This window comes from Primulina huaijiensis, chromosome 15 (assembly GCF_012295235.1).
Source record: "Primulina huaijiensis isolate GDHJ02 chromosome 15, ASM1229523v2, whole genome shotgun sequence".
In the NCBI taxonomy this organism is placed as follows: Eukaryota; Viridiplantae; Streptophyta; class Magnoliopsida; order Lamiales; family Gesneriaceae; genus Primulina; species Primulina huaijiensis.
This window is the reverse complement of record NC_133320.1, coordinates 16757128-16829216: the sequence shown is the minus strand read 5'-3', so window position 1 is coordinate 16829216 and position 72089 is coordinate 16757128. Positions and strand designations below refer to the sequence as shown.

Here is a 72089-nt window from a genome sequence, read left to right as displayed (position 1 = left end):
CACATCTTTGTAGGTTTTGATGTACCTCCTAAGCCATGTGGATACAATTGCTTCTTGTGCAAAAGAGATCTCTTGTTCACAGCAGAAGGCCCAGTATATCAGCCTGCTGCTCCCCCAGCTGTTGCTGTTCTTCCTTGTGGGCATACGTTTCACGACAGTTGCCTGCAAAGAATTACTCCAGAGGACCAATCGGAACATCCTACTTGCATTCCTTGTGCAACCGGTGAAACGTAAACTTTTCCTCGAATCTATAGACACCGTGGGATGACAACATATAAAGTTCATCAAGATTTTGTTAAAGCAGGAGTATAGAAAAGAAAACTTGAATCGGGAGTTGATTGATAATAGAGTTCATGGAAACTGTACGTGGATAGAAGTGTGTCCATTCTGTGCTGGCCTATTAGCTGGTTTAACTGGAGATGGTAACAACAGTCTTGTTACTTTGATATTAAAAAAATTATTTGAGTTTCATATTTAATTTTCTTTGGTTGTATTTGGGGACATGAAATTAAAATTTATGGATTTCGACTATAGTTTTATTGATTATTAAATTTATACTTTATTTTTCCACATTAGTTGGACAAAATATAATGAAATTCAAATGCTTAAAATTCATTGTAATTAACATCAAATACTATATAAATTGACTATATTTGAAATTCATAATTTCTTTTAAAAAAATATATTTGAAACTCATATATTTGTAATCATGACATCCAACGAAACCTTCAGTTTTGAGGTTTTAATTTTAATCATAGTTTTGAGTTTTATATGTTATAAACATATGTGAATTTTGATTCATGTCATCGTTATCTTGCATGATCGGTTAAAATAATTGGACTCATGTCTTTAGTCTCGATTTGGTCATTTCAACAAAATTCTATATATTTTTCTTGAATATTATACTTCATGTATACATACCCTTTTGATTATTAACAATCGATTATTTAGACTGGATTCGAATTTAAAAAGGTGGACCCTTTCAATTCTTTTCGTTAATGAAAATTTTCTGAATGAAATGTGTAAAATATACACACACACATAAAATTCTTCATTTGGTTAAGAGAAAGAGATAAGAATGATGATATAATAAATTAAAATATAATATTAACATAACTACTTTTAACTCAAATTATAATAGAGTTTGAGTCAAACATTAGATGATACACGGATATATATGAATTTCCATCTTTCACATGATAACAAAATGAATCTATACAATCTTTCTCATGACATATTTGATTGCATATAAGTTTTGGTCAAATTCAATTTGGAGAAGATTTTTTTTTAAAAAAAAAGAACAATTTTTGGCATATGATGATATATTGAATCAAAGTCAAATTGAATCAAACAATATCAGGTTTTTGAGTTTTTCTAAAATATTTCTTTTTTATGAAGTGCCATAAAATTAGGGCTTAAAATTGGCATCTTTTGAGTCTCATCTCATCTCATTCGATTCTATATGCTACAAGACTACAACACCTTATTATGTATTACTATATATATAAATTTAAGGCAAAAATTTGTGTGAGACGGTCTCACGGGTCGTATTTTGTGAGACGGATATCTTATTTGGGTCATCCATGAAAAAGTATTACTTTTTATGCTAAGAGTATAAATTTTTGTTGTGAATATGAGTAGGATTGACGGTCTCACAGATTAAGATCCGTGAGACGGTCTCACATGAGACCCACTCTAAATTTAAATACAGAGAAGGGTTCAATAAAATATTTTTGAAAAAATCCATGTAGACGTTTTGTTGGATGATGAAACAATAACAAATATTTATCGTTGTGTTTTGATTGATAGATTTCAAATCTAAACTTAATTGGATGGAAAAAAATTCAAATTAATTCTTTGCTACTGTACCATGGAGCATGGAGCTATTTTGTGCACAATGGGTCGAATGAATTTCTCATTTTCTCAAAAGGAATTCGCAGAGACCTTTTGACTTACCATCTACAGGTTTATTCACTAGTGCCAACATTTCTAATGGAAATGTTGCAATTCGGAGAAGTCAATTCTCTTTCTCTGGAGGTCCTCTTACCTCCACTTGCAAGAAGAGAGGGAACTCAAAGTGGATTTTTTATCATTGGCAGACGTCGTGGCCAAAACTCTTTAGGCAAAAGCGGGATCTTTTGACACTATCACCATCGAGAAGTTTCAGGTAAAAGCCTTTATTGCTTCTAAATTCAAATTAATTGGTCATATATTATGTTTTGAATTTTGGTGGCTATATATGGTCAAAGACAACAACTAATCCATAGGCTTTCTTATCCAAATTTGCTATATGCTCGAGCAACGCACGGTCAAGTTGATCGATGCATTATTTGTGGAGGAGTTTAATTAAGAATAAAAACGTGCCAACATGGGTTGAGTTGTTGGCTGTTAAGGAGGAAAAATGATAAGAACGGGCTGCTCGAAGACAGACCATACAAGCTAAAACACCATATCCCCAGTGTTCAAACGACTCTCAACCTGGTCTTGTCCTCCAATGAGGATAGGAAAAGGTCCCTTTGACTCAAGTTTTTACAACTCCAAAGAAGAAAGTCGAAGAGAAGAAGCAGCCAGAGGAGTGCATAAAACCCAATTCTAAGAAGATCAGGTTGATCAAGCATGTTTCCGAGCTTATCCGGCCAACACCAATTCCATCTATTCCCATCTCCAGCTTGACAAGTTGAGTGAAAATTGTTGATCCTTCCGTCAGTTCTACACATTTTGGACTTTCCAACATTGATCCTATGGACAAAAGCAAAGGGAAGCTGGGTGCAAAACATTCCAGCTGTCTAATGTTCAAACTGCTATCAACCTACCCATCCAGCAAATATATAAGATGGTGAAGCGGAGGTTAATTGTTTTGATAATCGGGTTGCTTACAGGTCAGTAATCCATTTTTCAACTATCTTGAAGGAACACAAATTAGAGTGTATAGCAAAGCTTGAAACAAACATTGTGCGATGGGCAGAAATTGAGGTGGTTCCTGAAGCTCTTTTGAGGAGAGAATTTGCGGGGCTGCAGCTGAGAGAGAGCTTAATTAATAAGACCTCTTATCATGAAAAATAAGGAAAATTTTGACCCTCAAAGTCCAAATACAAGGGATGATGCAGCTGTGATGAAACAACTAGAAATGGAGGTCTTCACAATCTCTCTGTCTATCAAATTCAAAAGACAAGAGCTTGCCTTGCCTGCAATATTAGTAACAATCAGACTGCCTTTAAGGTTGATGAGGCAATTGCAATGATGGAAGAAGCAGTTTTTTACTAGCCGAAAAATGAAGAGGTTAATCGAGTTCATGAAAAAACTCAAGCTTGCGAGACTATCATTCCTAAGCATCCAACCAGTTCCATGGAAACAAAGAGTAGCATTGCCAAGGACCAGCCGGAGTCGGGGCCTTTGCCAAAAGTTCCTCTTGCATCTGTGGATGAGGTAGTCAAATCCATATCTAGTTATGACTGTGTGGATGCTACCATGCCAGCCACTCCATCTGAAGTTAGGAATTCTGATATGGCTGTCTTGGATGAGGACGTTGATAATGAGGAGAAGAAAAAGGAATTTTTTGATAGTATTGTAGATGTCATGTCCCCACCTCCAACTACATTTGCTGGTGGTGATATGGATGACCACATTTCCCCGATCATTCCAGCTGTCGATGTATTATGGGTACATCAAAATTCCTACCTTGGATGACTAGCTAGAGCCTAATGTTTCTCGAAGTTATCGAGCTGGTCCATCCAGATCCCTTGATGATGATGTTGACAATGATGTGAAGTCTTAGGCTGATGATGATGAGGTAATAAATATGACACATGTTAAAAGAAATATCGTGTAGGATTTGGCGACGGCCATTGCCAACATATTTTGACGAAATTTGTGTACGCAACCTCAACTTTAGAAAATTGAGATGCGTACACGTTTCTTCTTTTGACATTTAGACTCCCGATTTTTCTCGTTGATGGTATGAGATGCCTATAAATAGAGACGATTGAGGTCCTTAAGCATACACACCTCATAAGAAATATACACCATCTACAGAGAACGTGTAGTGCTTAGAAGGCTTCAACCGAGAAGAAAATCAGAGAAATCAAAATTTTCAATGGCCGGAGGTAACGCTCGATTTATTTCCGCATATAGTTTTTTCATGTTCATGTATACGTAAAAAACATGATTTTGAGAAAAAACTCTAACATTTGGTATCAGAGCAACATACCTCTGCCTTGAAAATATTTGTTTTCATATCATGAAACTTTGGGAAAAGAATTTTAAGTTTTACGTAAGAAACTTAAAATTTAAAGATTGGACATAATAATATTAAGAAACTTACCTTAGAATTGTATTCTCGATCGGAGTTTGAATTTCTTCCTTGAATCTTGAAAAATAAGATATATTTTTTTTTGGGAGCAAAATATTTTCGGAGAAGTGCTACTGGTTTTTTCTGAAAATGGAGAAATCTTGAAGAAGACAAGTAATACTTGAATTCCGAATTGAATTCCTTCTAAGTGAATTTAATATAAATATAATTAGCATGGCCCTCGTCGTTGAAAGCTTTCAAATCGGAGACAATCTCTTGAAGAAATAATAAATAGCCTGCAGTGTATCAATGAAAAAGATAATGCATAAAATAATAATAATAATAATAATAATTTGTTGGCTTTCGAAGGTGATGGATGGAAGACTTTGTCTTCAATTATTTGGTCAACTATTTAATTTTTTAAGTTATTTATTATTATTATTTTAATAATAATAAAATAATTTTAATTTGGAATTAACTTCTCAAGGTTCAAGTGGTGAAATTTTCAATACAAATTAATTTTGCGTGTTATATCAAATATTATAGATATTTATTTTTGAACACGAAAATTTAATATTATGTTTGCATTTATTTTTGAAATTTTTAAATGCAAATTGTATTGAAAATATTTTTGTAAATCAATATTCACATTATGTTCATATTAAATTATATTAAATTGTTTATAATTTGAAATGAGCATATCAAGTAAAATGTGAATATAATATAATAAAATATTTCAGATGTTCACAAATGAACAAATAATCCTCACTTTATCACTACTCTGATAAAAGAGAAAAACTGACGAGGAGCCCACATTTTCATGTAAATGTGATCCTCACTTTATCACCACTCTGATTGAAGAGAAAAACTGATGGGGAACGTATTTGTTCATATTAAGTAAAAATGTGAAAATAATGTTATTTAAAGAAAAATTTTGGTTTATAATGATTCACATAAATGTGAATAATTAAGTTGAATAATAATTATAAGGTGACATGAGAAAACATGATCTGGGAGAGTTCTTCATAGATCGGTTTAAATTGCCTTGACTAGCCACTGGTCTCCCTCAGGAATGTTGCTCTGACTAAGAGTTAGGTATTTAAAGGGCCTTAGTACTACCTATCTTTCCTGGGAGAACTCTTGGAAAATGTTGATTATGTTACTAAATAATTATTATATAAAGTATTAAAGTAAAGCCAAAATTTTGTCCCGTGAACCGTATAATTTTAAATAATTGAGGAATAGTCACAACATCCTTAATTATGAAAAATTATGCATTAAGTGGATTTGTATCACATAATGAACATCAATTATAATTAATTATATAAACACAATAAATTTTACCCCACAGGGATTTTTATTATATTTATATAACTAATTAGGTTAAAATATCAAATTATATTTTTCTTAATTTACCCACAGGAGTTAAGGAAAATACATTTTGATAGTTTTATCATAAAGTTACAGAAAAATCTTATTGAATTAAAATTTTAGCCCACAGGCAAATTTTATGTCACTAGATTTTTATAACAGGAATAACATTGGTAAAACATGATATTGTCTCAAAATTTTAAGCATATGATATTTTGTGCAGTTATGAAACCTGCGAGTTTTTCTAATATGAAATGTGATATTCCCGAACTAAAGGGCGATAACTATAAAATATGAAAAGAAAGAATTCTTTTTCAACTGGGGTGGATGGATATTGATTATGCTATACGGAAAGACGAACCATCTGCTATTACTGAAAACAGCATTCCGGTTGATGTTGATCTTTATGAAAAATGGGAGCGATCTAATCGACTCTGTGTAATGTTCATAAAGACCAAAATCTCTGCTGGTATGCGAGGTTCTGTCGACCAGCATAACAATGTCAAAGAATTACTTAAGGCTATTGATGAACAGTTTCAGTCTTCAGATAAGACACTTGTAAGTACCCTAATTTCTCTTCATTAAGGCTCACCAGTGTGAGAGGTGTGCGAGACCACATAATGAAAATACGGGACATAGCGCCTCGGCTCAAGACACTTGAAGTGGAAATGTCTGAAACTTTTCTGGTGCACTACATTTTATGCACTCTTCCACAACAATATGGACCCTTCAAAATTTCCTACAACACACATAAAGATAAATGGTCAATCAATGAATTAATGACCATGTGTATTCAAGAGGAAGGAAGGTTGTTAATGAAAACGAGTGATAATGTATTTATGACTACACAAGGAAAGTATAAGAAGCAAGCCAAATTCAAGGGAAAAGGGAAAGGAATAATTCCACCTTAACCTGACATTAAGAAAGAATCCAAGTGTTTCTTCTGTAAGAAGACGGGACACATGTAGAAGGATTGCAATAAATTTAAGGACTGGCTTGAAAAGAAAGGTATTCCTACTTCATTTGTCTGTTATGAATCCAATATGGTTAATATGATTTATAACACATGGTGGATTAATTCTGGTTCTACAATCCATGTTACAAATACCTTGCATGGTATGCAAAACCTAAGGAAGCCAATAGAAAATGAGCGGAGCATCTATTCAGGAAACAAGATGTCTTCGCATGTGGAGGCTATTGGGACTTGCTGCTCAGTGATGAATAGTGGTTTTATTTTAAAATTGAAAAAGACCTTTTATGTTCCTAGTTTTTCTAGGAATTTAATTTCAGTTTCAAAACTTGTACCCCTTGGTTATTCATTTCAGTGTTTGGATAAATCAACAAATTTGTTTTATAAATCAAATCTTATTGGAAATGGTACAATGGTTGATGGTCTTTTCTCTATTTCTTTACAAAATAATAACACCACTATGTATGTTCAAGGAGGCATTAAAAGATGTGTTATAAATGAAGATTCATCTATATTATGGCATCGGAGATTGGGACATATCTCCATAGAGAGAATTAAAAGATTAGTAAATGATGGAGTACTCAGTACTTTAGATTTTACTGATTTTGAGACTTGTGTGGACTGCATGAAGGGAAAGCAGACCAATAAGTCTAAAAAAGATGCCAAGAGGAGTACAGAAATATTAGAAATCATACATTCAGATATTTGTTGTCCAGATATGGACATGCAAAGTCCAAAATATTTTATCTCTTTCATTGATGATTATTCACGATACATGTATATCTACAAGCTTCATAATAAAAACGAAGCACTTGAAGCCTTTAAGGTTTTTAAGGCTGAAGTGGAGAAGCAATGTGGAAAACATATTAAGATCGTGAGAACTGATAGAGGTGGAGAATATTACGGTAGATACACTGAGAATGGACAAGAACCTGGTCCGTTTGCGAAATTTCTCCAAGAACAAAAGATTGTTGCCCAATATACTATGCCTGGTTTTCCTGACCAGAATGGCATAGCTGAGAGGAGAAACCGAACATTATTGGACATGGTGAGGAGCATGGTAAGTAGCTCCAAACTTCCTAGATTCTTGTGGACTGAAGCTCTTAAGACACTGTGTATATATTAAACCGAGTTCCAACTAAGGCTGTCCCAAAGACGCCATTTGAGTTATTAAAAGGTTGGAAACCGAGTTTGCAACATATACGCGTTTGGGGTTGTTCTTCTGAAATAAGAGTTTACAACCCACATGAAAAGAAACTGGACCCAAGAACTATAAGTGGATATTTCATTGGGTATGTCGAAAAATCCAAAGGGTACAGATTCTATTGTCCATCTCACAACACTAGAATTGTGGAATCAAGAAATGCAAAATTTCTTGAAAATGGCTTGATTAGTGGGAGTGATCATGACATAGTTTTTGAGAATGATCACATTAATGCACAACCCTCTTATTCAAATGACAGATTGGTTGTTATTCACACCCCTCAAGACCAAATGTGTGTTAGACAACCGATTACTAAAGTTACACAAATCGCTGATGAAAATCCAGTAGATCAAGTTGTTAATGAAGAACAACAAGAAATTGTTGATCAACCAAACAACCTTAGGAGATCTACTAGGATAAGAAGATCAGCAATATCTAGTGATTATGTTGTGTATTTACAAGAATCAGATTTTAACATTGGAGCCGAAAATGATCCTGAAACGTTTTCACAAGCAATGAGTAGTAATGAGTCAAGACTATGGTTTAATGCTATGAAAGAAGAGATGAATTCTATGACAGTTAATGGAGTCTGGGATCTTGTTCAGTTGCCTGATGGTGTAAAAGCCATTGGATGTAAATGGGTCTTCAAAACAAAGAAAGACTCATCAGGCAACATTGAAAGGTATAAAGCAAGACTCGTTGCTAAAGGATTCACTCAGCAGGAAGGAATCGATTATAAGGAGACTTTTTCTAATGTATCTATGAAAGATTCTCTCCGTATCATTCTAGCATTAGTTGCACATTTTGGCTTAGATTTGCAACAAATGGATGTGAAAATAGCTTTTCTTAATGGAGAACTAGAGGAAGAGGTTTATATGAAAAAACCTGAAGGATTCTTCTCTAGTAATAGTGAGCAATTGGTTTGTAAACTTAAAAAATCTATATATGGATTGCAACAAGCTTTCCGTCAATGGTATTTAAAATTTCATGATGTTATCTCTTCATTTGAATTCGTTGAGAACCCCATGGATCAATGTATATACCAGAAGGTTAGTGGGAGCAAGATTTGTTTTCTTATTCCATATGTAGATGATATATTACTTGCAACCAATGATAAGGGTTTGTTATATGAGGTGAAACAATTTCTCTCTAAAAACTTTGATATGAAGGATATGAGAGATGCATCTTATGTCATTAGCATTAAGATACATAGAGACAGAATTCGAGGTATTATAGGTCTGTCTCAAGAAACCTATATCAACAAAATTTTAGAGAGATATCGGATGAAAGATTGTTTACCAAGTATAGCTCCCGTTGTGAAAGGCGATAAATTCAATTTGAGCCAATGCCCAAAGAATGATCTAGAGCGGGAACAAATGAAAAACATTCCTTATGCTTCTGCTGTCGGAAGCTTGATGTATGCTCAGGTTTGCACTAGACCTGACATTGCATTTTTTGTTGGGATGTTGGGAAGATATCAGAGTAATCCAGGTTTAGAACATTGGAAAGCTGCAAAGAAAGTAATGAGGTACCTACAAGGGACCAAAGATTATATGCTTATGTTCAGACGAACTGAGAATTTGGAAGTAATTGGCTACTCTGATTCAGACTACGCTGGCTGCATTGATTCAAGAAAATCCACTTCAGGATATATTTTTATGCTAGCTGGTGGAGCTGTATCTTGGAGAAGTGCAAAGCAGACATTGACTGCTACTTCCACTATGGAAGCTGAGTTCGTATCTTGTTTTGAGGCAACCTCACATGGTGTATGGTTGAAGAGTTTCATTTCAGGGCTTAGAATTATGGATTCTATATCTAGGCCATTAAGAATATATTGTGACAATTCAGCTGCTGTTTTTATGGCTAAAAATAACAAAAGTGGTAGTCGAAGCAAGCACATCGACATTAAATATTTAGCCATACGAGAACGTGTTAAAGATAAGAAGTTACTTATCGAGCACATTAGCACTGAATTGATGATTGCGGATCCTTTGACTAAGGGCATGCCACCATTGAAATTTAAGGATCATACAGAAAGAATGGGACTTGGTTCCTTTATGTAATTTTGTTGTAAGAACAAATTTAATGAAACTATGATGTGATATTTTCTCATATTTGTTGTGTACACATTCATTGATTTGAGAAATATCAATAAAGTTGGACCTCGAATAAACATTGGTTTTATTCATTAAGTTATACAAATTTGAGAGACATAATGCATTGTAATACATGGGAGATAATATTCATTTTAAGATGACCTATCGCCATGATTCATGTATTTTTAAATGAGATATATGTGTCAAGTGGGAGAATGTAAGAAATATGACACATGTTAAAAGAAATATCGTGTAGGATTTGGCGACGGCCATTGCCTACATATTTTGACGAAACTTGTGTACGCAACCTCAAATTTAGAAAATTGAGATGCGTACACGTTTCTTCTTTTGACATTCAGACTCCTGATTTTTCTCGTTGATGGTATGAGATGCCTATAAATAGAGACGATTGAGGTCTTTAAGCATACACACCTCATAAGAAATATACACCATCTACAGAGAGCGTGTAGTGCTTAGAAGGCTTCAACCGAGAAGAAAATCAGAGAAATCAAAATTTTCAATGGCCGGAGGTAACACTCGATTTATTTCCACATATAGTGTTTTCATGTTCATGTATACGTAAAAAACATGATTTTGAGAAAAAACTCTAACAGATGAAGGTTCCGATATGCATATTTTTACACTCTTCACTCAAATCGAATCTCTCATTAAGAAAGTTGGCAATTTGGAAGCCAAACACTTTGCTTAAGACACTGCCACTGCTTTATTCAAAAAATAGTTGCTCCTGAAAATTTCTTCACTGCATAAGTGTGTCACTCTCAGTTTCAACAAAATTGAGTCTGTCAAATCTCACAACTCCAACACAGCCTCTGAGCTCTCTGTGCAGACTGCTCGTGTTCAAAACTATTTTGAGGCTAAGATTGATAATCTTCGGTCTACCTTTTATAGCCAGCTACAAGAAATTCTGGACTATATGTAGTGTGGTGATGCCAAAATAGGAGAAGATTGGAAGAAGTAAAATGAGCAGAGGACGAGAAAACATAAAGAAGTTTGAAGATCTAAAGAAGAAAGGAAAAAAAGGATTCAAGAACACTACAAGTTGAATTGTCGGTGCTTTCAAGCTAAGGGTGTCAATTCGAGTAGGTTGGGTAGTGTTGAACAATAGTACTATTCAAAAATTGCTCAACTCGAACCCGAGCCAACCCAAAAACACTCAAGCCCAACCGAACATGAATCAACCCGTTCAACCCGATTTCGATTTTTTTAAAATTTTTTTTAAAGAAAATTAAATAAAATTCAAAAAAAAAAAATATTTTACTTTAAACACATAATAACGATATCTCCATCATATATATGATTTAAATTTGAAAGTCTAATCGTAGAAAAATAAAATATATTTACTAAATCAAATAAACAATTGTTTAGAAAATAAAAAAGATTCAAAATAAATATTAAATTATGAAAATTTATGATATAAATATATAATAAATATTTTTTCAGACATACAATATATAAAAATGTAGGCAATATTTATTAATTATATTTTTTTAAAATTTTGGGGTCAACTCGGGTTGACCTGAACTCAACCTAACCCGATCAATTTTTTCGGGTCAGCTGTCGGGTCCAACCCGAACCCGAAAACCACAAACCCAAACCTGATTTTTTTCGGGTTGAATCGTGTCGGGTTGGTGGATCATGTCTGATTTTGAGTTTGGACGCCCCTATTCAAGCACAGATAGAATAGGACTGTAGGTGTAATAGGTTTTAATTTTTTATTGCTTTCAATCTTTTTAAAAGTGTGATTTTATTTACTCAATAAAATACATTATTCTATCACCGTCCTGTTTCTTTGTATTTGAATTAAGAAATTTATATAATCTTGAGTCTAGCAGCTTAGTTTTTTCATAATCAAGAAGGAAACAATTGTTAGATAAATTTGTAATCCTTAAATTTTGATGATAACAAACAGCATATGATTGTCTAAGGGTCCAACTTGTTTTTTTTTTTTTTTTTTTTTTTTTTTTTTTTTTTTTTTTNCGAGATGGATGATCTTAACCCAAGCTGGATCACTTATTTCTCAAATTTCTAACTGGATTGAGTGTATGACCAGTTACATACTCAAATTCAATCCCGACAATCGTTCTAAAGTCCAAGATGCCCTCAAGATTCAGATATGATGCTCCAGCTACATATGAGTCTCCTGATGCTATACTTACAGGACCAGCCAGACCATCCATAAGTCAGGCTAGATTACTTCAAGCCGCACGAAGACTCAAGCTAGACTTCTCTTTTTATCTCTAGTTGCATATTGGTCCCTAGATGAGGTTCTTGTATTCCAAGGTAGATCCTCTCTGCCAACCAGACATCTCATAAACTTAATGACCAATTATGGATAGTTTTCGAGAATATCAAAAGATCAAGAATGTATCCTAATAGAACAAAGACTCACTGCAATATTTCTCTCTTTTAAGAACAAATTTTACGGAACTGTTACTTGCCATATATGAAATAATGCAACTGTTCATTTGTTGTGGTGTACTAGGAAGAGAAAGAAGACATGATATAAGTTGTCTTTTTTTGCATAAAAAAAAGTAAAATTGAACGTTGCAAATATTTGAACGCTGGAAGCAACTGAACTTGTTCACATTCATTTGAGAGCTAGTTATTCCTATTGCAAACAAATAACCTCTCAAGCACTCTCTATCAAGAATTCGAGCACACTCATCTGTCTATATTCACGTTGCTCGGTTAGCACTCGCTCAAATCTCAACCAGATCTTCTAGGATCTTTCTGTGTTACTCAACTGCTAAAGTTGTCGTTGTTAAGCTATTTGCTAGAGTGGTGTTGTTGTAACCGTTGAATTGAAGGATTCGTACAAGAAGAGTTTGTTATTTGTTAAGTTGTTAATAGAAGTTTCAATTAGGCATTGAATAAGTCATATACCAAAGTGAGTTGTTACAATTCGTTGTAAAACCAAAATCTTCTAATGATTTTATTCTTGAGAGGAAGAAGTGGAGACATATAAGAATTAAATATCCGAACTTCTATAAAAATGTATGAATCGTCTATTTTCCGCATTTTTCCTTACCAGTTTGTCTTGTTTATCTTAAAGTGAAGTGAATATAAATTATTCATTAGATCCATCTAGACTTTCCGCACTTTGAAAAAGACTTTTCAAGTGTCCAGCTGCATCTAACTTGTCGAGAAAAATGTTTTAATAGCTAACCACTATTAAAGCGAGTTCAAGAACAACTCAAATATAAAAGAAAATTTTAAAATCTTTATTCCCCCTTAACACATTTTCCATCTCAACACATCACACGATACATACACACCACATTAATGTTTAGTTAAATATTACAAGAAAAGGAGAAATCAATTAAGCTTTGGATATATTAACTCGTTTTGTTTATATTAAAAAAGAAAAGCTTTGGATGATAAATAACTAGGCAGATAGACCTAATTAATCGATATAATAAATTATACACAACCAAATTCTTACTAAAAATAAAAATATTGTTCCAAAGAATTTGAAAACTTTTGTGACTAACAAGACATTCCTAGGGAACTCACAACTGCCTATTCAGCTCGGTCCATCATATGTCATCAGAGTAAACTGAAAGATATATATAACATAAATATATAGACTAGAGTTAAATCTTGGATATTTGAAGTTAAAATTTAATTTTTCCGGATGATAGTTCCCTTCTCAACTGCTCAGTCCATCATATGTCATCAGAATCTCGCGACAGAACTAGCCATGGAGGCGGCCTTGGCAGTGGGGGTGGAGGCAGTAATGGTCTTCGGACACATACGTTGATACATCTGCACAAAAACTCTTTGAAACAAGTAAAGAAACTATCGTCTTGAAATGTCATATTGATTCCAAATATTTGATTTTTTTTTAAATGGTTACTTCATAAACCAACTTCAAGAGGTACAGGATTTTATGATCTTCCATTGACGGGCTTTGCCGCAAACTGATCATTTGTGTGATCTGCAGAGGGTAAAGTTTGGATGGATAAATAAGGGTCGTTAAATATGAAAAGTTTCCAAGTTCCATCAAACATGATCTAATTTTGCTCAAAATTTTGATGAAAGTTGGAGTCATCACAAGCTTATAATTCATGTTGAATTACCGGGAAAAATCCTTGCATCAATTCTTGGAAAGAACGAGATAATGAGAAGCCAAATAATCCTGATCACTGCAGACTTCATCTTCTTTTCAAGATTTTTTCAAACTGAAGTTAATTTAATTGCAAGTATTTTTAGGACTTGGATGAACTAAATCTGTAGATATATGCATGTAATCTAGATCAAAACAGACAACACACATTAGAGATCAGTTGTTTTTAAGATTTTTTTATAAATTAATTATACATCAAGCAGCAACTTATCGAACTATTAGTTACAAATCTATTTTTAGTATAAAATATAGAAACATGTCAAAAATTTATAAAAATAACAATTATTATTATAACCTACAAATCGAAAAAATAATTATTTTAAATATCAATCAATATTTACATAAGATTTATATAAAACCTTTTACAATATATTAAGTATACATGACAAACGAAATACAATAAAAACCATAAACATAATAATTTAAGATAAATTACAAAATCAATATTCATCACTGAGAATTAATATTGGAGCTAGCTGCACTAAGAAGAAAAATAAGCAAACAACAAATCGCCTAAGTTGTGCTTGAAATCACCATCGTTGGGATTGGTAAATCCGAAGCACATTCGGAGATCAAAAACCAAAGTAAACCCAATCAAGATCTCCGAACCGAGGCAATTCACACCCATATTTGTTCCCACCCATTCATCCAAATTATCACACACTTATCTCCAATCTACCTTCTGAAAAGGCCAACACATACCACTCCATCCAATCTGTAAAAATAAATTGACAAAAAATCAAGATGCAAGCTAGGATCTCCCCTCCCCATTCTGGGCTAAAATGTAAACTGCAGTTTTTATGAACTTTTGAACAGACACATAAATTATATTAGTAAGAAAACAATCATTAATGACTTTGCAAAATGATACATAGATCATTTCAAACTACTTGAGATAAGCAATATTGAGAATATGTCAAATATTAGTACTGATATTTGCATGATAAGTGTCATTTTAGCACTTATATTATGTTAGTAATTGACTTAAATTATGTTGGTTTTCTAACAATATTATGTGGTATGGTGTCTGTTTTGTTATTTGCACGAATTAAGACAAGAATCAAGTGTTTATGACATAATTAAGTGTGGAAAGAGACGAGAGCACAGAAAGGAAGAGCATGAAAGTCAAAAACAAGGAAGAAAATTCAAGACCTTAGCGCAACCGTGCTATCCACTGCAGCACACCCGCGCCTGGCTAGTTTCCGAAAGTCGAAGCTCAAGCGCACCTAAGCTGATCCAGGGGCGCACCCACACTCGCACCCGTTGCCGAAAAAAGAGAGAAATAAAAAAAGATAGAAGATGCTTAAAACTTTTTTTTTCTTTTGGTTCATATATTTGAATTTTTCGTTCAATTTATTTGTGTTTTTCTGCATTGCTTTCAATTTACAGATCATAGATTGAATGATATAATATTTAGAATCTATCATTTGGAAGATGAGATTTTGAATAAGATTGTAAGAAAATATATCGTTCATGTTTATAAGGTTTTTAAGACATATATATAACTCTATTGAAGACACAAGAAAAATTATTCTTTGAATTATATTATTTGGTATTTGATTTTTGATAGGGATTTTTAGATTTGTATTCATCATGACTTGGAAAATGGAGTAGAAAAGATTAAGAATTCTTGGCTAATAAACTAGAAGAATTTACGATATAGGTGTTGATAGTCAAGTGAAATCAAACCTCTATAAAATTTGTCTCTCATTGATATTTCTCATAGTTTATTCTCGAATTGTTGGAATTTTAAGTATTTGTTATCAAACTCGTATTTGAATCTTTAAATAAAGTCAAGATTATTTTAATTACAATACTTAGTGTAACATCGAATAATTCATTGTCCGTGGGACAATATCCTTATTTTTTCACTTACTAAAACTTCATGCCGTACACTTACGGTAAGAAAGTACGCAACAAGTTTTTGTGTACCGTAAGAAAGTACGCAACAAGTTTTGATTTTAATTTAAAGCGTATTTTTTATTTTATTTGTTTTAACTTACATTTATTTATTTATTTATTTTTTTGCAAATAGATGCGAAAACTCAAAGTCTCGACTCACTTCTCTTTGATCTAGAAATCGAAAAGACTACTAAAGCACTGATAATAGTAAGATAAGAAGCGAAGCAGATAACAGAAAACTGAAGGATTAATATTGGTGTGGTTCCAATCAGAGATCACTTCAAGCCAGTGACGAACAACAATTATTCGGGGATCATTCGTCAGACAATCAAAGACAACTATTTGGAACTAAATCAACTGTTTAAAGCGACAGAAAGGGTTATGGAAAATTGGGGATCGAGATGGAAAGAGATGAGAGAGAAGACTCGGATATAATCATATAACCGTTAATAGAAATTGTTTACAAAAATCGATGTCTTTGATCTAAAAGAGTGTTAATAGACCATAGTTTTTTAAAACAAGTGTCTTTGATCGAAAAAAAAACTAATAGACATTGATTTTTGAAAAACTGATGATTTTGAAAAAAAAAAATTTGATAGACAACAATTTTTTTAATTTAACTGTTCTTTTTTACACGTTGTCTGTTGAGGATCGGATTGAGTTTAGAAGGGGGGGGGTTGAATAAACTCAACGGCAAACTTAATCGATTTTTCAGAATGATGTGCTAGAGTCCTGTTAGAGATACTAGCAGATTCTTGTTCAAGTTTAAAGACCAGCAGATCACAAGATAATGTGCGGAAACGATCTATTGGTTAGTGGGTGAAAAATAGTGAAACAGAAAAACAGTAGATGACACAAGGTTTGTTTCTGGAAGTTTGAAGATGAATCTTCTACGTCTCCCCTTCTTCTGTTTACAGAAGGTATCACTAAAAGACTTTGGTGAATACAGTACAACAATTGTACACACCCACTTCAACAGGACTTACCCTTCGCCTACTGAAACTCTTAGTTTTACAACTCAACTACTTGAAAGATCTTAAGTTCTGGAAAGAACTCTTTTCCAGTTAAAAACTCTTTTATTAATGAAGTGAATAGCTTAAGAAGAGATAAAGAAAATAGCTAGCACAAAATGATCTCAAATGATCAAGTGTATGCAATGAAGCGTGTGCTGCTTTTTCAGTGTTGAGCTTTTGAGATAACTGAGAGTTCTAGCGATGCTCGAATGATATTCTTTGATTGAGATTCGTTCACTTGTTATTTCTCGAAAAGTGCTCCGTCTTCATAGCATTAAATGAAGCAATAAATGCTAGTATCACGTTAATAGATTAACGGTAATATTTAAAGACTTGAGATACGCAACAATCTGCTAGTGTCTATTTCGGGTTTCTGGTTTTAGCTAAGAAGTCATTTGTTAATTAGATTAAGCAGTACTGATAAGTGCTGCTACTGGTTTTAGCGCGGTACAAGTGCTTCTGGTTTTCTGCTTATTTACATCTACTGGTTTTGTACTAGCATCTCCACAACAAAATTAAGTCTAACAATTTCCCCCTTTGTGGTGATGCCAAAACCTAGATGTCCCTTAGAACGTTAGTAGAATTGAGAAAACAGATTACGAAGCAATTAGTATCCAGAAAATCAAGACAAAACAATAAAATTAGTTTGTTCCAATATCTCTAAAAATAGCTTCATCTGGATTTTGATCCCTTCCAGAAGAATGAGGTCTGCTGCTACTCGCTCCAATTCTATCTTCAGCAGTTCTATCTTCTTCCCCCTGTTTGGCATCATCGGCAATGACCCTGGCAATTAATTCATCCATTCTCCCAAATAAGTTGTGGATGCCATTAGTCAACATCTCCAGATATGGAGCCTGATTAGAAACCCGATCATTAAGAATGGTGAGAGATTGAGATTGAGAATCAATCTTGGCATCCATTAAGTCCATGGTGTTGGAGATTGAGCGAAAAAGGCCATCATGCTCGGTGAGTCGGGTAAGTATGTCGATTGAGCAATCGTGAGCTGACTGAAAGTTCTGGATATAGCTTGTCGAAAAACAAAGGTTTCAGCATACATTTTATGCATAGATTCCACCATTTTATGTATTTCCTTGGACATACGGTCTCGGAAGAACTGAGCACCACTGATTTCTGCGGCATTTTCACGAGATAACCGCTTGACTATATCAGAAAGATTCTGTAGCTCCTTTTGTAGAGTATCAATCTGAAATTCTAAATCAAATGGTTCCAATACTGGTGAAGCAGTTCGTGCAATCAAGCGTTGTTTAATATCTTCCATTCTGGCGATGCGCTCAGGAGAAAGCTGAGAAGGGATAGTAAGAGCAGTAGAAGGTGCAGCTTCTGCTTGAGTGATAAAAGCTGGTTCTGGTTCAGCAGAAGAACCTTCTGAAGCAGTAGATTGATCTGTTGGTCTAGCTTCTGGTTGTTGCAAAGCAGCAGCAGGTTCAGTGGTAGCTTGCGGCTCAACAGCAAAAGGTGAAATAGGCAACAGATTTGCATTTCAGCTTGATGAGCTTCTGAGAAATGCTCAAGCTCTGGAAGAGATGAAGAAGCAGTAACAACAGCAGTAGCAATAGCAGTAGCTTCTGGAATGGATTGGAATGGGGGAGGATCAGCAGAAGTAGTAATAACTGGCAGTGTGTCATCCTGTGCTACTTGAGTTTGCACAATCCATTCAATCACTTCATCAACCGATGCCAGATTATGAACAGAGATAAGTGATGAAGATTGGGTAGGAGCTTCTTCGGGTGCAGGAGTACTAGAGACCTTGACTTCAGAAGAAGCTTTGGCCGGTTCCTCAACTGACTGCGTCTTCAATATGGCGGGGACAGTGTTGACACAAAATTTTGGAGGCTGAGAAAAAGTCTTCTCCTTGGTGACAATTTGCTCAGACAGAATTGTCAGCTGCTCCGACAACATTTGAATGACATTCTGATCAAGAAAAGCAGTAGGACCAGTAGAGTCAAAATTTGACTTCAACGTTTTCAGAATAGTGTCCATCTTCTGCTGTTTGAATTTATCCAGAATGTAGTTTCGGCGATTGATGGCTTCTATCACATTTTGTGTCTTGGCAGCAGCAAAAACCTTTTTCTTATTTTTCACAGTTTGAGCAAAAGCACCGGGAGTCCTCAAAAAAGTGATTGGATGGTAGACTCTTACCTTGAGCAAATCATCAAAGAATTTCATGTCTTCTCTGGTTGAATTATTAATTTCTTCTAGATGAAGATCGATTGCTGTTTGAATGGTTGATTTGGCTATCGGTGACTGAGACAACTCGGTAATCTTTTCTTTCCCTTTTTCAGAAGTTGCAGGGACTACTGGTTTAAAAGCAGAAGAACCAGTAGCAGATTCTCTAATGACCACTCCAGAAGTTGGTCTGAAAGACTGAGCAGATGAAGGTGCTGATTCAATGGCTTTAGCTTTGGTGGATGGAACAGCTGGTGGAAAAACCTGTCGAAGAGGAACATCCTCTAATTCAGCAAGAGCTGTTGTTTTCTTGATGCGGATGGTGGTGCGACACTTCTTCTTGGATGGGATGGGAGGCAGTGAAGCCTGTTGAGTGGGTGCTGCTGATTCTTCAGATTCCGTTTTGTCAGAATCAGACAAAACTACACCTCTTTTTCTTTTGATTTTCTTCTGCCCCTCAGCCTGAGATTCCCCAATCTCCTTCTTTATAGCCACAAACTCACCCACTGTTGGCTTTGGCCTTAAGGCAAGCACATTATCAGCATCAGTCATGGTGTCTGAAAAGCCATCCTCGTCTGTCGTTCTGGAAAAACCAGCATCTTGCAACATTTTACTGATTTGCACAGCAAATCCAGTACCTTTCCTTATAACCATTTCTTTCATAATTCGAAACAGAAAGGGACCCCAATCCACTTTCTTTTCTGAAGTGATGGCCACCATCACTTGAACCTTCTCTTTGGTCAGTTTGTCGAATAATCCAGCCTTGACCAACAAGGCTTTTGCCACGATATCAGCGAGTACCTGGTACTCGATCTTCAATAGCTTCTTGAAGCAGGAAGGTGAAAGTTCTTCTCCAGTGGTAGAAAAGTTTGTCAAAGCAATAGACATCTCTTCCTTTGTGATATTCGAAAGCTCGGAGAGTCCATAAATAGGTAGAAAGAAAGTTGAGCCGAGAAGTGCAGCATCAATGGAGATTGATGCATCTCCCTGTGTATCGTTAATCTTTCCTTCAACAACTTCTGCTTTGGTATAGAAATCTAGAAGAGCAGACTTGTAGATAATAGCAGGCGATTCCAAGAATTTGCGAAGTCCAGATTTTTCCAAAGATTTGAACATCTTAACGAGATTCTCATCCTTAATGGTGAGAACAAATGCGAAGTTCACCTGATAAGCATTCAAAGTATAAGCTGCGGCCATTTCTGAGTTGAAAGAAATTAGAGATAGATTAGCAGTAGATGCAAGAAAGAAGTAGATGCAAAATACTGATCTGAATTCGTAAAGTGCAATAAAAATGAACGGTTAAATGAAATGTACAGCCGTCAGTAAACATAGGGACACGTGTCGATATGTTTATGGATGGTAGAGAGAGAAAACAGGAGTGTTAGTTACTCTACTCATTTCAAAATTTTTAAAAAAAATGGCGGGCTGTCCGAGGCGGTTGCTAAAAGATCAGAAGCTGATTTGTCATTTTATGATAATATCTACTGGAAGAAGGTAAAGTGCTGAAACAAATGCAGCACTTCGTCAACTTCTGGTAGATACACTGTTTTATCGAAAAGACAAATCAGTTTCTAATATAAATGCCATAAAAATGTTCTCCCTCAATTAATGCAGTAATTAAACACCAAACGACTCTTGGAAAACTTTCAATCTGAACCATTGAAAATGAACAGTCGCAATGATCTTTATCTCCTTTGAATACCACTATAAATACCTGCGCAAGTTAAACAAGGTTAAGCGTACATAAGATCAAATGAAAACTAATGTGAATGAAGAAGCAGAATCTGATCCAGAAGTTGAAGCAAGAATGTTCAAAAGACAACTTGCTGCGTTTTCTAAGAAGACGTATGAAGATATCGTTCTTTATATAATGATCCTTGGATCAAACTCCTGGAGTTGTAATGTGAACAATCAAAGAGATTGTTTTCTCTTATTAGAATTGGGATGCAGCATCATTTCCTTCCTTAAGCATTCTAATGCAATAAGAGAGAGCTGGTGGATCGATGATACTGAAAAGCTTAGTAGGATAATATGTGTAATCATTCTGCTGATATCTTCAATTGTACCCCTGTAATGTAATGCATCTGATTATATGAATAAAAGATTTTGGTTTTCCATACCTCTTGTGCTGTTCTCATTTCTGAATATTTCTACTGGATTAGAATAAAGAAACAGAAGACACGTGAAAACAGAAGATAATAAACAGTAGTTATGATAAATCAATTAATCCAAGAACATTACAAAAATACGAAAATTTATTCTTAGGAAGTGGTTTGGTAAAAATGTCTGCGGCTTGCTGATCAGTAGGAATGTATTCCAGACGAATATTGTTCTTTTGCACATGATCTCTAATGAAATGATGTCTGATATCAATGTGCTTCGTTCAGGAATGGAGTACTGGATTATGCGATATAGCAATTGCACTGGTATTGTCACAAAATATGGGTGATTCAGAAGCTTGAACTCCATAGTCTTTAAGTTGTTGTTGTATCCAAAGCATTTCAGAACAACAGCTTCCAGCAGCAAGATACTCTGCTTCTGCAGTAGACGTGGCTATGGAAGTCTGCTTTTTGCTAAACCAGGAGATCAACCTGTCACCAAGAAATTGACAAAAACCACTTGTGCTTTTCCTATCCAGTTTACATCCTGCATAATCAGCATCTGAGTATCCAATAAGATTAAACGATGAGTCCTTGGGATACCAGAGGCCTAAATTTTGAGTACCCTTCAAATATTTTAAAATTCTTTTACCAGCAATGAAATGTTATTGTTTAGGATTTGATTGAAATCTAGCACAAATGCAAACAGCAAACATAATATCGGGTCTACTGGCAGAAAGATATAACAATGAGCCAATAAGACCACGATACTGAGTTACCTCTAATGGAGTTCCCCCTTCATCTTTATCAAGTTTGGTAGACGAGCTCATAGGAGTGGAAGCAGCAGAGCATGCTTCCATCCCAAACTTTTTCAGTAGTTCCTTTGTATACGTAGCTTGATTGATGAAGATTCCAGTATCAAGTTGCTTGATTTGAAGTCCTAGGAAAAATGTTAATTCTCCCATCATGCTCATCTCGAACTGTTCCTGCATTAACTTGGCAAACTTTGCACATAATTTGGGGTTAGTTGACCCAAATATAATATCATCAACATAAATTTGAACTAATAATATGTGCTTGTTTTTTACTAGGGTAAACAAAGTCTTATCCACGATACCGACGGTGAAATCATGATCAATAAGAAATTGTGAAAGTGTGTCGTACCAAGCCCTAGGTGCTTGTTTCAGACTATACAATGCTTTATGTAATTTAAAAACATGATGCTGTAATAGATGATCAGAAAAACCTGGAGGCTGTTCAACATAGACTTCCTCTTGTAGTAGACCATTGAGGAACGCACTTTTCACATCCATCTGATACACTTTGAAATTTCTAAAAGCAGCAAAGTCTAAAAATATTCTGATAGCTTCGAGCCTAGCTACTGGTGCAAAGGTTTTATCATAGTCTATTCCTTCTTCTTGTCTGAATCCTTGTGCAACCAGTCTTGCTTTGTTCTTGACAACGGTTCCTTCTTCATTTAGTTTGTTTCTAAATACCCACCGGGTTCCAATGACAGCTTGGTGAGATGGTCTAGGTACTAAAAACCAAACTTTATTCCTCTCAAATTGATTTAGCTCTTCTTGCATAGCTTCTATCCAGTTGGGATCCAGAAGAGCTTCTTCAATCTTCTTTGGTTCATCTTGAGAAATAAAAGCAGCATGCATGTATTCATTCATCATCTGTCTTCTGGTCCTTAGCGGAGCTGTTGGATTTCCAATCACCAAAGATGGAGGATGAGATTTTCTCCAAATAAAAGGATTTAGATAATCTTTATGTAAAGCAGCTGCTGGTTCTGGAATATCAGTTGCTGGTTTCGGAATGCCAGCTGCTGGTTCTGCCATATGAATGTCTGGTTCTGGAGTTTGAATGTCCTTGACACTTGCTTCTGCATCATCTTCGCTGTCTAGTTCCAGATGAATCCTATCTAACCTGTTACTTAGATTAGATATGTTAGTAATCTCGGGAGCACTGCTGTCTTCATCAAAGACAACATGAATAGATTCTTCAACATTGAGTGTTTTACTATTGAAAATTCTAAACGCCTTACTAACTGCTGAATATCCAAGAAATAATCCTGCGTCAGATTTTTTATCGAATGCAACTAAATGATTTTTACCATTATTATGCACAAAGCATCTACAACCAAAAACATGAAAGTAAGATACATTCGGTTTACTCCCTTTCCAGATTTCGTAAGGAGTCTGATTATTCATCTTGTTGATCATTGTTCTGTTTTGTGTGTAGCAAGCAGTATTAATAGCTTCTGCCGAGAAGCGCTGAGAGAAGTCTGCATCTGCTAGCATTGTTCTAGCAGCTTCTTTAAGTGTTCTGTTTCTCCTCTCAGCTACTCCATTTTGTTGAGGCGTCCTGGCAGCTGAATATTCATGATGAATGCCCTGTTCATCGAGATAAACCTCAAGAGTCTTGTTAGTAAATTCAGTACCAAGATCACTTCTGATTCTAATGACAGAAACTGATTTTTCATTTTGAATCTTTTTCAGAAGTTTGATCAGGAGGCTACTGGTTTGATCTTTTCCAGCAAGAAAGATTACCCAAGTAAATCTAAAAAAATCATCAACAACAACAAGGGTGTACCTCATTCCCCCTAAGCTCATGATAGGGATTGGACCAAATAAGTCCATATGCAATAATTCTAAACACCTTGAGGATGATTTGCTGCCTTTATTTTTGAAACTAGATCTTACTTGCTTACCAAGTTGACATGCAGAACATACATGATTCTTAACAAAATTTATGTCTGGCAATCCATCGACTAAGTTCTGTTTTTTGAGATTGTTGATAGACTTGAAATTCAGATGATTCAATCTCTTGTGCCACAGCCAGTGTTTATCACTTAGAGCTGCAACTAAACATGTAGGAGCAGTGATATGATCTATGTTCCATGAAATTTTGTAAATGTTGCCTTTTCTAACTCCGGTTAAAACAGTAGAGTCACCAGCATTTTTAACTATGCAAGTGTGCTTCTGGAATGCCACTGAAAATCCATTATCACATAATTGACTAATACTGATCAAGTTATAACAAAGATTTTCAACTAAGAGCACATCCTTAATAGTGATGTTACCATGGATAATCTTACCCTTACCCACAGTTTTACCTTTTGAGTTGTCCCCAAAGGTTATCTCTGGTCCAGCACAACTCACTATTTCTGATAGTAGACTCTTCTGTCTAGTCATATGTCTGGAACATCCACTGTCCAAATACCATGTTGAGTTACTGATCTTGGTTTTCTTCACTTGTACCTGCAAACACAAATTTTAGTATCTGGTACCCAATCTATTTGGGTCCAAGCCTTATTAGTCCTTTTGGAACCCACATTTGTACAATTTTTGTACTTCGGGTATCCATGGAGGTGTGTGCAACATAGAGTCTGTTATTTCTAACATTATGCATCTTAGCATGTTGTTCTTCCCTTCTGTTTCTGTTGTCTTGCCTGTATCTCTTCTGAACAGGTCTAGAATTGTAGTATTGGTAGTTTTTAACCTTCATAGGAGGTTGTCTTCCTGAGTTGAATCCTCTACTGGATCCAGAACTCTGGTCAACTCTTTCCTTAGGTTCAACATAACCCAGATCATAATGCATCCTTCTGCTCATCTGATTTACATTCCTTTCAATTGAAGCAGTAGGTACTTCTGGTTTCTGTACCACACTGGATTTCACAAAATGAATGTACTTTCCTTTGCACATATCCAGTTTTGGCTTAGTATTCGTTTCAGAAGTGCCTTCATCATTACAAAATCCGAGACCACTTCTGTCTCCAGATTGTTTTTGTAACTCTTGCATCTTTTCGAGTGAAATAGAGGACTTATTCCAAGCATTCACCAGTAGCGATAACTTCTGGTTTTCAGAAAGCATCGTCTTGTAATCTGCTTTTACTCTTTCATTCTCAGTTTTTAATTTACTCATCTCAACTTGTAAATCATTACAGCTGTCTACTTGCAAGCAAGTTAACTTACTGTTTTGATTTCTTAAGTTCTGATTTTCAATCTTAACTTCCTCGAATGATTGAGAAAGTCTCGAATACTCTTCTACCATGTCGTGTAATGCTTTGACTAAATCAATGCGTGTAAATTCATCAGAGTCAAAGTCAAATACCTCTCCGGATGTTGAGGTTGATTCCGTATTTGCCATTAGACATTTGATCTCATCTTCATCACTGTCACTTGAATGGCGTTCAGAACCAGAAGATTCAGAACTTGAGTCTGCGCATTTGGACTTACTTTCTTCTGCAATCATTGCCTTTCTGTCACTTCTGGTCTTTTTATCATTGCGTTTGACACCCTTCTTCTTCTGGTCATCCTTTTTTGGTTTTGGACAATCAGCAATGAAGTGTCCAACTTTTCCGCAGTTAAAGCATGCCATATCACCAGAAGGTGATTCCTTTTCGAAATTACAGTTGGGACTTTGAAATGTTCTGTGATTCTTTCTCATGAATCTGGAAAACTTCTTAACAAATAATGACATTGCGTCATTGCTTATATGTTCAGCGCTTCTCTCAGAAGTATTCTCTATAGCAGTAGCATAAGGTGAACTTGGGGCAACTGTAGCAGTAGAGTTAACAGTAGCTGCGAGATCTTTGGTTGGTGGAATTGCTAAGGGCTCTTCTCCACTTCGAACTTCTAGTTCAAACTCATATGCCTTCAGATCTGAGAACAAGTCATGCAGTTCTTACTTGTTTAGATCTTTGGAAGCTCTCATTGCCATCGTTTTGACGTTCCATTCTCTAGGTAGGGCTCTCATTACCTTTAATGCAACTTCCTTGTTGCCAAAATCTTTTCCAAGAGCTGAGAGTTCATTTACAAGGCTGCTGAAGCGTTCATCAAACTCATTCATTGTTTATCCAGCCTTCATCTTCATATTCTCAAACTTCTGCATGGCTACGGAAAGTTTGTTTTCCTTAGTTTCTTTGTTTCCTTCACAGATCTGAATCAATTTTTCCCAGATTTCCTTGGCAGTAGGACACATCTTGTGGGGACCCGGACGCCAATCATGTTCTTAATCGTCATTGGGACTAATTAATCAATTATAATAAACAGGGTCTACAATTTTTTTTTTGTTTTACATATAATATCAAATGCGGAAGGTAATGGAATCACTCTATTATACATATCAGTATAAAAGTAAATTACAAGTCTTGTACTATATACAGTCATTTACAAACTAAGGTTCAACTACTGAATATCAAATGTTCAACCCTATTTCAGATCAATTCCGTGGTCTCCACTCTAATCACGATCTCTCTCTTCATTTCCTCGACCCTGAACCTGTCCCACCTGTTGTCATGCACACATACAAACACGACAACAGCCGGATAACTCCGGTGAGAATAAATCCCAGTATAAATCAACGAAACATGCAATTATATAAACAAATATAAAGCATGTAACAAATAACAGCAATATGTATCAAAATCTGAAACATAATCAATATCAGACTGTCGACAATGCTCGTCCCTTTACAATTCAGACTAGACTCAATCCTAGTCTAGGGATCCCGGATTCCAGAAGTTGGTATTCCTATATCGACCAACAGTAATAGAAGAAACTCCGATTCTATCCACGTCGATATAACCAAACATCCAGTGTCTTGACCTATCCGTCACAGACTATGGCACTGTCGCCAATACACTATCTTGTGACATCGTGCAATGTGCCCGTGGTGATCCCACCACTATCAGGTACTTCCGTCACAAGATCACTCATCTCATATTCGTCTAACACATGCTCTCTATACATCAATAGAACAAGCATATCAAATCAAATCAATGCAGATAATAACAAATAGTATGTGATTTAGGGAAACACAAGTATATCCTACTTGTGTCGATCTCCCAATACCACATTGACTTATACCTTTCGTTTGTAGTCTCGGTCGGAAGAAACGGAAGTTCTGAACTCAAGATTGTCTCTGTAAATCTGAAAGGACATATCGAGAATAATAATATCAACCTTCCATTCTCAATTCAATACTGAATCTGATTAATCTGCTTTTAATTCAAATCATCGGCATAACGGCACAATTTCAATATCCCCGTCAACTCAGACAGCAATAGATATCAATTACAAATCATAACCAATATCCAATACAATCTGTAATTCAACCATAATCCAAATCTGTCCAATACCAATCAATATAATCTGAAAAATCATAACAAATCCGTAATCAATCTGTTTCTTACTCTGACTTCGATTCTATGATGTCTAACATGTCAAGAACATCATATATGAATTTTATTCAATTCTGACAATATCATAATTTCAAACCATATCAAAATTCAATAAAACTTACGTCTAGTTGAAGCTCTCGTCGATAGAAACACGGTACCTCAGTCGGATAGAAATTCTAACGGACGGATCTTGCACAAACTTCAAATTCCTCAATTAAAAGGCGTAAGGATTTTTCATACCATTCTTCTGACCCTTTCTCGTTTTCTTCTGTTTTTCTTCTTGCTGAAGGCATGAAATATATATGTATATCACAAGTTGCATGCTAGAGAAACGTGGCTTATTTTCACACATTTCAGTCGGCGCTCGGGCGGTCATAAGTTACCGCTCGGGCGCCGAACGTTCTGCCCGAGTGCTCACTTGTTATCCACTGGCGCTCGGGCGGTCAAACACTACCGCTCGGGCGCCAAACATTCTGTCAAAAGGCAAAGCTGGTGGTGCACTGGCGCTCGGGCGGTCCTTTTCTACCGCTCGGGCGCCACAGGTTCTGTCCAACTTCTTGGCTTGTATTGCACTGACGCCCGGCTTCTCCACTTGAGCTCCTACAATCTCAATACTGTTAATTAACCCACTTCTAATTACAGTAATTACATTTCAGGCATTACACATCTTGATTTTGCTGAAGGTATTTTTGTCGAGTGTCTTGTACAGAATGTCCTTTGCAACGTTGTCAAGATTGGCTTTCTTCTTGTCCTCACTTGTCCATTCATATCTTGGTTTTTCCAGCATCTGAGGTGCGCCTTCAGTAATAGCAACAGCTAGATTTGGCTTTAAGATCTTTAATGGACCATTTGTGATGACATACCACATGTCATCATCTTGAGCTGCAAGATGGGCTTGTATTCTGATTTTCCAGTCGCCAAAATCTTCTTTTGAGAACATTGGAATTTTGCTGAAGTGAGCCATGTCTGTTAAATATTTTTCAGAACAAGAATAACTAGCTCTGATACCACTTGTTGAGGATCGGGTTGAGTTTAGAAGGGGGGTTTGAATAAACTCAACGGCAAACTTAATCGATTTTTCAGAATGATGTGCTAGAGTCCTGTTAGAGATACTAGCAGATTCTTGTTCAAGTTTAAAGACCAGCAGATCACAAGATAATGTGCGGAAATGATCTGTTGGTTAGTGGGTGAAAAATAGTGAAACAGAAAAGCAGTAGATGGCACAATGTTTGTTTCTGGAAGTTCGAAGATGAATCTTCTACGTCTCCCCTTCTTCTGTCTGTTTCCAGAAGGTATTACTAAAAGACTTTGGTGAATATAGTACAACAATTGTACACACCCACTTCAACATGACCTACCCTTCGCCTACTGAAACTCTTAGTTTTACAACTCAACTACTTGAAAGATCTTAAGTTCTGGAAAGAACTCTTTTCTAGTTACAAATTCTTCTATTAATGAAGTGAATAGCTTAAGAAGATATAAAGAAAATAGCTAGCACAAAATGATCTCAAATGATCAAGTCTATCCAATGAAGCGTGTGCTGCTTTTTCAGTGTTGAGCATTTGAGATAACTGAGAGTTCTAGCGATGCTCGAATGATATTCTTTGATTAGGATTCGTTCACTGCTTGTTTCTTGAAAAGTGCTCTGTCTTCATATATAGGCTTAAACCAACGTTAAAATCTGAACGGCTCTTTTGCCTTTTCAGTGATTCAGCTTTATTGCTGAAAATGGACCCTGCAGAAATACATTAAAGCAATCAGTCTCAGTTCATACCAAAAATGGTAAGCCGTCTTAAATGTTCCCGTACAACATTTAATGGCATTAAATGAAGCAATAAATGCTAGTATCACGTTAATAGATTAAGAATAATATTTAAAGACTTGAGATAAGCAACAATCTGCTAGTGTCTATTTCGGGTTTCTGGTTTTAGCTAAGAAGTTATTTGTTAATTAGATTAAGCAGTACTTGATAAGTGCTGCTACTGGTTTTAGCGCGGTACAAGTGCTTATGGTTTTTTGCTTATTTACATCTACTGGTTTTGTACTAGCATCTTCACAACAAAATTAAGTCTAACATTGTCTATTAGAATTTTTCTAATGAAATGTCACATCATGCATGTGTATAAAAAAACGACATGAGAATATTAATTTCATTCTCAACTTATTCTCTACTACCAAGAATGTTCTCAAATAAATTGCTGGGTTATGAGGAGGTGGTGTAATGAAAACAACTTCTTGAGTTTCCATGGATATGCCATAAAGGAAAAAATACTTGAAAACTTAGATATATATTAAGTCAAAATGAAATTAATTGAGATCAAATAGAAAATAAAGATATTTGTATTTTTTGAAATGTATGATAACCGACTTGTTAGAGTAGATGCCCTGCAAGCCAACTGTTGGCTAGGGATTTTATTGACTCAGTTGTAATTAACAATCTTTATTTTAATATAATTCATTATTTCATGGTTTGTTATTTTTTTATATGTATACCCATGTTATCAAACATAGATAAATACCTTGATTATACTTTAATACAAATGAATCGTAATTCGATGTTGAAACTCGTTTGTAAACACTGTATGATCTAAATTCGTTCCTAGTCGATTCAGCCGCCTAAAACATGGATAAAGGTCGCTTGAGCTCGAGACTAGCATCTGTGATGTTGTGTACTGCGTTTCTTGGTAAGGGCATAGAGATGTCCAAACATGCAGATGGGTAGTCATATGATGATTATACCGAACAACCCTCCCTCGGACTTTCCAAGTGGTTATCATTCATCGAGAGGATAAGTCCGTGGTTATGATTGTACACCATTAGTCCTTACGACCCGGGACAACACTGAGGCTCTATATGCTAGGGCTGTGCTTTGACTCGTTTACNACATAGTTATCGAATTAATATGCAACCCTCGATGAACCAATGGTTGCAGATTCGATCGGGATATATGAGATGAAGGGACCGTACTGTACGTTAATCATAATCGACTGGTTCTTGCAGGCACTAGACGCTCTTACCATGATCCGATGGGTGCAATAAAAAATGAGTTCTGACATTCTTGATCAAGGTGTTGATGAAAAGAATGAGGCTAATTAGGGTAAGCCCAAATAAGGAATTATGTCCTGAATCACAAAGAGTTGTGAACCCACGGCTAGCTGTATCCCTAAACCATTGCGGGTCACACAAGTACTGGATCGTTTGTTCCCGTTGAGAGAATAAATTCAAGAAGTTGAATTTATATTATATAGTAAATTCAAGCAGTTGAATTTATGATAATTAAATTTTGAGAGAATAAATTTAAGGAGTTGAATTTATAAAATTTGATAATTTAATTTATTAAACTCAAATGTTGGGTTTATTAAATATTAAAATTTGGAGGTGATAAAATTCAAAGAGTTGAATTTATAATAATAAATTCTAATGTTGAATTTATAATGGATTTAATTTATTAAACTCAAGAGTTGAATTTATTAAATATTAAATTAAATATGATGAGAGGTATGTTTAATGGGCTTGTAGGAGTACAAGTCCAACATATTAAATGATTAAAGTTCTTAATGGATTTTAATATAATTAATTAAACTAGTTTGACTAGTCTATTTAATTAACAAAGCCCATTGGATTTAATTAAGGAACCTAAATCCATAATTATGGAATTTAGGTTAAAGGTCTTATTTTTAATACATAAATTAAAAAAAAAAAAGATAGCCTACATACATATGTTATGAGATTTTCGAGAATCTCAAACAAAATTTCTCCAAAATTTTTGGCCACTTTTCAAGAAAAAGAAATTTCAGTCTATCTCTCAAATTTTTGATCTCAACGTAAAACTTCTTTCAAATATTCTAGTGCCATTTGAAAGAGGAACAAATCTTCTGGTCGCGGACTTGATAGAAGGAAACTAGAAGAAAGTTCGTAGAGAATTTATCAAGAGCTATCTCCACTAACCCCGGAATAGTTGGAGCCTTGTGAAATTTTCACCGAAGGTATAAATTCTAACATCCTATGAATGTTTTGATTTTGAAAAACCATACGAACACCCAATCAAATATATTTTGATTGTCAAAATAAAATAAAAATTTTAAAACTTCCGCTGCGTTTAAGCGTGTAGAAAACCGAGATCCAACAGTGGTATCAGAGCCAAGGTTTTTTCTAAATCGTATGGTTTTGATATTGAATAATTTATTTCTAAACACACAAGAAAATATTTCAGAAAATTGTGGCACCATTAAAATTATTTTTTTTAGAAAACAAAAAAAAAAATTTCGTATCTGTTTGGAACTGTTCCGGGCAGACCCGCGCGCAGGGCAACGCGCTCAGCGGCGCGGCGTGTGGAGCGTCCGCACGCCGTGCTCTGCCCTGCGCAGCGCAGCTCGCAGCGTACGGAGCGTCCGCACGCTGCGCGCGGCGCCGCGCGCGCAGGGGTGCCGCCACTGCTCGAAACTTTCGGGCAGCGGGCGGGCAGCGAGGGCGGCTGCCCGAGATCATCTCGGGAAGCGTGCTAGATGATGGGCTTAAACTGTTTGGGTCTAGGGTGCAATTTTCTGATTTTTCAAATTTTTGGGCAAAATTGATATTTTTGAAAATTGATTCAATTTTTATTTTGAAAATTAATTTTTAAATTTAATAATTTTCTTGTAAAATAAATAATTAGAATATGATTTTAATTATTTATGGTAAAAATGAGTTTTTACAAGAAATCAATTATTATTGATTTAATTGGAAATTAAATTAAGGTGTTTATTTAATTTATTAAATTCTTTAATAATTGTGGTGGTTAGTGATAAAATTATTAGATATGATTTATCAGTTAATTAAATTTGTTTAATTAATTGATGTTAATATTTGATATTAAATGCATTAAGGATGATCGAGAGCCTTGACCAATGTGTTAGGTGTATGTTAGGATATTTTACTGCTTTATTCGTTTTGTTAATATTTGATATTATTAAAGTGGGCTTGGTTTATGGCCCGTTCCCACCCTCATGAGATGTATCTCTTATGTGACATGGCTATTTAAATGTTATCATTAGAAATAGTGAGAGATCAAGACTGGAAAATGGTGGACCCAATGCACAAGATGAAGACATGTAAAATATTGGAAGCTCTTGTAATAGTTGCATTTGCATCCCTGCATTCACCTAGGTTTTGGACCTAAATCCATGTATGGCTCACATGGATCTAATAGTTTTGGCGATCGATCATCCTTATTTATTGTTGAATGTCATATTATGATATATACGATATATAGTAGTATTCATGTATGTATATTATTAAATAATATAGTTGCATGAATCCGGAAAACATACAAACATATGGCACGCGTTTTTAAAATTAAAATGATGAGACAATTTTAAAATTAAAATCCCTCATTTTGAATAAGATTCAAAATTTATATCAAACCGAAAAAGTAAAAATTAAAAGAGTTTAATTTTTCCCTGCCTTCCATCAATCGTGGTTGCATGTTGATCGCTACCCGCGGACAGTGTCTGGCTCATATTATTGGGGAGGCCTGGACGCCGGAAAGCTGTGACTTCCACTGGACATATGATGTGAATTGATTGGAACTCCCATGACTTCAGCTCATATTATTGGGGGAACTCATGGCGACCGTCTACTATGATTCAATATTGATGGGTTGGTTTGACACGTGAAAATAAACGGTGTCATATTATTGGGTCCGTATTAAACGTGAGGCAAAACACGCGGAGGTTGCATAGGGATGCAATTGGATTCTACCTTTTAGAAATTATAATTGGCTGATATTATTCGAGATTATAATTGGCTAATTGGACTCTACGTGCCTACTAAGGAAATAAGATTTCTCTTTTCATCAGAGAGTGGTGGAAATGTCAAAATAGTGGGAGAGAAATTTATAAAATGAAAATCCATATTTTATATCTTAGAATTATTTTAAATTTATCAGTAACTATTATATGGTTTCATTTTCAGTATATTTACGATGTCTACTCGTAACCCGCTTTCAATCATTCTCGATCAAAACAAATTGACTGGCCCTCACTATCACGGTTGGTTCCGAAATTTAAAGATTGTTCTGAACTCCGAGAGGATTGCGTATGTGCTTGATAAGAAGCCACCAAAGGAGGCATCTCCTAATATCAGTAGGACTGAGTTAGCTAAGCTTGAGAAATGGTGGGACCATGATCTTCAGGCGTAGAGCTACCTGTTGGCTTCTATGAGCCCGTGGATGCTGCTGACATTCACCTTCATCTGAAAGAATTGTATGATGTTCAAACTCGTTCAGAGAGACATGCTACTGTTAAAGAACTCATGACTACACGCTTGCGAGAGGGGGCTTCGGTCCATGAGCATGGTGTTAGGATGATTGGGCTCATCGAGAAGTTGGTGGGACTCGACTTGGTTATGCCTAGTGAGCTATCGACTGATATTCTATTGCTGTCTTTACCTGCCTCGTTCGATGGATTTGCGGTTAATTTTAATATGAATAAGCTTGAGGTCAGCCTTGAAGAGTTGTTCAATATGCTCACTAATTATGAGACCAAAATTAAAAAGGAAAAGCTTGTTCTTCTGGTGGGTTCTTCGTATGGTACGAAAAAAAGAGCCCCAAATAAAGGCAAGAAGCGTTCTGCTCCTCCAAAGAAGAACAAGCCCAACAAGAAGCCATACAAAAAATCAAATCCGAGGCCCACAAAGCCTGACAAGTCAGAACAAGTCTGTTTCCACTGCAACAAGCCTGGACATTGGAGGCGTAATTGCGAGGAGTATCTAGCCCAGAAGCGTTCTGGCCATGATATGTTTTATATTGAAGTTAATGTTTCTATTAATTCCTCTTCTTGGGTATTGGATACCGGATGTGGTTCTCATCTATGCAATGATTTTCAGGTGATGGGAAGAAGCAAGAGGCTTACAGATGGTGAGACCTTTCTAAGACTGGGAAATGGAGCAAGAGTTGCTGCCACTGCCATTGGAGATGTTACTTTAATTTTGGACAATAATTTTAAGTTGTTTTTTAGAGATGTTTTATTTGTTCCTGAATTGGTTAAAAACATTATTTCTATTTCTATGCTTGTTAGGGATGGTTATTCTTGTGTTTTTGCTAAAGGTGTTTGCAATTTATACAAGAATGAATGTTTGATTGGAACTGGAGAATTAACAAACGATCTCTATAACTTAAAATTAAAAGATATTCCGTTGAACAATATCCAAGGGCGTACGAAAACAACAACAAACAAAAGAAAAATAGAAGATCTAAATCTCGCACAAATATGACACGCTATACTAGGTCATATTTCCCAAAGAAGGATGCACAAGCTAGTGGGAGAAGGCATGTTTGACCTGTCAGACATAAATTCTCTACCAACTTGTGAGTCCTGTCTAAAAGGAAAATTGACTAAAACTCCATTCAGTGGAAACGTGGAACGTGCACATGGTCTACTAGATTTGATCCACACGAACGTTTGTGGCCCGCTAAGTGTTAGCACAAAATTTGGGCATTACTACTTCATTACCTTTACTGATGACCATTCGAGGTATGGGTACGTTTATTTGATGAAACACAAATCTGAAGCATTTGAAAAGTTCAAAGAATTCAGATCTGAAGTAGAAAATCAGCTACAAAGAAGTATTAAAGCACTTCGATCTGATCGAGGTGGAGAATACTTGAGTGCTGAATTTTTGGGTTATCTAAAAGAGAATGGGATTCTCTCACAATGGACTCCACCAGCAACACCACAATTGAATGGTGTTTCTGAACGTCGAAATCGAACCCTGATGGACATGGTTCGATCCATGATGGGATTCACTGAACTGCCTACATCGTTTTGGGGCTTTGCGCTTGAAACGGCGGCAATGTTGTTGAATAATGTCCATATCAAAGCAGTGGACAAAACACCATATGAGATATGGATGGGAAAAACTCCCAAATATTCTTATATGAGAATATGGGGATGTCCTGCTTACGTGAAGCAGACAGTGAGAGACAAATTGGATAGTAGATCCACTTTGTGCTATTTTGTAGGATATCCAAAGAATTATGTCGGATATTATTTCTATCATCCTAATGAAGCAAAAGTGTTTGTTTCAAGAAATGTCACCTTTTTGGAAAGGGATTTTCTATTAGATAGAAAAGGTAAGATGATAGAACTTGAATAAATTCAAGATACTTCCTCAACTATTGTAGTTGAACCTAATCCTCAACAACCAGTAGTTGAAGTACAAGCTCCTAGAAGGTCTGATAGGGTTATTAGACCACCTTCAAGATATACACTTCTTCATGAACAAGGCCATGATGAGCCTTGTGTTGGATGTGATCCAATGAATTTCAAAGAAGCAATATCTGATACTGATTCAACCAAATGGCTTGAATCCATGCAGTCAGAAATGGACTCTATATATTCAAACCAAGTCTGGACATTAGTGGATCCACCTGAGGGAATCGTTCCCATAGGATGCAAATGGATCTACAAAAGAAAGCTTGGGGCGGATGGGAAGGTAGTGACCTTCAAAACAAGACTGGTTGCAAAAGGTTATACTCAAAGGCAAGGAATTGACTATGAGGAAACTTTTTCACCAGTAGCTATGTTTAAGTCCATTAGAATACTATTAGCCATAGCAGCATGGTATGACTATGAGATATGGCAAATGGATGTAAAGACTGCATTCCTCAATGGAGACATCAAAGAAGAAATCTATATGTCTCAACTTGAGGGATACACATCAGTAGGAAGTGAGCATAAGGTATGCAAACTTCAGAGATCTATATATGGTCTCAAGCAGGCGTCAAGGAGTTGGAACCTCAGATTTGATAGCACTATCAAAGAGTTTGGTTTTGCTAAGAATCCTGAGGAACCATGTGTGTATAAAAAAGTTAGTGGAGTGCAGTGACATTCTTTATACTTTATGTTGATGACATCCTACTCATTGGGAATGATATAGGATTATTGCAATCAACTAAAGTATGGTTAGCAAATAAATTCTCCATGAAAGACATGGGTGAAGCATCCTATGTATTGGGAATACAAATCTATAGAGATAGATCAAAAAGGATGTTGGGGCTCACCCAAGCCACTTATATCGATACCATTATAAAGAGATTCTCTATGGAAGAGTCCAAGAGAGGATACTTACCAATGTGTCATGGTATTACTCTATCTAAAGCTATGTGTCCCAAAAATGATGTAGAGATAGAGATGATGACACGTATTCCCTATGCGTCAGCCATTGGTAGTATCATGTATGGTATGATATCAACACGTCCCGATGTTGCTTACGCCCTGAGTGTTACAAGCAGATATCAGACGAACCCTGGTCCAATGCATTGGAAGGCCGTGAAAGATATTCTTAAGTACTTGAGAAGGACTAAGAATTTGTTCATGGTCTATGGGGATGGAGAATTGAAATTGGAAGGCTACACTGATTCTAGCTTCCAATGTGACGTAGATGATTCGAAATCGACCTCTGGTTTTGTATTCATGCTTAATGGTGCGACTGTCTCTTGGAAAAGTTCCAAGCAAGACACCGTTGCGGATTTGACCACTGAAGCTGAATACATCGCTGCATCTGCTGCAGCCAAAGAGGCAGTTTAGATGAGGAATTTTGTCCAAGATTTGGGCGTTATTCCTAATGGAGTGGATCCAGTTCCGGTATACTGCGACAACACTGGTGCCGTTGCGCAAGCAAAGGAACCAAGGTCTCATCAGCGATCCAAACATGTACTGAGGAAGTTCCACATCATCCGGGAGATTGTTGGAAGAGGAGATATATCAGTCGAAAGAGTCCCCTCTGCAGATAACGTTGCTGATCCACTTACAAAGCCCTTGCCAGGACCATTGTTTGAAAAGCATTGCGTAGCAATGGGATTAAAGTTTATGGGTAGTTGGCTCTAGGGCAAGTGGGAGATTGTTAGAGTAGATGCCCTGCAAGCCAACTGTTGGCTATGGAATTTATTGACTCAGTTGTAATTAACAATCTTTATTTTAATATAATTCATTATTTCATGGTTTGTTATTTTTTTATATGTATACCCATGTTATCAAACATAGATAAAGACCTTGATTATACTTTAATACAAATGAATCGTAATTCGATGTTGAAACTCGTTTGTAAACACTGTATGATCTAAATTCGTTCCTAGAAGATTCAGCCGCCTAAAACATGGATAAAGGTCGCTTGAGCTCGAGACTAGCATCTGTGATGTTGTGTACTGCGTTTCTTGGTAAGGGCATAGAGATGTCCAAACATGCAGATGAGTAGTCATATGATAATTATATCGAACAACCCTCCCTCGGACTTTCCAAGTGGTTATCATTAATCGAGAAGATAAGTCCGTGGTTATGATTGTACACCATTAGTCCTTACGACCCGGGACAACACTGAGGCTCTATATGTTAGGGCTGTGCTTTGACTCGTTTCCTGGCTCCAGGAGACATTAGGTGGCGAGGTTGGGTACAGTTGCGAAACATATAGGAGCCAGTACATTGTAGTCGGGGATTCACCGCTCACCTGCGGATGTGGATATCCTATGTGATCTGATGAAATTATAGTGCATGGAATCTCTGGCCAGAGTATGAGATGTACGTTAGAGAAGGAGTTCTCGAACGGCATATGCGATGCCACAATTTATAGTTATCACATAGTTATCGAACTAATATGCAATCATCGATGAACCAATGGTTGCAGATTCGATCGGGATATATGAGATGAAGGGACCGTACTGTACGTTAATCATAATCGACTGGTTCTTGCAGGCACTATCAGTAATACCTAGTGGATCATGGGGCGATGCTATTAGACGCTCTTACCATGATCCGATGGGTGCAATCACAAATGAGTTCTGACATTCTTGATCAAGGTGTTGATGAAAAGAATGGGGCTAACTAGGGTAAGCCCGAATAAAGAATTATGTCCTGAATCACAAAGAGTTGTGAACCCACGGCTAGCTGTATCCCTGAACCATTGAGGGTCACACAAGTACTGGATCGTTTGTTCTCGTTGAGAGAATAAATTCTAGAAGTTGAATTTATATTATATAGTAAATTCAAGCATTTGAATTTATGGTAATTAAATTTTGAGAGAATAAATTTAAGGAGTTGAATTTATAAAATTTGATAATTTAATTTATTAAACTCAAATGTTGGGTTTATTAAATATTAAATTTTGGAGGTGATAAAATTCAAGGAGTTGAAATTATAATGATAAAATTCAAATGTTGAATTTATAATGGATTTAATTTATTAAACTCAAGAGTTGAATTTATTAAATATTAAATTAAATATGATGAGAGGTATGTTTAATGGGCTTGTAGGAGTACAAGTCCAACATATTAAATGATTAAAGTTCTTAATGGACTTTAATATAATTAATTAAACTAGTTTGACTAGTCTATTTAATTAATCAAGCCCATTGGATTTAATTAAGGAACCTAAATCCATAATTATGGAATTTAGGTTAAAGATCTTATTTTTAATATATAAATTAAAAAAAAAGGATAGCCTACATACATATGTTATGAGATTTTCGAGAATCTCAAACAAAATTTCTCCAAAATTTTTGGCCACTTTTCAAGAAAAAGAAATTTGAGTCATCTATCAAATTTTTTATTTCAACGTAAAACTTCTTTCAAATATTCTAGTGCTATTTGAAAGAGGAACAAATCTTCTGGTCGCGGACTTGATAGAAGGAAACTCGAAGAAAGTTCGTAGAGAATTTATCAAGAGCTATCTCCGCTAACCCTGGAATAGTTGGAGCCTTGTGAAATTTTCACCGAAGGTATAAATTCTAACATCCTATGAATGTTTTGATTTTGAAAAACCATACGAACGCCCAATCAAATATATTTTGATTGTCAAAATAAAATAAAATAAAAATTTTAAAACTTCGCTGCGTTTGGGCGTGTAGACCGAGATCCAACATCTGGTGAAAAATGAGTATAATTGAAACAAAAGTGCAAGTAAGTGAATCAAAAGTCAAAACTAGATGTGTAAATGAACAGAATCAAGTCAAATATTAATAAAAAAAAATTAAGGTCGAATTCGGCTCAAATTAAATGTATCCGAGTTCGAGCTTGATTAAAAACTCGAAAATCTTAAATTTTTTATCGGATTCAGCTCGAAATGTTTAAACCTATTCGTGAAATATTCAATGCTCAAACATTGAGGTTAGCTAACGAAAGTTCGGAAGCTCGAATTGTATATATAATTATATTATATATTAAAGCTCACGAACAACTCGTGAAGTATCGAACAAAATGATTTTGGCTCGAGTTTGTCTCGAAAAAAGTTCGAATGTTCAAGTATGATAACTTCAAATACAAATTAACTATTTTTATATATACTCAATTCTTTTACGACTCTAATCAAAATTACTAATTGATACACAACATGAAAAAAAAAACATGTAAATTACCTTAGCAGATATATAATTTCCCTAGCATAAATTTAAAACCAAAAAATGGAAGTTCAAAAGTTAAAGAAGATATGGGAGTTTATTCCAATCTAGAAACAGTGGCATAGAAATTTTAGATGCAAATCACCTTCGCCTAAAAATTATTCCACATATTCATAACGGGTTAACGAATAATAAAAAATAATAAATAAGTAAATAAATAAAATAGAAAGAAAAGAAAAGGAAAAACATGGAAAAAAACGTCCCAATATATTCATGGGACCTACACGAAGAGACGAGGAACACAAACCAAGGAACAACCACCAAAACGACAAGTCTTTGCCCTTCGAAACAAAAACCCTCTTCGATCATTTCGCCCACGTTATTATTATTATTATACATTTCTCTCTTCTTCTTCTTCTTTAATACATATATATATCTATCAAGAGTTTGATTTTTGATGCTGAGATTTTAATGGAAAACGGGCAGAAGAATATGACCAGCTTGAGTGGGTTCTCTCCTGTTTCTTCCACTCCCGTTTACTGGAAATCCAGGAAAAGATCGGGTAAATACTCTGTCTGTATCCTCCCATATGATTTCGATGTTTACCCATGTTTTTGTTTCTTGGTATGTTCCATCTACATACAGACCTCATGAATCAGATCTTTCTAAATCAGTTTGTATATTTTGGGTTGATGATGGATTAGATTTTAATTGATTCAATTAGTTTAAATCTTCAAATGGAATACAATCAAACGGTGGGTGGATAGATGATTGGGTTTGAATTCTGGTTTGGCTTTTCTGACACGTCAATTTGTTGGCCAGCTTGCTTTATTTATTATTATTAATCAATTTTTTACTTTATTTTTTTTAAAAAAATTTGGGTCAATTTCTATCCAAATAATAATTAATGGTCTGGAAATAAGTGAAAAAACAAATTAATATTTTTTTAAAAAAAATTTACATTTTGAATTTTTTTTTCCTTAAGACCATTGTTTTGAAGTTTGGAGAACTTCAATACTTGTGCTCTTCATTTATGAGAAGAATATACTTGGAATATATACTTCATCTAAAATATCTCGAGAATATTTATATTTATTTATTTATTTTATATATTTAATGGGATATTTGTTTATTTAATATTAATATAATATAGTATAGACCAATTTTTTGATTAGGATAGTTGAGAGGAAATCACCTAAAACTTGCAAGTGTCGTCTAAGGCATTGCTTGATGTGTGACTTTGCGTCCAATGTAAGCTTTGGCTATGAGCTATGCTATTGTTTTTACTTTGTTCTTCAAAAAAAATATATGTTTTTTCATTTCTCATACCAGTCAGCATAATCTTTTTTTTTTTAATTTTCATGGCTCACTGTAAATTTTTTATTATTTGGGAAAATCATTTTTTAATATATTTATTTTTTCAATTTTGAGTTTTGGTATATTAAGTTAGCGAAGTTTGATTTTGATATTATTGTTGTGTGATATCACGTCAACAATTGGACAAAAATAGTTAAAAAGCCTAAAATTACCCATTTCAATCTATGACAAACTCAAAATCAGACAAACTAATTTTGTTTTCACTAACACATTATATTTTAATCAAATATGAAATATCCTAAAATACTAATTAAAAATACTAAACCATCTAACAAGATCTTATATAATAATGCATGACATAATATTTATATCAAATAATTAATTTATAAAATAAAATATATAATATTCAAAAACATATATTTAAAAATTCAGTAAAAAACACAAGAAGAGAAATGGATTCGAAAATATCCAATATTTTTGAATGTCCATTTTGAAAAACAAAAACGACTTTGAACTACTTTTGGGAAGTTGCATGCATGCTTTATCTTTAATTTAAGCTGTTAGTGACTTAGTTCCCTCCTAAAATATTTTAAAAATTGGATTTATTATATATATATATATATAGACACATACACAAATGCTATTGCTAAAATTTCACATTATCCCACCTTAGAAGAGTAGTTGGATCTACTATTACCATGGATGTATGATAAAAATATTTTACCCAAAAATTTAAGTCTCTTTTTGTTCTTGATTCAATCTGAAAGCTTCATACTTAGTTGTTGAATTTAACTTCTCCAGCAATGGGCGGAAAGAGCTCAGACGACAAGGCGGATGCTTTGAACACGGATAAATCCATCGACAAACCACAAGAATCGTCTCCATTGGACAAGGAGCGCGAGGAGCCGATTGATTTAACTACCCTTTCTGAGAAACGGAAGGCCTTGTTCGAACCTTTGGATCCGATGTTGAACACCAATGGCAAGCGTCCTTCGGCAGAATCATTACTCCCACCCCCGGATTTCGAATCTGCTAGTTATCCAAAGGGTTGGCTGATCGGGAAAAAACGGAAGCTTGTCAACGTAGATGTTGTCGAAAGTATGCGGAGGATTGCGGTGCAGGAAATGAACCGTAAGGTGAGAATTTTTCTCTTTGTTTGAGCAACATCTGAATGTTTGCGAAGCATGTGTCTTTTAGTTAAAACAATGAAAGGACAAAATACCAGTTCTAAAGTCCAAAGATAGTAGTAAAAGACATTGTAATTACGATAATTGTCAGTTTCAGCAGAAGTAAATTGGCGAAGTTTCAGATTCGAGTTTTAAGGATATTGGTGAAGACATGTTTGGAAGAGCTTTATCCCTTATAGATCTGACCCGACTTGACTTAGTATTAGTATGTACTCACCACTTCTCCCGTAATAGGTCTGGCTCGACTCGACTTAGTATTAGTATTTACTCTGCTTAGGTTTTAGAACCCGGGAGATTTGGACAAAAACAGCCAATAAATCAAAAGCCACATGTTTTGGTATATTTTATTCGAAATTGGGAGAAATACTCCCGATCGATGTATCTAGCACATTGGGTGTAAAAAAAATGCATAGGATCCGTTACGCATTTGATTGTGTACAATATGATCTGATGTTGTATGATTCACAGGAATTAGATCAAAGACTGAGACCAAATATAGAATGGTAAAACTGTTGGTATATCATTACATGTATTGGGTTCGAATCACATCAGTGGCGTGAACAGATTGTATATTTATTTAATTATTGCGATGCAGGATAGAGAGATCGATGGACTCAACGAACAATTAGAAGAGGATTCTCGATGCTTGGAGCACCTTCAACTTCAGCTGCTGGATGAACGGAGCAAGCGTGCTGAAGTCGAAAGACAGAACGCCATGTTGCAGAATCAGATCACATTGCTAATGGACATGTTGCAGGAAAACAATGCCATCGATCAGGACGAACCAGATGATGGGGTGTAATACTTTTTTCCCCTCTCCTTTTGATTGTTATTCTTTTTGTATGTATCGATGTTTTAGAAATCTTGAAAAAGAAAAATAGTAGTGGCAAATCCATGTCTGGTAGTAGAAGAAGTCGTTTTCATCTGGTCATGACGATTACATATGAAGTATGTATGCTCTGTTTGGTAATTCTATATTTTGATTAAAATTCCACGTATTTACATAGAGATGCCATAAAGAGAAATGTAAGCAAAGACTGCTCCGTATAGTCCAACACAAAATTCTCCCCATTTTGTCATATCTATTTTACAACTTCACCATTTCAAATTTCCATCACTTTTTGTACATTGAATGATTGTCTCGTGAAGTCGCACCGAAAAAGATTAGAAGCTCGTGTCATTCGAGCACAAGGTCTTTCCTGGTTTGAGCTCCAGGTCACAAGGATGAATCAGCACCCATTCGAACACGAGCATCAACCATTTTCACGCCCAGTTGACAAGCAGTAAGCATTCCCTTCATTAGGTCAATTGAATCGAAGTGAATGTGCCTGAAATTCAAGATCCAGGTTGTGGAAGAGGGTGATTTTTCACAGGAAGCCTGCTCATCACAACAGAAGTTTCTTTGAATTGTGACGATTCGACCTCTATGAATCATAATCAGTGTCTGATTTTTCAAACGTCGCCTTCCTAACGAGACGTCCCTCATCATACACATCAAGATTCATGCATGGGGTCGGAATGATCTTCCCTATTACACGTCCTTGCACGAAAGAACACTGGAAAATGTGCTTTTTCTTGTACGTTATGCCCACAGACATGTAGTGGAAGGTCACATTCCGAACTGTTATTTGCTCACTGCCATACATCCTGACTGGAATCCGAACCCCATGTCCTTGTATTCCATAAAAATTTATGTCCTCGATGATGGGAAGGGCGTCTGCATTATATCCTTCGTCCGGATGCTCGTTGTAATCAGTCTTTAGAGCAATGCCCACTCTGACGTTTTCAAAAGTGATGTTTTTGTATGTTATCTGTCGAACATATCCACCCCGTCCTGCACTTGTCTTGATTCTAATACCCCTTCTCGAGTTCCAAACAAGGAGATTCTCCACATTTGTTTTGGAAACTCCACCAGACATTTCACTGCCAATCGACACTCCTGCGCTGTTAATTAAGAAAGGTGTCAACAAAAGGAAAAGTAACAACAATGGATTCACCAAGTCTTGCATCATATTTAGCGATCGCTGATGCACTGCATTGCATGACTTTTACAACCATGCCAGTGTACATAAGCCAAATGACATCATACGATGTTTTCACCTTGTCATGCTGGACAACATTACGTATGAGAATGTTGGTAGAAGGTCGAGGTGGAAAAGCTTTTAACGCTAAGAAAATGTTTCTTTAAGTAACTTATGTTGAAACGTCTCTAACTCATTTTTCTTTAAAATGTACTAGAAAATTTTTTTTAAACAACTCTCGGCCAGGNACTACAGTAAAATTCGTAAAATCGTAAACGTCAAATCAAACATAAAGCTAGCATTTTTCAAAAATAGCATAAACGTCATCCATCTTCTCAAAAATCATTCTTACTTCCAAAAGTCATGAAAATCTTTAAAGTACTGGAAAATCATAACTATGCGGAAAAACAAGCAAAGGTCCTCGTTTTAGTGCACCATCCGCCCATCCAGTTCAATCATCCAACTCTCGTGTCTCAACAGTAAAATTCTCACCTGCATCATTCACACCTAGTGAATCTATTGACTCAGCAAACTTTAACTACAGTAACAAGTAATACGTATACATTTACATGCAACAGTGAAAATACTTTTGATAAAAATAGTTTTTTCATGAACATGCATAACTTAAATTTTTTCAATCATCATATACTTTTCCTTTCATCATATACATATACATTTTCTTTTGGGTATAATCCGTTCGTTAATTGTGACTATCCTTTCATTTTTCGGTCGATTGATAAATCTCGGCTGTAACCATAGTAACAGGCGGCGGGGCAACAGTAACTATGGTAGTCATATGCATACTGATTATTTTTTGTCTCTAAAATCCAAAAAATTTACTTTTTTAGAATGCCCCTTCTCTATAATATTATCACTTTGATGATAAAATAAAATGTAATACAATAAATTTTTTAATAAAAGGTTTGATAGGTAAAAAAAATAATCTGATTGTGCTATTGAATGAGCAACAAGATTAGCCGAACATCTAATGAATTTTAAATTAACTATAATCGGTTCCACAAGCAGATATAGAATGATGCCATTTACAAAATTGAGTTTCATGTAGCGGATATAAGAATTTTGACGAACGTAAATGTATGCACGCTACTACATTAGTCCGAAGTTCATATATACATGCAGTGCACATAAAAAAGTAGCGGTTGTGAGTTTCATCGACATAAAAAAATTAAAGACATTAAAATTCGAAAATTTAAAGGAATTGTCGTTTGAACTTTTTGCATCAATTTATTTAATTTAGATATGGATTGATGAATACTACGTGAAATTTATTAGATACAAAACGTGGTTAATACACTCCGTGCATTATTATTTTCACCATAAAATAAAATAATAATAATAAAATAGATTTATAAAATATATTTTAACTTCAATTCAAATGATTTTGAACTCGTCTACAAGACACCAAATTAGTTAAAATGATACATAGGTTAATGCTTTATACAATTTAAAATACTTACCATATACGATTAATTCATCTAATCATGGTTAATTATAAAACTCTAGTGAAAATTTCTGACAAAAAATTAATTAATTTTAAATCACAATAATTTTATTTTTTAGAAAGTCCAAACGAAGAATAGTATTTATTTTAGTCAAATGATCAAATCGAACATAAATTCTGATAAAATCTATGTATTGAATTGAATCTTAATACATATTAAAATTACTGGTCAATCTCAGTAATTTCATTTGAAAATGGTGAAATCTAGCATGCAATAGTACTATAAAATAGTTAAAATTCATGTGATACTGACCAACAATTAGTCAATGTTGAAAAATCGGGTTTAAATGTGTATATATTTATATATATATACCAACCTTCATCCCTCAAACTACATAATTTAATTTTGTTATCATTGCATGTTATATCGAGAACTCCCAAGAAATTAATTAAATGGGTTCTTTATCCCTTTTTTCCTCGTGGTCAATGATCGCGATGGTCGTCCTCTCTCTTTCGTTTCGACCATCGTTGAGCAGTACTCAAGAGTTGGTCGAAAAAATATGTCGTTCGACGGAAAACTATGGATTTTGTGCAGGTGTTTATAACAAAAACGTGCATGATCCAAACGCAGATATTACGCGAATGTGTGAAGTTGCGGTCACACAAACATTGGTATATGGTACAGGTACTCGCATATTCGTGACAGAATCGAAAAACAGAGCTCAGGACAAGACCACTCACGATCTTTACGTGATTTGCGAAACCGCGTATGGATTGTTGTTGAATGAATTCCAAGATGCAAGCTTGGCATTTGCAAAGAGAGATTATAATAGTATGTTGTTTAATGAAGAAAAGTGCAACAGATTTGTGACTGATTGCCAGAATGTTATAGGGTATAGGGTTCCCCCATTGAGTACCATGAACAACCAAATGAGGGTATTGATCAGTATGTCACTTATTACTACAAGTATGATCATCGATGGGTAATTGTTTAGTCTTTTTAATTACAACTCATTTAACCCTTTTATATCATCTTTTCCTTAGATACGTACGCGCACGCGTTTGTTTGGATTAAACGATTTGAAATTTAAAAATTTTCATCTTAAAGTTCATATCTTTCGCGATTGTTTGGATGCATATATTTTCGAATTCTATTGATTTGAAATCCACCACTTTTTTTAATTAATTTATATGATGGATTTCAAATTCCATCGAAATGAAGTGATATGTAATTAATATCTCTTAGTCCAAATCAATTCATTAGTACAACTTTTATTACATGTTTGACAAATGAAAAATGGATGACTAAAAGTGTAAGAATAAACTTTTAAATGAAAAAATAAGGGAACCCCAAATTATTTAATTAGAGTTAAAATATATCACTGGAATTTGGCTAGGCGATCAAGACACATGTCCATACAAACTATGAAATATTAAATATGTTTTCGAAAATAAATAAACCTAATCGGCTTTAATAGGAAAATTCCAGTTTTAAATGTAAACATATTTTTATTTCATGAAGAATATAATTTTATTTAATAATTGCACACGCGCACACACATAAAACACATATTGTTTACATTAGAATAATGATAAACTCCATAAAAATTCCATGGTGGATAACTTTAAGAACCCAATTCTTTACACAAAAATAATTATGAGATCATCTTAAGATCTAATTTTATGAGACGAGTCTCTAACCCGACCCGATTCATGAAAAATCATTATTTTTAAAGTCAATATAAGAAAATAAAAAAGCGATCGCTAAGGCTGTTAAGGTCAAAACGATAAACCAAAAAGAAATTGGTTATCTCTTCAGACACATATTCTGTTGATGACCAAGAGAAGATTCAACTGAATCAAGTGTTTAGTGCCTCCAAGAAAGTAGGTGAGCCCAAGGGAAAGGCCACCAAGATTAAGGACAAGATTGAAAATCCTAAAATCAAGTTAATCAAGCATGCCAATGCTCCATTCGTACTAGCTCATATTCCAACCATCCATATTTCTAGCTTGAAAGGGTTCAAAACTGTTGAACAAGAGGAGATTGGCAATCGGTCCGGTTTGCCTCTCATTAACCCAAAATCCAAAGGTAAGGGTATCCTTGAGATAGAACCCAAATCTCGATTGTTCAAGCTGCCATCAACCTTGCAATGGAGCAAGTTAACCAAAACTCAAAGAAAAATATGGGTGATTTTGATATATAGGTGGACTATATATCGGACTGTTGTCCATTTCGAGGTCATTCACAAGGGAAAGAAGGTGAAGGAGTTAGCTGCTTTTGAACAGAAAATGTTGAGATGGGCAGAAATGTACGTAATCTCTAAAACTCTCCAACAACGAGACTTCATCGAGCTCGAATTGAAAGAAAATATCATTCGATACTTAATTCAACAAAAGAGAGACAACTTCGTAGCTCGCAGTCCGAAAGCCAAGGATGATTCTGCCATAATCAGTCAATTGGAAAATGGATGTTTTATCAGTGAAAGTGAAGAGGAACAAGTATGAACTCTCTGCTAACGAAGAAGAAGACATTTCTGCTGTCTTTGACTTGGGCAAAAGTAAAGTCAGTCTCCAACCAGAAATGAAAGAAGTAAGGAGGAAGCCCATGGTAATAAAATTGTTCAAGAAACTGGATTTTCAACCAAGGATGTTGAAATGATGGACAAAGACACTAACAATGCAAAACAATAAAAGGACGAGATGAAGATACCCACCATTACAAATCTTGAGGATGAAGAAATCTTTTGTGCCTCAGCCACTGGTGTATCTGAAATTCAGACAGGTGAAGGTACCTCTATACCAAAACAGATTAGTTCTGATAATCTTCCAGAAATTCCGCTAACTTCTGTTGAAGAAGTAGTAAAGTCTCTATCGTAGTTTGGGATTGAGCAATCTTTAATGGACCCCTCATCTCCAATGCTCCAACATCCATTCATAGAGAATGAAGGAGTATGTGCTAAAGAAGATCTGAGTCCAGAATCCCTTCCAACCATGGTTCACTGCCGCGGTCACGGAGATCGGAACGGATGCTACCGTTCCAGTTACAATGAAATTTCGCGGAACGGTCGCGGAACGGGTATTTAAAAAAAATATTATAAATATATAAAAATTAAAAATTTTGGAAAATATTCAGAAATATAAGAATTAAAATAAATATCATTTAAATAGATTATTTGATGTAAATAAGAAATTTAAATATTTTTAAAATTTTATTAACAATTTATTGAACACAATTTATATCGTAATTATATTTAAAATATTTACAATCATATTAAAAATTAAATATACTATTAAAAATTATTTGTATTTAATTAATTAAAACTTTAAAATATTTTCGATTGGAATTTGCGACGGTTTTATGAATATCCGTCGCTAAATTTAGCGACGGATTTTATACAACCGTCGTCGATTTTAATTTGGCGACGGGTTTAATAAAACCGTCGCTATAGTTAGCGATGGTTTGATTAAACCCGTCGCCCATGTTAAATCGGCGACAATTGAATAAAACCGTCGCTAAATACATAAACCCGTCGCTAGTAGCGACAGTTCAAAACAAAACCGTCGCGAATTCCGTTCCGCTTCCGTTCCACCTTTATATCACCGTTTTCCACCGTTATATCCCCGTTTTCGGTATATGAAACGCCGATACAAGCCATCAACCTACACACCCCGGAACCTCGTCAAGGTTGGTGACGTTCCGGATCCGGAACGCCCGTTCCGACCGTTCCGTTCCCGTTTCGGCGAACCATGCTTCCAACCACCCCTGTGTTGGGATATGGTTTTCTCGCACCCAAGACGCAGCGGAAGTTCAAAAATTTTGTTCTTAGGTGTCGTGTGTTTAAAATATTCATAGGACGTTTAGAATTATATCTTTGTGTTCTTATCGCTTGGACTCCAAACTATTCCGGTTTTTACGTGGAGATAGTCCTTTTGGTAAATCCCTACGAACGGATCTTCAAATTTGATCGCCTAATTAGGTCCACGATCAGAAACCGTTTTCCTTGTTTGATTTACAGTAGAAAAGCCAAACAATTTATGCGATGAGACTGTAGTCTCCGCATTTCCAAAATCCGGAGACGATACAACGACGGTGGCGTGACGGTAGAAGAACAAGGAAGGCTGAAAATATTTCTTCACCAAGTCAAGATGGCCGAGAGTTTATTTTCAAAGTGGGAAGGTTTTTTGTAAATTTTGTGCTTATTGATTCTCAATCAATAATTAACTAATAATTAATGATTCTTAATCATTAATTAAGCAAATCCAATTTGCTTTTTTTTTTTTGGCCAAAATTTCTTCCCCAAATTAATGAAGTGGCCGATACTTTTCAACCAAGGGAGGAGATGTTTTGGAGTGGTTTTTGTGTGCAATTTTTCATCATCCAACAATGAGCCATAATGGTGTATTTGTCAGGATCGATGAAAGGGATAATCGTTGAGCTAAAATAGCTTGGTTCTTGAAATATTGAACACCGATGAATTAAATCGAGTTTGATTTTCAAACCAAGCGGAAGACACTCGACATAATCCTTCGTAAAAACCGATTAAACATTTTGTAAACCATTTAAAATATATGGAATTTGAATGAGTAAAAATATTTTTGGTTGCAACATTTTCTCAAACACTTGTTATATAATATTTTGGTATTTGAAGAACACATAAAATGCTTCAACAATGCATCTTTAAAACTGTGAAAAAGATAAGTAAATGCAATAAACAAATAGACACGAATTTGTTTATGGATGTTCGGAGACTTCAAATGATCCTACGTCACCCCTTCTTCCCCTTGGGAAGGATCCACTAGAAGACTTTGATTTATACAACTTGTGCAAACCCATTCAGCTAGGACTTACACTACTCCCTAACTGAACTCCTAGCACTCAAGATTGTAGGCAGGACCTCACAATCAGCATATTGTTTAATGTCTCAAATGCAAAGACTACAAACACAATCTTTAATGTCTTTGTGTGAAGACTCACTTAACTAAACTTTGAAGTTCAACTCTCTTGTATATGTGTGAGTAATTGTGTGTGAGGAATTTATCCTTTATAGTATACATCTCAAATGTATCCTCACACAAGGGCTAGTGCTCTCAACTAGCTGATTTCTTCATGCTAACTGCCCATGCTTTGAATCTTCTTCAAAAGCTCTTGTTCGATCTTCAAGACGTTCTATTTATAGGCTCCAACAATGTTATATACGTTAGATACAAGAATATGACCGTTTGCAAAGTTTCTGTACTGTTTCTGCAATTGCAACGGTCAAATTCGCCTTACTGGACAATTTTCCGACTGGTCAACTATTGTTAACTCAACTGGTTGTTCAGTTCAGTTGGTTGGTCAGCTGGACAGCAGCTGGTTCAGTTCAGTTCAGCTGGTTCAGTTCAATTCAGTTTCAGCTGGTGTGCTGAAATCAGTCTAGCCGATTTCAGTTTGTACACAACTAGTAGATTCATCGTCTTTTATCAGTATCTTAAGCTTCGATTCAGACTTTTAATTCTGAAGATGATTTGTAGATCATTGTCTTATCTTTCCAACACATGCTGAATTGCTTCATTTTGAGAACCGAGCTGAGAGATATGACGAAAATACCGCAACTGCTCAAACCAAACTGATTTCTGTTTTTGTGCAATCAGTTCGGTAATTCAGCAATCAGTTAGACCATGATAACATCCGATTTTGCCCAACTGACGTGAAATATGACTTGTTCCAAATAAAGTTTTCAGATCAATCAAGTTGGCGGATTGCCATTTGAATCATCCAGCTGGGAGATATCATTAAAATACCGAATCTCACAAAAAATTCAGTTTGTGCAAAATTCAGTTTCAGTTTGCTTTTTGTGTTAATAACTTCACACATGAGTAAATATGTTAGAAATACAATAACAAGTTTTGTTAATATCAAAATCAAGATTGCGAACATAAAATATTCCAACAATCTCCCCCTTTTTGATGATCACAAACTTGGATAAATAATCGATTCCACTAACATATTTCTCTCTCTTTTGTGTGAATAAAAAAGTCACATTTTCAAAACATTTTGAGCACAAAATTTTCTCTCCCTCAATATTTAAAAATAATTTCTCCATTAAAATTATAATGAGTTCTTCCCTTATATCTCTGAAATTTTGAAATTTATAAAAGAATAGGGATAACTAACCAATTTTCTCCATGGCTCATTTCTGTCACAACACATATTCTCTATTTTCAATGAATAAAATTTTTTTTCTCGTGTATAAATAGGCTGTAAATTTTATACCACTGTAATCCTCTACGAGTCTAGTTTGCAACGCAAAAAAACGGTTCATCATTTGGACACTCGAACAAAGAGATATGTTATTTTTCTCACGGTCGCTACAAGCTGCACGAAAATTCAGTTTTGCATATATATGTTTAAAAAATCTGAAATTTTCGAATTTTAAATATCAAAATCAGTTTCAATGTTCTTTCAAGAACAACCCGCTTTGATACCACTTTTCAGGATCGATGAAGGGGATAATCGTTGAGCTACAATAATTCGGTTCTTGAAACATTGAACACTAATGAATTAAATCGAGTTTAGTTTTCAAACCAAGCGGAAGACCCTCGAAATAATCATTCGTAGAAACTGATTAAACATTTTGTAAACCATTTAAAATATATGCAAGTTGAACGAGTAAAAATATTTTTGGTTGAAGCATTTTCTCAAACACTTGGTATCCAATATTTTGGTATTTGAAGAACACATAAAATGCTTCAAAAATGCATCTTTAAAACTGTGAAAAAGATAAATAATGCAATAAACAAATAGACATTAATTGTTAATGGATGTTAGGAGACTTCAAATGATCCTACGTAACCCCTTCTTCTCCTTGGGAAGGATCCACTAGAAGACTTTGATTTATACAACTCCTTATACAAACCCATTCAGCTAGGACTTACACTACTGTCTAACTGAACTCCTAGAACTCAAGATTGTAGGCAGCACCTCACAATCAGCATATTGTTTAATGTCTCATATTCAAAGACTACAAACACAATCTTTAATGTCTTTGTATGAAGACTCACTCAACTAAACTTTGAAGTTCAACTCTCTTGTATATGTGTGAGTGATTGTGTTTGAGGAATTTATCTTTTACGTTATACATCTCAAATGTATCTTCACATAAGGTCTTGTGCTCTCAACTAGCTGATTTCTTCATGCTAACTGCCCATGCTTTGAATCTTCTTCAAAAGCTCTTGTTTGATCTTCAAGATGTTGTAATTATAGTGTCCAACAATGATATATACGTTAGATACAAAAACATGATCGTTTGGAAAGTTTATGTACTATTTCTGCAATTGCAACGATCAAATTCGCCTTGCTGGACAATTTTCCGACTGATCAACTCTGGTCATTCAGTTCAGTTCAGTTGGTTGGTCAGCTGGTCAGTAGCTGGTTCAGTTCAGTTCAGTCCAGCTGGTCAGCAGGTGGTTCAGTTCTGTTCAGTTCAGTTTTAGCTGTTGTGCTGAAATCAGCCTAGCTAATTTCAGTTTGCGCAGAACTAGTAGATTCATCGTCTTTTATCAGCATCTTAAGCTTCGATTTAGACTTTGACTTCTGAAGATGATTTGTAGATCATCGTCTTATCTTTTAACGCATACTGAATCGCTTCATTTCGATAACCGAGCTGAGAGATATGACGAAAATACCGCAACTTCTCAAACCCAACTGATTGCTGTTTTCGTGCAATCAGTTTGGTAATTCAGCGATCAGTTAGATCATGATAACATATGATTTTGCCCAACTGATGCGAAATACGACTTGTTCCAAATTGAATTTTCTGATCAGTCAAGTTGGCTGATTGCCATTTGAATCATCTAGATGGGAGATATCATTAAAATAACGAATCTCTCCAGAAATTCAGTTTGTGCAGAATTCAGTTTCAGTTTGCTTCTTGTGTTATTAACTTCACACATGAGTAAATATGTTAGAAATACAATAACAAGTTTTGTTAACATCAAAATCAAGATTACCAACATGAAATATTCCAACAGTATTTATAGAGTGAAACTCCTAATTTAATTAGGAGTCCCTCTCCCACAAGGACTCTAATAATTTCATTATATTTAAACTCTCATATAATTAATATATAATATATTTATTGACATTTAATAATACATGATATAATAATATCATATACACATAATTTATATCACCATATAAAATATATACATGTATATGTATATTAAATTAAATAATTATTATTTTATTTATAAACTAATTCATTGATTAATTTAATTATAGACTCTTCTAGAATATTTATGAGAATTTGTGCATGTTAATTGAAACTTCTGCTATTCGTTTTCTTAAAAAGTACTAGAATTTTTTTTTAAACCTCACTAAATCGGCCGAGATGCATATTTACATGCATGAAATATTTTGGAACCATTTTAAAAGTAAAACAACCCACTATTCTATCAAACCCAAAAACATTATTTGAAAAGTATAGCACATACTAAACCTCTCAAAAACCACTCATAATCATGATAAAAGTCATAAAATATCATTAACATAATTTAAAATCATAAATCCTAAACTAGTGCGGAAAACTAGCGTCGGTTCTCGGGTTATGTGCACCTTCAGTCCAGTCAGATCAACCATCAAGACCTCTCTCATTTTCATAATCACGTGCATCAATCACACCTAGTGAGTCTAAAGACTCAACATATCATAATCTTGGTAACAAGTAATACGTATAAAATCACATGCAACAGTGAAAAATACCTTTACGTACAATACATTTCATGAACAAGCATAAATCATAGACTTTTTCCTTTTATCCTTTCATATCATAAATCATATTATAAATCATTTCGTAAATCATTTCATCATAATCTTTTCTTTTCATCATAAGCATGTACGTTTCTTTTATTGAATTTAGATCGTTAATTGTGACTTTCGTATCATCATAAGGTCGATGGTTCCATCTATCATAAACCACAGTACTGGGCGGCGGGGACATCATCAACACTCTCACCGGTCAACTGAGCCTTGGCCTATCATCATCATATGGAAACACGATCGTCGGGGCTCTCTCGGAGGCCTTCTCTCATAGACGGGTTCCCTCTGGGGCCTTTTCCCACGCATGGGCTCCCTCTGGGGCCTTCTCCCGAAAATGAGCTCCCTCTAGGGCCTTCTCCCCTCACGTTATCCCCAAGCATATCATCATAGCATCATGTAGTCACAATTACTTCACATCCTCCAACGTTTCATATTATCACCACTTTATAAAAAGATGCATATAAATATCATTTTTTTCATTTTAAACCAAGCATGCAACATATCTTTTAAATGTCAACATTAAATCGTAAAAATCCATAAACATTTAAAAGTCATAATTTAGCATATAAAAATTCATAAACATATTAATCATATTAGCATATAAAATAGCATTCAGAGCACTGCCGTGTCGTTTACTAATTTTCAGGTGTAAAATGACCGTTTTACCCCTAGCCTTAAAATATCACGTTTTGACTTTTTCTTAATTTCATTCACCCTAACATGTCACAAATAATTATTTAAGCCTAAATTAAATTTCTCAAAATTTTATTTAGCTTAAATGCTAGACTTTTTAATTAATCTTTAATTATTCATTTTTAAGGCGTTTTAATCCCGAAAAATTCCAAACTTTAATATAAAATTCCTAATTTCAAAACTTAGACTTTTTATAATATTTTAGCCCTCGTGAACTATGACTCGACCCCCGTGAGACGTGTTTCAATTAATTTACAAGAAGAAAACCCTAACTTGACCCTTATGTTTCAACCCCGAGCCACGGTCCGATTTTCTCGAGCCACCCTCGAACCATGTTGGACCAAACCCTGGACAACCCCTCCAAACACCCTCTTGGACCCTTTGAACCCACGGACTAGACCCCTAGATCGAAACCGAAGCCACACTCCCAAGTGCAATGCTGCGGCCGAGAGTTATCCTTGGCATGGACACCTCAAACTTGCGCCTAGGACCTAGCCAACCCAACCAGCCCTGAACCAACCTCACGTGCACCTTCCTAGGACCCTAGTGCATCACTCTAGCCCAGCCCGAGACCCCTGGCTGAACCGTGCAACCCCTGGGCGCTGCTGCACCAAGGCATGTAGCACTACCCTTTCTCGGGGCTAGGACTCCTTCCCGAGACCTGTACTCGAGTCCTAGCATGGATAGGACTCTCTCCCCAACTCGTACATGACCTTGGCTAACACTGGTCCCAGCTGTGCCAAGCCATGCCAACTTACACCCCAAAACCGAACCTTCAAGATCACAAAACAGAAATATCGAACCAGCTTGTTTCCTTTGTGATAGCCGTGTGTATGGTGTGTGTTCTAGGACCTTAAATCATGTAAAAACCTTGCTTGATCATGTCCCAATCATGGCAGCCCTCTTAAACACATAAAAACATGAATTTGGAACTTAAAATCATGAGATTATCACATGTATATGCATTATTGCGAAAATTTTCATATGAACATCATGCTTTTCATCCAAACATAATTTTAAACAATAGTACAATGTGATAGACGAGAAAAAGAGATATATGGCGTGTCTTTGCGTTTTAAACGTACGAAAAAGTTGGCGAGTGAATAACGGCGACGAAGAGATGATGACTTGATTTTTCACTTGAATTTTCGAAAGTTTCCTTGATGAATATGATGTTTTTGTGTCGTGTGTTATGAGGGAAGAGTTTGTAAATTAATGGGGAGGTGGGGCGTGGGGTTGTGAAGGGTTTAGGATCAAATTACACATTAAATAGTTAGTAAAGATACTAATCAAGCTTAGGCACATTAATCATCTTGATTAGGCTCATTATTGATCCATTGATATATTAAAAATTATTTTAAGAAGAAGACTTTGTGAATTTATTAGCCGTGTTGCCCACAAGTTCGTATTTTTGTTGAAAAACCAACCCCGGTAAAAATTACGTTCCGACGTATAAAATCACCTCAAAACCTCTTATTTTCAAAAATAAGAAAAAACATCACCTATAATATAAATAATCAAAATTATTTAATAAAAATATTTTCTATTTTTCAGTCCTCGGTCTCCGTTCCTCGATCGCAACATCGAATAACCTTAAAAATATATTTTAATGCAACCATGTAGAAAAATATATTTTAAACATGTATGTATGCACAACAAAATTAATTCATGCAATTAAAACATTTAATTAAAATACAAAGGAATTTAATAACTTGCATGCATGTGGTTCACGTAGAACTTTAAAGTTTTTGGGCGTTACATTAGAAGTCACCACTACTAGCATAATCATTTAATTAGTAAATTCTCAATTCACTAAATAAATGATTACGAACTTATTATAACCTCGATTGACGATCCGAGAGCGTCGAAGTATCAATGATACAAGCCTTGCTCATATAATGAAAATCGAAAATTTCGAATACCAAAATTTTCATTTACCAACTTCAGAACTTACCATATATGATAGTTACCATATTTAGCAGCTGCCAGTTTTAGTGAACTCCTTCACAAAACAGGCAGTTCCATTCTCCTTCCTTATTTAGCAACCATGCTAAATTCCATTTCTTCCATCCTATGGAATCAGCTCATAAACTCCTTTATAAGCTTCTTGTTTGATCTCCATCAAACTATAGTCGCCAAATTTCAACTCCTTGAAATTTGACTATCTCAACGGAAAAACATAATCTGATACTTGTGTGACCCTCAATGGTTCAGGGACACAGCTAGTCGTGGGTTCACATCTCCACGTGATTCAGAATAAAATTTATTCTTATTCGGGTTTATCCTAGTTAACCTCATTCTTTTCATCAACTCTTTGATTAAGAATGTCATAACTCATTTCTGATTGCACCCATCGGACCATGATAAGAGCGTCTAGTAGCATCGCCCCATGATCCTCTAGGTATCACTAATAGTGCCTGCCGAACCTTTAGTAATAGTTAGCGTACAGTACGGTCCCTTCATACATATATCCTGATCGAATCTGCAACTATTGGTATATATAGAGTTGCATATGAATTCGATAACGATGCAATTTATCTTTGAGTATTAATAGTGGCATGGTATGTGCAACTAGTAAAACACCTTTCCCTAAAGCACATTTCTTGCTCTGGCCAGAGACTCCTTGCACTATTAACTCATCAGATCGTATAGGATATCTTCACTCATAGGCGAACAGTGAATCCTCGACTATAATGTATTTGGTCTTACGTATTTCGAAACTGCACCCAACCTCACCACCTGATGACCCTCGATAGAGTCGGTAAAAGGATCAAAGTGCATGCTAGTACGTATAGCCCCTACATTGTCCCGGGTCAAAGGAATAATGGTGTACAACCATGACTGCGGACTATTCCACTCGATAAGTGAGAATCACTTGGACAGTTCGAGGGAGTGTTGTTCAGTGCATCATCATATGATCACCCATCTGTGTGAATGGACATCTCCATGCCCTTGCCTATGAAACATGGCGTTTAAATCACATATGCTAGTCTCGAGCTCGAGCGACCTTTAACCTTGTTTTAGGCGGCTGATTCGACTAAGAACCTGTTTAGAATATATGGTACACTTCCTAATGAGTTTCATGATCTTACGTTGCAACGCAGACCACGTGGTACCTATTATATATTCAAGGACTTTATCTATGCAGCTTGCATGAGTATACAAATAAAGTATAATGCCATAATCGAATAAAATCGTAAAATATAATTAAAATAAAAATTTTACATTAGAGTCAATAAAATCTCTAGCCACATGTTGGCTTGTCGGACACCTACTCTAACACCATGCCGATAAGCATATCGTAGAAGATCAAATATATTCTCAAGAAAATCTAATCGGCAAGGAGATGGTAATCCACACGGCTTACAAAAATTATACCGCTCAAATCCAACTGGGCCTGGATTTGTGGAAACTGTGGTTGAACCGCTACCAAAACTAGCACCAACAACTGATCTACTCTTGCGAATACAATCACTAATGATCTGACCACCCCTATTTCGCGAATCTAATGATGAAGATGTTTCCTCTCCTCAACTAAATCTGAATTTTTTTTTCCGAGTTCAATTAAGTTGTTGCTCCTCAAGTCATGTTTCAACAAATCTACTTTCAAATGAAGAACTTGAACTAATCTGTCTTCAATGTTGAATTAAAACATTTTGCTCGTTAAATAGCCTTCGATAATTTAAAGAAACAGGTTTTGCGCGAGCTCAATTCCATAGAGACAAATTTCAAGATCACCGCAGAACACACTGTTATGAAGAAACAAGCAATTGCAATGAATTTTGAGCTATCGGGGAAAATTACCTAAGTAAAGTATCATATGGATGCACAGTTCAATTTCCTTCAGTCCACCATTGGTAGCCAATTGTAGGAGGTTCTTGACTTTATGCAACATGATAATGACCAAAAAAAATAGAGAAGAGCATAAAAAAATAGACGAACAAAAAAGAATAACAGAAGCTAAACAAGTAGAAGATTGATTAAGGTTTGAGAAAGAAGCTAGAAAAAAATTGAATGTTATGGTAGCGAATGTTCAAGTTTTATATGATAACATAAGATTTTTTTTACTTTATAGGTGTAATAAGATTTTTTTTATGCACATGTAAAAATGATAATATTTATAGTATCCTAAGTTTTGTTCATTGACAAATAAATTGATGGATCGTGTGCGGGACACTTGCGAGGGGCTTCAAACACAATATTCTCAATAAGCTGCAATAGCTCATGTTCTAAGAATGTAAGCAACGATGAATTAAGTTGAGTTTGGTTTTAAATCAAGCGAAAAATACTCAAAGTAATCATTCGTTAAGAAAACCGATCAGTTGAAAACTTTTAGCTTGTGTATACTAATTAAATGAAAATAAGGGGGATCAGTTATGGTGAGAACTTAATTGATATCAGCTCGAACTGATCAAATCAGTTTTAAAGCGGTAGTTAAGCAGTTAATACACAAGATATGTTTAGGGATGTTCGGAGACTTCAACTGCTCCTACGTCACCACTTCTACCACCTCAGGTAGGTTCCACTAGAAGAATTTGGTTTATACAACTCCTCGTACAAATCCACTCAGCTTAGGACTTACTCTACTACCTAACTGAACTCCTAGTCTAGACCGAAGACAACATCTTCCAGTCAACATTTGTTTAACGTCTATGTGTCAAAAACTACACACACAAGTTTATTGTCTTTGTGCAAGACTCACTCAGCTAATCTTTAAGCTCTACTATCTGTATATGTGAGTGATTGTGTGTGTGTGTGTGACAACTGATATATGAACACAACATTAATGTGTTTTCACACACTGAAGGATTTGTGCTTCTGATTTAAGCTAATAGCACTTTGAAATGTTCCCTCAAATCTAGGCTGCATGCTTCTTGTAAGCTGATAAGACTTGAAGCGTGCCCTTCTCTTCAGTTGTATATCTCATATGTTTATTGATGGTCTTGATCTTGTATTTATAGAGGCAGTGTATGACTGTACATCAAGACTCATCAATTATGTTTGTTGCAATTTGAATTTGTTCCTCGAAGTTTGTCTTGTCTTTTGTGACAGTCATTCTGGAACGTTTTGGCTTTAAGCTTCTGTTGCAACGTTCTTATTGTACCATGATCATACAATTACTTTTATACCCATGTGCACAGCTGGATTCCACTTTATAAGCTTGTCGTCTTCCGCAAACTGATTGATTCCTAACTGATGCTCTGAACTGGTCAATTGATCTTGAACTGGTGTGGTGAAATCAGTTGGCTCGTCAGCTAAACTGATTTCATTGATTCAGTTGAACTGATCAGTTGGGTTCTTCATCAGCTGGTCGGGCTTCTGAAGATCTTTTTCTGAATTACCTATCAAATGAACTGGTCTTTGATGTATCAGTTTCACTGGTTTAGTTGAGCAATCAGTTGGCACTTTTAGTTAGCATTTTGATTGTAAGGTCCAGGAATTTATTTCGCGTAACCTAAGTGCATGCAATCTAGTATTTTTATTTTTAATTATATGTTTAAATATTTATATGCAATTTATGCATAATTCATGCATGATAGGATTTAATTTCTGAAATTTTAAAAGGTAATGTATTAGGGTTTCTAAGTGCATTTCACGCTCGATCGAGGAATGGAGACCGAAGAAGTGTCAGAAAAATTATTTTAATTATATGATTTATTTTTATAAATTATTATGAGGTGTTTTTAAGTGTATTTTCCAAAAATGGGAATTTTTGGGTATTTTTACCCGCAGAATTTAATTTTTAACGGTATACAAATTTTATCGAATTGGGGGACTTTTTAATGGTTCGGCTAATGTTTTCAAAAATCTTTTCATCACGAAATATTTTTCGGGAGTGCGTTTGGATTTAATGGGCCTACTTTTAAGCTTGTTGGACTTAAAACCCTTTTAAAACTTTTAAAATGTAAATTTTGGCCCATAAACTAATATTACCTATATAATTAAGCTACTAAGCATTTTTTAACCTAAACCTAATATTCAACAGCCGCCACCCCTACCCCAGCTGCTTCCTCTCTCGAGTTCAGGGCTGTTCTTCATTTTAAAAAAAACCGTCGGTGGTCTCTTGTCCTCCTTGCAAAGGGAGCTTTCATTCTCTCGTTTTTTATCATCAGACACCACAAGGCACGCCACGTACTTTTATTGCTGCATCATATATGCTATATACATGCTGTAATTTGTTTATTTGTTGGTGGAATTCTCGATCCGATGCATGTCATGGAAATCCCTCGGTTTTTGGCTTAAATACATGCATCTTTTGTTCTCTTCTCACGTTTTTGTTGAATGGTTGCAAGGTGGGCTGCCCATTTTTTTGTTGCCTAGAGGTGAACATGCTGTGTCTAAGGCGATATGATGAAGGGATTCTAAGGAACACTCAGCTCTTGGTGAAAAACAATGGGGTCATGTGTGTGGCTAAGATGTCGGGTGACTTTGGTGTAGTGTTGGGGTGAGTTCGGTCGGCTGGGGGCCTGGGGCTATGGTCTGGTGCATGTCTAAGGGTCCTAGGATGAGTCTCTTTATGGTGGTTCATGGCCTGGAGCGGCAGTCAAGAGGCTGAACAAAGAAAGCTGTGGCTGTGCAATTTGCGTTCACGTAGAGGAAGTCACGGTTGTGGGGTTTGGGGCGGCTGCTGGACGGGGCCAGGGCACGAGGCAGTGTCTTGGGTCGTTCCTTATGGTCCTAGGGAGGGCCTGGGGGTGTTGGTTCAGGGCTGAGTTGGCTAGGGAAGGTGGCTGGACCAGGAAGCAACTAGCTGCACCAATGGGAGACGGGTTAGGCTAGTCACGGCTCTTGCTCACTTTGGGGCTCAGGCGTTAGTTCTGAGTTTGAAAGGGGTGTATCTTGGTCTTAAGTTATGTCTAAGGGTTGGGTCTAGGGCCTGGTTCGGGTCTGGTTCGATTCGGTTTAAGCATGAAGTAGTTAGAAGCATGCTAGGGTCATGGCTAGATTTGGGCGATGGCTTGCTGGAATTTCCAGCAGCTCTTCAGGGTCTTGTTCGAAGGTCTAAGGGGGCTGGATTAGTGGTTTTAGGGCCTTTTAAGTGTTTAGAATGGGTGGTAAAAAGTTGGGAAAAAGTTGGTTAAGTTTCGGTTCGATTCGGGTTAAAACCGGGACTCCGGTCCAAGTTTTAAAATGAATCGATTATGTTTTGAAACGAGCTCGAGTTTATGTCTAGGAACGCTTTTAAAAATGTTTTGGGATATTTTAAGGAGTTTGGTAAGCTTCGTGTCAATTTTAGAGGTCCAGGGGTGAAATGACAATTTTTGGGTTCCAGGGGCAAAATGGTCATTTTGCACCCGGAGAGAGATTTTGGTCCTGGCAGCACCCTTAGCACAAATTCATGATATTTTAAATGTTTATGCATCATGTTTACGATTTTTACGTTATTATGATAATTATTGTGCATGTTTGATTTAAAGGAAAAATTACGTATACGCATGCTTTTATTTAAGTGATGGACATGATGACACGTTTTGAAAGAAGTGATTTAGTTGTGACTAACACGATGACATGTAAGGCCCGGACTCAGTGGGCGGGTAATGCCGTCGCTGATGATCCTCGCCGCTGGGTACCGCGGTTACACGTAGATGGATCCATCGACTGACATGATGACATTATGATACGAAAGTTACAGCTAATGAACGGAATTCAAATTAAGATTTTAACACGTATATGTTGATACGATGATACATGCTATTACCATGTTTTGACAGGTCACGGTTACGCATACGATATGATAACATGATGAGACATGTTTTGACACGTTACGATTTTACACGACACGTTCATGTTCATGTTTTTAAGCTCATGAAATGTATGTTTATTATGCTATTTTTCACTGTTATGTGCTACGTATATGTACTTGCTATTACTGGTACAGGTGTGTTGAGTCTTTAGACTCACTAGGCGTGTGTGATGCAGGTGAGCATTTTGATCAGGGAACCAGAGGTGCCGAAGACTGAGTAGGCAGGCGGCATGTGCAGTGATACGACCCGAGGACCATTATTTTTCCGCATATTGATTCATGTGTTTTGAGAGGAGTTACGCATTTTTATATGTTCATGATTTCACGATTTTTACACGTTTACGTTTACGTTGATTTTGGATGACGTTAGTTATTTTTAAACTGCACTACTTTTATTGGCAAATAAATACGATTATTTTAAATGTCATTTTGTAATTGCGAGCTTTTAAAAAATAAAAATATTCCGCACTTTTACAACGGGAGACGTTACATTGATAGCTTCAGTTTTGGATCTGAAACTGATCAGTTCGAAGCCTGATCAGTTTCATCTATCTGTGCACTTAAGTAAGTTTATTAAAAACATAATAACAAATGTCGTTAACATCAAAATCAAGATTGCGAACATGAAATGTTTCAACATAAACAACATCGAGTTGCTTCAGGATCCAGCCATCCTTTAATTGTAAATTCAAGTTTTTGGATCTCTGGATTTTTTCAAGCCGTTTAGACTTATATCAAGAGTTCAAGTCATTCACTCAAAGAAGTCAAGCCGCAGTACTTCTGATCTCTAGCTGCAAGAAATCATCTGTAAATCTGATCGAATCAAAGCTCTATATGCAGTACAAGTGTTCGACCTTTAACTCAAATCGTACTGCAAACGGTCATATCTGAGTAATTTAAAAGGATAATAAAAGTCAAGTCATTTTTGATAAAGTATGATGACACATTATCCTACCAACTCTGAATGGTAGAATGTTTCAAAATTTGTCATAAGTCAATCAAATTTTTAGAGGTTACTGGAGCTAAAGACGGAAAAAAAGAGATATTAAATGTCATTTATTAAAGTGTACAATGATGATAGTGACAAAGTCATTTTGTCGTCGGGAACAAGTACATATGATCATTGTAAAGAAAATCCGACCGTTGGGAGCTTTTCAATTATATATATGCATAATTCAAAGAAAAGAAACTATCGAACTTATTGATTATTTTCTCAAGCCTGCAAGATTATAAGATCTTCGAGCACTCTTAAGCTTTCATATCTCAAACTGCTTACATAACACATGTCTTTCAGAATATATCAGATCTTCAAAGATCAATATGTGCTACATTACTAACTCAAGACGTCAAACCGACTGTTGAGTTATTTGTATTGTTTTTTGGTTAATCGAGAGTTTTTAAATATTCAGATCTTGTAAAATGATAACTAAGAGATTCAATTTAGGCAGTGATAAGTCCTAATTGAAGAAAGTTGTGTGCAAGACATTATAAAATCAAAGTCTTTTAGTAGAAACCTAAGTGGAAGAAGTTGTTACGTAGGATTGTTATCTCCAAACATCCATAAAACGTTTGTCTCATTTTATTACACACTTTATATTATTGCGTATTAGTTTCAAGTTGTTTTTTGCTAACTGTAATTTATATATTTTATCACTACTCAAATCGGATCATTTTCGCACACTTAATTTTCAGTGGTCCACCAAAACTAGTCGTTCAAGAATAATTTTAACAGCCTAAAAATTGTTAAGAACATCTCAAAATTTCGAAAATTATTTTAGAGTTCTAATCCCAACAAAAATATATTGTATTTAAATATTATTAAGAGTAAATAATATTTTATGAAATAAATATTATTAAGAGTAAATAATATTTTATGAAATGAAAATATATAAAAAGATTAAGATATATATGTGGTAAATATGCTACAAAGTTATACAAGCTTGCGTGAGGTTGGGTTTAATGCTTAGATTGACATATGTAGAGATAAAATTGGGAACATTTATATAGTTGTTTTTTTTTTTTTTTTGTGGTTTTAGTTTTTTATATTGTTAAAATTTTTAATTTGTTATCTTTGTTGTTCTTTGTATGATATGATTTTGATGTCTGAGAAAAAAATATTAAAATTACTAAAAGTTAGAAGATAAAATTAAAATTGAATTTAAAAACATAAATTATAAAAAGACACATGTAGAGACCAAAATCACAATATTTTCATGTAACTGTTCTAGAATGGAAAGGAGAAAGGAATGAAAATTGTAAATTATATAATTTGCTATGATGGGTATTAAAAGAAATAATAAAAGAATGGATTGTGTATTCCTTATTTAATTCTAACATTATGATGGAAATTTTAAATAAATTGTATAAATATAAAAATATTTTTAATCCTTAATCACCATATAATTAAAAAAATTAAAATAATGACCGTGAAAGAAGTTTTTTTTACTAAGGATTCTCTAAAAAAAACTTTTATGAGACTATCTTACAGGTCAATTTTGTGAGACAAACATCCAACCCAGCCTGACAGATGAAAAATATTACTTCTTATGTCAAAACTATTAATTTTCATTGTAAATATAAATCGAGTTAATCCATATCAGAGATATAGATCTCTGAGACCATTTCACAGTTAACTTACTCTAATTTCATTTGTATATTTTTGTGGTTGTTTTGTCGACTTAAATTCTCATACCGTAGAGCATAAAGAAACATCATCATATAAGTTGATGTGTATCAATAAGTCAAAACTTATTTTTCGTAAAATAATTTTTTTTTTGTATTTTTATTATTTTTTGGCTTGTGCATTAGCATAATATTGTCTTGACGTTGTGTCGATATATTCGACATCAAATCATCATTCTAACCAAAAAAAAAAATAATAATAGAAGATGTCAAGTTTTTTTATTGTAAATTATTTTATGTAAATATCAATAAATTCATAAAAACTCTTATCATATAGTCTCACGAATCAAGTTTGTGTGATGAATTACATATCAGATTAGACACGTGAAAAATATTATTTTTTATGTTAAAAGTATTATATTTCCTTCCAGATATGAATCGGATCGATCCGTCTCACAAATATAGATTTGTGATACTGTCTCACAAGAGACCTATTAATAAATTATAGTATTTTAGATAGTCTCATTGATGTCTATTTATGCGTTTTTTACGACATAGGAACCCACAGTTTTTATCTTTCTGTACATACTAAATAAACCTTCAGGCTAACGTATTAGTTTGCAAAATATACTAGTCGGGTAAACCATACTGAGCAACTCCTGTGTGACGAACTCGTCCAAGAAGATGTTGATAAGAGGAATTAAACTTTTGACAATTGACCAAACAATCACTTACTCCAATTCGGACAGATTTAATTACATATATCTCCCTAGAAGTTTACCAAACACCTGCTTATTTTTTTCGAACACATTTCTAAGTGACATAACACTTCAAAACTAATGATCTTTGTTTTACCACATTAACATTATCAATATTAAATCATTAACGTTATCTATGTGTTGATATATGAATTTCGACAATTCTTCTATCCAAAAAATAATTACTTTCTTTCAATCGTACGCGCTCTTATTATGATATGTAGCAAAGGTCGAAAGTTAACATTCAAAATGAAGTAACTCAACATGCATTCAATCAATCCTCTGTTTCAAGGACATCTGTGTTTGGTAGACCCAAGGATCACTAACTAGTGAGGAAGCCGGCCAATCCATCATGTAGACAAAGAAAAGATAGCAAACTAGTTCATCAGTACAGCTAATTGATTCGTTAGGTGATATGAGTTACACAAACAAATAGAATCATTGAATACACAATTGAGATACTATCATAAGGATAAGATTTCATTAAATATTATCATTTTACATTTGATTAAGGAGACATATGACAAATACATTAAATACATGAGAGATGAATGCAATAACCATATTTATTGTAATGTTAATTAGAATATTATCATAAGATTGCATTTAATAATCTTTATTCATTCTCACGGAAAAAAAATAAAGATCCCATATGTAAAAATAAGTGTGAAGTGTTAGATAAATATTAGATACGTATTTGGAGTAATATTTGAACTCAACCGAGCAATCTTACATGTTTTCGAAAAGAAGCCAAAAATCTCCTTTAACTATTTCCAATTCTTTCCTTTGCTCAATTTAATCATTTACCTATCTTTGGCCAAGCACCTATTTCAAGAAGGCAGTTGTGCTGATTTTTACCCCACGATTCCACTTTCTTTCAATACCAACCAACTCCTTCAAACATGGAGAAAATGAAGAAGCTATACCCCTTTCCACTTTTTCTTGCATATAAATATGGACAATATACTTTCTACAGTTTTCAAAACCAGACATTCCAAGAAAACCTTTGACAGGTACAAAAATATGAACGTGAAACTCTCTTTTATGTTCTCATTCTGTCTCCTATTCCACAAAGCAAATGCATTCAACATCACTTTAGTCCTCAGTCAATTTCCAGAATTGAGTAGCTTCAGTAGCTACCTAACCAAAACGAACTTGGCGGGCGACATCAACTCACGCCAAACAATTACAGTTCTCGCAGTCGACAACACTGTCATGTCGTCCCTTGAAGGAACGTTGTCAGATGTCCTAAAAAGATTCTAAGCGCACATGTAATACTAGACTATTTCGACCTCCCGAAACTCCAGAAACTAGCTAAAAATTCTGCTGTTGTGACTACACTCTTCCAAACTACTGGTTTATCCAAAGGGCTACAGGGATTTGTAAATGTTACCAAACTAACAGCGGATATTATACTGTTTGGGTCAGCGATTCCAGGTTCGAAACTTGGATGCAATTTGGCCAAGCCCATTGTTTCACACCCTTCAAATCTGTCAGTTTTGCAAGTTAGTGGCATTATTATCCCGCAGGGTATCGATGGCACATGTCCTTCGCCATCTAAACCGCCTTCAACTAGCCCAACCATATCCCCGAAATATCTCCAACACCATCAGTTTCACCAATTACGCCTCTTCCAACATCAGCACCGCCAATAGCCCCTCCAAAACCAAGCCTGGCTCCTGCAGTCCTGAACCCTCAAATGCACCATCAAATGCAGAAGGCCCGACCCCCGGTTTGCCTCCTATCCCTGATGAACCACCTGCCGATGCTCCAACAGCACCTGCTCCAGGTCCAAATTCACCAGCAGATACTCCTCCAGGTGCAGGCACAGTTCTCCAGCATAGCTATGGACTTGTGTTCTCAATAATGTGTTGGGCATGGCTTTCATTGAGCTCGTAAAGGGTACCGTCTTTGTCTCTAACAATGGATCATGCCAAAAATTGAACTATGTTTTTTAGATTTTCCCGTTTTTCTTATTTTATCACGCATGTATTCAATTTGACTTTTTGGAACAACACAATCTTCTCAACATTTTGCCTGGGGATAGGAATTATGGACACGAACAAATATCTAAACACTCCTAAATTCTATTTCACTGAGACATTCAAGTTCTTTAAGATCTTTCTCCAGTCAAATTATCCATGATTAGTACAGCTTGATTAAAGGGATGATACTTAACGAAAATCAAAGAAAAATATATTCACGCATAATTTTACACTCAACGCAGGACATTAATTTTCACAAGTTAATAACTAGTATACTACATCATGTCACGGCTCATTGCAATACGTAAATAAAACTTCAAATACGTGACATAATAGAAAGACTCAAGAGCGGAGCTGGAGAAACCTTTGTGCCATAGGATGTTAAGCGTCAGAAATCTGACCAGGTTTCAGAATCTCGACAATCTTACCGTTGACAAGAAGGCACACTAAATCAGCAACCTTCTGTATTTGTTTAATGCTGCGAGAAACCATAGCTATAGTCATTCCACGATCTTTCTTCAGCTTCACCAGAACATCTTCTATGTTCTGGGTAAATATGGGATCCAACGCACTCGTTGGCTCATCAAGTAGCAAGACCTTCACTGAAAAGGCATGTGAAATAAAATAGAATTAGACAAATATTATAAACTCCCAATAAAGTTAATGGTTTTGCAACTCATTGATTCAACAAGTCACCTCTGGTTCATTAGCCAAAGTTCTAGCAAGAGCGACCCTTTGAGCCTGACCTACAGATAGTTCCCCACCAGGTTTTTTGTGCAAAGAGGAATCAAGATCTGCGAGAGTCAGTAACTGATAAGTGCAAGAATTGCACTTGATTTATATGTTAATCCATTTGAATTATGTTAGTTTCGGACAGAATTACGCGTGGTATTTGTTTTTTTTGTATTGTGCAGGAGATAAAACACTATTAGGCAAATGAAGGGGATTAGGAGTGTTTTTGAGCTGGAAATGATTGTTTGACGAGAGCCGCAGCGCCACGAGGAAGCGCCGCGGCGCTCATCTGTTTGAAGGACAAGCGTTTAGAGCAGCGCCGCGGCCCCTCATTGCCGAAGAACAAGCGCCTAGGCGCCACTTACTCAGCGCCGCGACACGCTCGAGGAAGAATTAAATGAGCCTCGACTTACGGACCGGACGCGGAAATAAAAGGAGAAGCGAGGGTTCAGAAAAGGGAGCCGTTTTTGGAAGAGAAAACACAAAAGAGAACAAGAACAAACACGGAGACGAAGATCTGGAGTGGAAGAATCGATCACGAATACGAAGAACGACGAATCTGGGGACAGAGACGCCACTTCCGATTTGTTATCTGATTCCTTCATCTTTATTTTCTATTGTTTCGATGTCTAAATCTTTAAACATGCGTTCTTTTTATTTAGATTTCTTCACGAACTAATTTTATATTCTAGAGAATGATGTAACTTTGTGGATACGATGATTTGACGAAGTTGTTTATATGATTGAATTCTATTTTGATTTAATTGTCTTTCTCTGTGTTTATTCGATTGCAATTTACTGGCCATAAATTGTTGTTGCCTGATTAATTCTACAACTCGGGAGAGGGACTATGATTATAGATCATTAGATACACATAGTTGAATGTTTATATCGTTTGGAAGGCGTATAACTTTAGCGAGGCTTAGGTAAGAACATTGTTTGCATTTATCATTTTAACGCAGATTCTTATTAGGAATATTTGAATCGAAGTTGAATGATACAGTTTATTCGACACTTGGGAAAGGGGAATAAGTGTTCTTTGCCATTAAATAAGTAGAATTCGTGATTATAAATTTAACTAAAAATAATTATCGTGGAAACTTGGTGAAATCATTTCTCTAGATATTTTCTCTCCTTGTTATTTTTTTCAATTCGGTGATTAGTTTAATAATTTTTGCGATTCATTAATTCCAAGCAAACAAACCTTTTTATTGATTTTTCTAGATAAAGTCGTGATTATTCTAATTACAAGCATTGATATAATTTTAGTTTACACTCCTCGAGGGAACGATACTCTACTTCCATATATTAAAAATTGAAAACCGTGCGCTTGCGGTAAATATCGCGACAAGTTTTTGGCGCCGTTGCCGGAGAGTGTCAAATTTGAATTTTTATCAGTATTGTTACCAATTAGTCTAGCTTTTAATTTAGAGACGAGCAATGACACGAAATGCACGCCGTGGGGGAAAAATATGGGTACGCATATTTCCAGACAATTATTTTATCTTATTTTATATTTACTGATTTGTTTATTTTTTTTGTTTGACAGTGCATGCGAAGATCGCAAAGCCCTGACTTGCTTATCTTTGATCCAGAGATCGAAAGAGCTGCACGGAGATTAAGAAAAGCGAGAAGGGAAGAAATCCAAGCAATGGCTAAGAACAGAGAAAATGACAGACATAACCTGCCAGAGGCGATGCCTATCAGAGATTACTTTCGACCAGTGATCAACACTCATTATTCTGGCATTGCTCGAGGGACCATCAACGCTAATAATTTCGAGTCGAAGCATGCTCTGATCAATATGGTCCAACAAAATCAGTTTGCTGGAACAGCTACTTCTTATCCTCGCGTTCACTTGAGAACCTTCTTGGAGATCACGGATACGGTAAAAATTAATAATGTTCCTGATGATATTATTAGATTGCGTTTGTTTCCGTTTTCTCTCAGGGACCAAGCAAGAGGATGGCTCCAATCGCTTCCCTTGGGAAGTATCACGACAAGGCAAGAGCTGGCGACAAAATTTCTGGCAAAGTACTTTCCCCCTGCAAAATCTGCACAGTTGAAGATTGAGATTAGCACTTTCAGGCAAACTGATTTTGAGTAGTTGTATAAGGCATGGGAAAGATACAAAGAACTATTGAGAAAGTGCCCGAACAATGGTTTTGAAGACTGGGTGCAAATTGAATTATTCTACAATGGTCTAAATGGGCAAACAAGAGGAACAGTGGATGCAGCAGCTGGTGGCACGATCTTTGCCAAATCTCCTGAGCAAGCTTATGACTTGCTTGAGCAGATGACTATAAATAGCTACCAGTGGCCGTCCGAGAGATCAGGATTAAAGAGAACAGCTGGAGTTTATGCTGTTGATCCTATTACGTCACTCACTGCCCAGGTATCTGCATTGACCACACAAATAGCAGCGATGAATAAGGTGAGCACATCAGAAATTGAGGATCCATCGATTGTTGCTGAAGAACCATCTTGTAACGTACCGTACCTTTAAACTATTTTAAATTTGCGGAAAAATTAAAAATTTTCTTAAATACAAATAACTTTCAAAGTGTGATCACAATTAAACTGCCCATCTAAAATTATTTGCGATACGAGAGCTCAAAAATAAAGTTTTCTAAAGAAAATACTTGTTTAAAACTCGTAAGCCAATACGTGAAATCAGAGTATTAAAATTTTCATGCTTAAAAACTTAAAAACATAAAATATGGGCGGTCATCGGGTCTAGCCTCCTGCTCAGTCCAAGCTTGCTCCTTGGTCCCCACCCCTCGTCTCCTCAAAGTCATCCTCACTTGCATCGATCAAGTCTAGTGAGTCTAAAGACTCAACACGTATAAACTGAAAGTATCAAATAATACGTAATTAAACCACATACATCTTCAAAATAGAGCGGACATAGTATAAACATGAACATGAACTTGATAACATG

At 35.4% G+C, this 72089-nt stretch overlaps 3 protein-coding genes across 6 annotated transcripts in view; all 3 read left to right on the top strand.

Moving 5' to 3' along the window:
• The window catches only part of LOC140960198 (uncharacterized), a 9570-nt gene extending 9099 nt beyond the window's left edge, over positions 1 to 471 (top strand). For all 4 annotated transcript variants that reach the window (XM_073418359.1, XM_073418355.1, XM_073418356.1 and 1 more), the window contains exon 9: positions 14 to 471. In XM_073418359.1, coding sequence (XP_073274460.1) covers positions 14 to 234 — 221 coding nt within the window. In that variant the 3' untranslated portion in view covers positions 235 to 471. The remainder of the gene's footprint in view (positions 1 to 13) is intronic.
• Positions 472 to 40184: 39713 nt separating this feature from the next.
• LOC140960067 (protein HEADING DATE REPRESSOR 1-like) lies at positions 40185 to 43446 on the top strand. The gene is made up of 3 exons (XM_073418183.1): positions 40185 to 40392; positions 41949 to 42283; positions 42930 to 43446. The coding sequence occupies exons 1-3, from the start codon at positions 40302 to 40304 to the stop codon at positions 43134 to 43136; spliced, it is 633 nt and encodes a 210-aa protein (XP_073274284.1). The 5' UTR covers positions 40185 to 40301; the 3' UTR covers positions 43137 to 43446.
• A 23978-nt stretch (positions 43447 to 67424) lies between these two features.
• Positions 67425 to 69013, top strand: LOC140960068 (fasciclin-like arabinogalactan protein 14). The gene is given in 2 exon segments (XM_073418184.1): positions 67425 to 67677; positions 67680 to 69013. Coding segments are annotated over 2 exon segments (630 nt in total). The 5' UTR covers positions 67425 to 67454; the 3' UTR covers positions 68087 to 69013.
• The last annotated feature ends 3076 nt before the right edge of the window (positions 69014 to 72089 follow it).

What these genes read in the sequence shown, in the direction of transcription:
- LOC140960067 (XM_073418183.1), top strand. Translation starts at nt 40,302, where the DNA reads ATGGAAAACGGGCAGAAGAATATGACCAGCTTGAGTGGGTTCTCTCCT. An exon ending in GAAATCCAGGAAAAGATCGG is followed by an intron (nt 40,393 to 41,948) that starts GTAAATACTCTG and finishes TAACTTCTCCAG; the next exon opens with CAATGGGCGGAAAGAGCTCA. An exon ending in TGCAGGAAATGAACCGTAAG is followed by an intron (nt 42,284 to 42,929) that starts GTGAGAATTTTT and finishes ATTGCGATGCAG; the next exon opens with GATAGAGAGATCGATGGACT.